Source organism: Dendropsophus ebraccatus, chromosome 12 (genome assembly GCF_027789765.1).
Source record: "Dendropsophus ebraccatus isolate aDenEbr1 chromosome 12, aDenEbr1.pat, whole genome shotgun sequence".
NCBI lineage: Eukaryota > Metazoa > Chordata > Amphibia > Anura > Hylidae > Dendropsophus > Dendropsophus ebraccatus.
Genome location: NC_091465.1, coordinates 57,331,214 through 57,403,302, shown reverse-complemented (window position 1 = coordinate 57,403,302; position 72,089 = coordinate 57,331,214). Strand labels below are relative to the sequence as shown.

The 72,089-nt window shown below is 44.1% G+C and overlaps 1 protein-coding gene across 1 annotated transcript; it reads left to right on the top strand.

Moving 5' to 3' along the window:
- Nucleotides 1–31,579: 31,579 nt before the first annotated feature.
- LOC138769372 (NXPE family member 1-like) lies at nucleotides 31,580–68,872 on the top strand. The gene is made up of 5 exons (XM_069947789.1): nucleotides 31,580–31,606; nucleotides 34,916–35,607; nucleotides 41,232–41,296; nucleotides 48,761–48,973; nucleotides 68,337–68,872. Exons 1-5 carry the CDS (start codon nucleotides 31,586–31,588, stop codon nucleotides 68,870–68,872), a joined length of 1,527 nt encoding a protein of 508 aa, XP_069803890.1. The 5' UTR covers nucleotides 31,580–31,585.
- Nucleotides 68,873–72,089: the final 3,217 nt, after the last annotated feature.

The window sequence follows — 72,089 nt, the reverse complement described above, 5'->3', positions numbered from 1 at the left end:
GGAGTTGCTTAGTTAAAAGTTCATTATTGTCAGTTTTGGGGGTGAAATACCATTCAAATATACTGTGTGTTATTGTCAGACAGGTATATACATACCATGTATTATTGTCAAAATATATATATATAATATACACTCACCGGCCACTTTATTAGGTACACCTGTCCAACTGCACCTTACCACTTAATTTCTAATCAGCCAATCACATGATGGCAACTCAGTGCATTTACGCATGTAGACATGGTCAAGACAATCTCCTGCAGTTCAAACCGAGCATCAGTATGGGGAAGAAAGGTGATTTGAGTGCCTTTGAACGTGGCATGGTTGTTGGTGCCAGAAGGGCTGGTCTGAGTATTTCAGAAACTGCTGATCTACTGGGATTTTCACGCACAACCATCTCTAGGGTTTATAGAGAATGGTCCGAAAAAGAAAAAACATCCAGTGAGCGGCAGTTCTGTGGGCGGAAATGCCTTGTTGATGACAGAGGTCAGAGGAGAATGGGCAGACTGGTTCGAGCTGATAGAAAGGCAACAGTGACTCAAATAGCCAACCGTTACAACCAAGGTAGGCAGAAGAGCATCTCTGAAAGCACAGTATGTCGAACTTTGAGGCAGATGGGCTACAGCAGCAGAAGACCACCCGTTACCAGCATGGTGTACCTAATAAAGTGGCCGGTGAGTGTGTATATATATATATATATATATACACACTCACCGGCCACTTTATTAGGTACACCATATATATATACACTCACCGGCCACTTTGTTAGGTACACCATGCTAGTAACGGGTGGTCTTCTGCTGCTGTAGCCCATCTGCCTCAAAGTTCGACGTACTGTGCGTTCAGAGATGCTCTTCTGCCTACCTTGGTTGTAACGGTTGGCTATTTGAGTCACTGTTGCCTTTCTATCAGCTCGAACCAGTCTGCCCATTCTCCTCTGACCTCTGGCATCAACAAGGCATTTCCGCCCACAGAACTGCCGCTCACTGGATGTTTTTTCTTTTTCGGACCTTTCTCTGTAAACCCTAGAGATGGTTGTGCGTGAAAATCCCAGTAGATCAGCAGTTTCTGAAATACTCAGACCAGCCCTTCTGGCACCAACAACCAAGCCACGTTCAAAGGCACTCAAATCTCCTTTCTTCCCCATACTGATGCTCGGTTTGAACTGCAGGAGATTGTCTTGACCATGTCTACATGCCTAAATGCACTGAGTTGCAGTCATGTGATTGGCTGATTAGAAATTAAGTGGTAACGTGCAGTTGGACAGGTGTACCTAATAAAGTGGCCGGTGAGTGTGTGTGTATATATATATATATATATATATTATATCTATCTCTATGATAGGAAAGTTGGGTGACCACCATTATAATGACTACTATACAAGATGCCAGGAAAGCTGGGTGACCTCCATTATTCTGACTACTATACAAGATGTTGGGAAAGCTGGGTGACCTCCATTATACTGCCTATTATACAAGATGTTAGGAAAGCTGGGTGACCTTTATTATACTGCCTATTATACAAGATGCTGGGAAAGCTTGGTGACTTCCATTATACAAGATGCTGGAAAAGTTGAGAGACCTCCATTATACTGACTACTATACAGTTATCCATTGAAAGGAATGAAGTATTTTACCCTCTTTTTTTCTGTCATTCTTAGAGCCAAATTTTCTTTACTAAGTTGTTCCATGTATCCAGTTTACTCTTCTGGATTGTAATGCCAGCTTCTCCTAACCTGTACAGGTATAAAAAATACCCGAACATCTCCCATTGACTTTAATGGGGTTCAAGTCGAACCTCGAACCGAACACCACTACTGTTCGAGGTTCGACACGAACATTTTACTATTCGATCATCACTAATTATGACATCATTATAACCACATGACTAAAATAACCCTCTTATAGCTAAAAGATCATGTATCTCTGAAATGTGTCCTTGGATATATTCAGATAAATGTCATTATGTTCCATATTTTCCAGCATATAGGGTGACTGGGCGTATAAGACGACCCCTGACTTTTACAGAGATCGTCAGGGTTTCGCCTTATACGCCGGAAAATGTTAACCCCTGCCTGACCGCAGCCCTGCTGCCGTCAAGCAGGGGTTAACTGCAGCCAAATTATTAAAACAACAGTTAACTCAGTTAACTCACCTGGGCCTGTTCCCGGCCTCCGTGCTTCTTCTTCTCCGCTCCCGTTTCAGGCACAGCCAGTGTGACGTACACTTACTGCGTCGGGGATGCCGGAAACTCTTCCAAACAGCCAAGCTTCTAATTGGAGACGCTCGGCTTTCCCTGAGAGAGCTTCGGAAGAATGACAGAGGCTTCGTGGGGCTCCGAAAGTACCAGAATGCTCTATCATTCTTCCAAAGCTCTCCTGAGCAGCCGAGCATTTCCGATTAGACACTCGGCTGCTCGGGAGAGCTTTGGGCATCCCCGGCGCAGTCAGTGTATGTCACACTGGCTGCGGCGGGAACGGGAGCGGAGAAGAAGACGCGTGGAGGCCGGGAACAGGCCCAGGGGAGTTAACTGTTTGGGTTTTTTTAAATGGTCACCCCATACGATGGGGATGTGGGCCATTTTGGAGCCCCCCCACCATATGGGGTGACCATACCTGGCGTATAAGACGACCCCGACTTCTGACAAGATTTTTCGGGGTTAAAAAGTCATCTTATACGCCGGAAAATATGTTAACTTTATTTTTTTTTTACTATAATGTCTGATAATATACTGGCTAAAACATTGTGTAGTTAATATTTTTCACTATGCTACCTTCTGTAAAAAATTATAACAACTAAGACACTTTTTCTTAGTCACGTGATTTGTCTCAATTGTTTTGTCAAATCACACACACCATTACACACGTGCCATACTCATACCCTTACTGAGCAGCTGCAATAACATGTCACATACGTCACTTATAGAGATGTTCGAGTACTAGAATGTTGGGGTGCTCGTTATTGGGTCGAATTTTTCCCGATGCTCGGGTGCTCGATTCGAATAACGGACCCCATTGAAGTCAATGGGAGACTCGAGCATTTTCACAAGGGACCAAAGAGCTCTGCACAGGGAAGGTTGCGTGAAAACCTGGAAGCCTCAGAAAATGATGGAAACACCACGGAAATAGGCAGGAAACAGCAGGGGCAGCATGCATGGATGGGCCATTACGTCAAATTCTGGGCAACAGCCTGGTTAGATGAGGTAGCAGGTGAAACCAAAAATTCAGCCTGACACAGCATGGCAGTGACAACAGAGTAACCAAGTTAGATGAGATAGCAGGTGAAGCACTCAAAAATTTAGCCAGACACAGCGTAGCTGTGACAACTGATTGATCGAGTTCGACTGAGGTAGAGGAGTCATCAATGAGATTACAGTCAGAAGGCTGTAGTTAACCCTCCTAAAAAATTGATTGGAGAGAGGGCCTATAGGTGGCCCTCCGTAAACATTGTTTGAAGAGAGCCAGTTGGCCCCCTGAAAAATTGCCTGTTGGCTCAGCGTTTGTGTAAGAAGAGATGGAGGAGGAGGAGGAGAGGATACATGAAGAATCTTCATTTTGAGCTGCTTTCCCCCTGTGGAGAGTTGAATTCTGGTGAAATTCAGGCTTTATTCATTTTAATAAGCATAAGCCTTTCAGCGCTGTCAGTCGACAGGCGGGTACGCTTATCATTGATCATGCCACCAGCTGCACAGAACACCCGCTCTGACAACACGCTAGCGGCAGGGCAGGCCAGCACCTTCAAGGCGTACAGCGCCAGTTCGGGTCACGTGTCCAGCTTTGCAACCCAGTAGTTGTGTGAAGCAGAGTGATCACGCAGGACGTTGTTATGGTCAGCTAGGTACTCCCTCACATCTTTTTGAACAGCTCCCCCATATTCTGTCTAGACTGGGGACAGCCTAACATAAAGTCAGCCATGTGTGCCAGAGTCCCAACACGCAAGAATTCCCTCTCCTTAATAGGCTGACTCTCCATTTTCTCCAACTCCTCCTCTTCACCCCATACACGCTCAACAGATAAGAAGGAATGAGCATAGGTACTCTCTTCGGTCTCGCAAACAGTCTCCTCCTCCTCCTCCTCCAATACGGCCTGATAAACAGACCTGAGGGTGGTCTGGCTATCAAGCAACGTATCTTCTTTCCCCATCTCTTGTAACAAGCGCAAAGCCTCTGACTTCATGCTGAGCAGTGAGTTTTCCAGCAGACAAAGCAGCGGAATGGTGGCGGGATCTGTGTTGACTCCTTAAAGGGGCTTAACACCTGACATACATCAGACATCCACGTCCACTCCTGATTGTAGACTTGAGGAAGCTGACTAACCTGACTACCAGTTCTTTTGGAAGTTGTCATTTGGCAGTCTACAATCGCTCTGCGGTGCTGGTAAACCCTGGCTAACATGTGTAACTTGGAATTCCATTGTGTAGACACATCACCTAAGCTCATCAGTTTCAGCAGCGCCTGTTGCCGCTTAGCAACGGTGCTGCTGCGCCTAGAGCTACCAACTGAAGGCGCTGTGCTCCCGGATGGTAATTGAGAGGAGGAGTTGGAGGAAGAGGCATAATAAGCCTGAGAGACCGTGATTGAGAGAGGCCTCTCAATCCTCGTGGGCAGCACATGAGCGGACCCAGGGTCAGACTCTGTGACAGCTGCTACCCCATCTAACTTGGTCACTCTGTTGTCACCACCATGCTGTGTCAGGCTACATTTTTTGGGTGGTTCAGCTGCTACCTCATCTAACTTGGTCACTCTGTTGTCAACCCCATGCTGTGTCAGACTACATTTTTTTGGTGGTTCAGCTGCTACCTCATTTAACTTGGTCACTCTGTTGTCACCGCCTGTGTGGCACAGGTTGCACACCACAGTCCGTAGGTAATCCTCACTTTCTTTAAGGGAGAGAAGAAGAAGAAAGCGGGCACCGGCGCCTCGTGTGATACCTCAATACACCAAGGATAAGGATTATGTGAGAAGGTGCTCACCTGGATGCCACTTGGGCTTTGTGCATATCACCCCTCAACAGGGTACAAATCCGAATCCAGGGTCTTGTTTTGTGACAGTCCACTGTATAGGGGCCTACTACCTCTAGGGACTGCTAATAGGGGAAGCATTACACATGGCTGTAGTAGATACTGACCTCTAAATCTTTCGGCCACTTCTCTATGTGGACAGCACTGACCGTGAATACCTTAATTCCTTTTTATTTTATTCACTTTCTTTGAAGAACCTCCAGACTTATCTAGGCCTCGACACAGGAGCTTTACTCTGTGAAACAGTTGCTGATCCACTTGCTCTGGCCCTGCTTCTCACTCTGGCCACCCCATTGCCTCTTTCAACCTGTTCTGGTGCTGCACTTATCTCACCCTCAGAAGCACTGTCTTGATTAGGCTTACCAACCCAGCTCGGGTCAGTCACCTCATCATCCACCAGCTCTTCCTCCAAATCCTCACTCTGTTGCCCCCTCGGACTTACTGCCTTGACAGCAACGTCACTGTCTGACAACCGTGTCTCCTCATCATCCAACACCTCTTCACACACTTACTTGCAAGTTCCCACTCTCATCACCCACAGACTGCAAAAGTTTGATATTTTGGGCATCGGGATAGAGCAACTGCTCAGGTTGCTGCTGAGCAGTGGTTTGTGACTCTGGGAAGGGTCCTGAAAAGAGTTCCTTGGGAGTATACCGCATCTGAATCCCTAATTTCCATGGGGGGGCTGGGGGGAAGGAGTTTGAACTGGAGGAACCACAGTTCCGCTCCCTTGGCTGGCGTGGGTGAACAGTGTTTGGAAGACTGGAGTGAATGTAACTGAGAAGACGCACTGAATTACTGGACTGGAGTGAATATAACTGAGAGGACACACTGATTCACTAGACTGTTGTGAATAGTACGGAAGAGCACGCACCAGTATTTGGCAAGCCTAAAATGTACCGCTAAAATGCTTTGATAACTAACAGACAGCACTCACCAGTATTAGGCAAGCCAATAATATACCACTAAGGTGTTTAAAAAAAGTAAGTTGCAGTATGCGGCCAGGATAGGTGTAGATGCACTACAGGTCCCAGCAAGCCAAGAGTACTGGGAGAACTTTTGGTGTAGTCTATGGAGTCTGTATGTACCAGGTGCTATTTGTTTTAGAGCACCCGTTACACTGCACAGCCAGGATAGGTGTAGCTGCACTACAGGTCCCAGCAAGCCAAGGGGGTTCAGAGAGGGGTCGCACTAGGAACCTGCTCTCAACGGGGCTGCTGATAGCAGGTGGAGAGCATCTCTATTAGCCATCATGGTCCCATCGCCGCACAAGCTAATTAAGCATTTAAATGCAGCTATCAAACCTGACTGTTGCATTTAAAAGCTTTGCATGTCCCTGGTGTCTAGTGGGTCGGATCTACTCGCGATGCTATCGCAGAGGGAACATCTGTTCTTCTGCCCGGGCTGGGCCTCCGCGTCGCACTTATGCTGACCCCGGTACGGCAATACATTGCTTTGGGCTGCAATGTGTCACTGATCTAATGGATCAGTGCTGTGTATATAGAAGTCCCCCAGGGGGACTTCTCGTTAGTGTAACAGTTCAAATAGCCCCCCTTTTCCTACTTTATAAAAAAAATAATAATAAAACAAACATGTTTGCTATTGTCGCCCAAACTATTAAATAATCATTCCTGATCATGCACGATAAACTGCGTAAGCGCAAAAAAAGCGATTGTGCATTTTTGGTCGCATTAAATCCAGAAAAAGTAAATATATTCTAGGTACTGATTGAAAGATCATGACACAAAAAAAATTACACCACACATAGCCCCATAGACCAAAAAATAAAAGCGCTATAAGGATGGGAATAGGGAAATTGAAAGAAATTAAATAAATAAATGTTATACAAGTTGCATATCATTATAATCGTACGGATGTGAGGAACATAAAGAACATGTCAGTTTTACCTTAGGGCAGTGATGGCTAACCTTAACACTATAGCTGTTGCAAAACTACAATTCCTACAATTCCTATCATACCTTGGCAGCCAAAGCCATATCTTTGGTTGCTCAGTGATTATGGGAATTGAAGCTTTGCAACAGCTCAAGTATTAAGGTTAGCCAACACTGCCTTAGGGCAAACAGCAATATTAAAAAAGAGATTTAAGAGTCTCGAAACACAGAACTAGCCAGATAACCCTCTGGGAAGGACCCAGCCAAGAGGAGGCTCCTGTAGAGAAACCACCAGAACCACGATATTAAGTGGCCCTATAAGTAAATGTAATGACAAGGGAAAACAGCGTAAACATGAAACTCCCTGAAATGAATACAAATGATTTTTTTCCGGTTTCAATTGGTGTCGTACAAAAATTAGGGCTCATGTAGGTCTGTAGGTGGAAAAATGCAAGAGTTATGGCCTTATAAACATAAAGAGGAAAAAGCAAAAGTGCAAAAATGAAAATTGGCTTTGTCCTTAGGGGTTAAAGACAAACTATATAGACAGAGAATAGACAGAAAAGAGAAAACATGGACACAAATGTATGTATCTATGTCATATATCTCTAAGGACATTCCATCAATCACCTCCAATCCAGTTTCCCATCAATCACCTGTCTTTGCACCTGCCTTCATGCTTCCACTGAATGGGAGATAAAATAACATGCAACAGTTCATTGTTTAACGCCTTCAAGACAGGGCCCTTTGATGCACGGATGTCCGGGTCAAATTAATGCAATATTCCTCCTCACCTTCTAAAAGCCATAGCACTTGATATCATATTGGTCTAACAGAAAAATTTTGATCGCTTTTTATAAATTTTTTTCTGATATAAAGTTAAATAAAATCAGCAATCCTGGTGTTTTTTTTTTTTCATTTATGACACTCACTGTGCTGGAACAATATAGTTATATTTTAACCCTTAGAGGACCGGGCCAATTTAAATTTTTGCGTTTTCATTTTTTTCCACCTTGTGCTTAAAGAGGATGTACCATCAGGTACATCCTCTTTAATTTGACCCACGGATCGAACAGCGACATCACGGGGAAGCCGGTTCCCATGTACAGCGCCGTTCTATCGACAGGTCCTGGGCCGGTGCTGAAGCACAGGAGGTGTGCCGGGCCGCCCCAAGTGAGAGGGAATTCCCTCCCCCTATGACGCGGCTCCTTTAGAATCAATGGAGCCGCGTCATAGAGGGGAGGGAATTCCCTCCCACTGGGCCGACCCGTCTCCTGTGCTTCAGCACCGGCCCAGGACCCTTCGATAGAACGGCGCCGTTCGATCCGTGGGTCACATTAAAGAGGATGTACCTGATAGTACATCCTCTTTAAAAGACCATAGCACTTGCATTTTTTCACCTAGACACCCACATTAACCCCTTATTTTTTGCGCCACTAATTGTACTTTGCAATTACGGGCTAAATTTGTTCATAAAGTACACTGCAAAAGCAGGAAAAAATTAAATGTGTGGTGAAATAAAAAAAAAAAAAAAGAGGGTTTTTGTTTTTAAGCCATTCGCCCTAGGGTAAAACTGTCTTGTTATATATGTTCCTCAAGTCGTTACGATTACAATGATATATACCATGAATAACTTTTATTTTATTTGATGACTTGTAAAAATTCAAATCATTGTTAACAAATATATGTTCCTTAAAATCGCTCTATTACCATGCTTATAATTAGGGATGAGCGAACTTTTGATTCAGCCGTTATAGCAAGGTTCGTTTAAGGTTCGGTTCGTATGAATCCAAACTTCATGAAAGTTCGCTGGATCGCTGAACCTAAAATGAACCTTGCTATAACGTCTGAATAATTGCAGCTACAGTAGTGGGAGTCTTATAGGGTATCGTTTAGTTTAGTTGCAGTTGCTAACCATCACCTCTTTCCGCTCATATTACCTTGTACATTTATTGCATAATCGGATGTGGTACAACTTGAATTACGTAATAACCTTGTCTCAATTATCAATTTATATCTATTTGTATACATCTTAATATATTTTTATACTAGAAAATGTACCCGGCGCTGCCCGGGTATAAAGTGTCAGTGTGTTAATTAGATTTGTTCTAAGGTGCCCAGGAGGCCAAGCTAAAGGTATTGTTTCATCTGAGTTAATCAGTGGAATTAGTGTATACCTGTAGTGCATAGTTCGAGGGGTTCTGTATACCCACAATGTATAGTTTTTAGGGGTCTCGCATATCTGTAGTGCATAGTTGGGGGGGCTGTATACCTATAGTGTATAGTTGAGGGGGGTCCTGTATACCTGTAGTGTGTAGTTGGGGGGGCTGTATACCTGTAGTGTATAGTTGAGGGAGGTCCTGTATATCTGCAGTGTACAGTTGGTGAAGGTCCTGTATACCTGTACTGTATAGTTTGGGCGTCCTGTATACCTGTAGTATATAGTTGGTGCTGTATACCTGTAATTTATAGTTGGTGGAGGTCTTGTATACCTGTAGTTTATAGTTTGAGGGTCCTGGATACCTCTAGTGTATAATTGGTGGAGGTCTTGTATACCTGTAGTATATAGTTCGGGGGTCCTGTATACCTGTAGTGCATAGTTTGAGGGTCCTGTATAACTATAGTATAGAGTTGGTGGAGGTCCTGTATACCTGTAGTGTATAGTTTGGGGTCCTACATACCTGTAGTATATAGCTGGTGGAGTACCTGTATACCTGTAGTATATAGCTTTGGGGTCCTGTATACTTGTAGTATAGAGTTGGTAAAGGTGCTGTATACCTGTATTATAGAGTTGGTGTAGGTCCTGTATACCTGTAGTGTATAGTTTGGGGTCCTATATATCTGTAATATATAGTTGGTGGAGGTCCTGAATACCTGAAGTATATAGTTGGTGGAGGTCCTGTATACCTGTAGTGTATAGTTTTGGGGTCCTTTATACCTGTAGTGTAAAGTTTGGGGTCCTGTATACCTGTAGTATATAGTTTGTGGAGGTCCCGTGCACCTGTAGTGTATAGTTTTGGGATCCTTTATACCTGTAGTGTCCTGTATACCTGCAGGGTCGTATTTACCCACATGGCAGTGTTATTCAGTCACAGTGTGTCGGTATTGGTCATGTCTGGTGTGGCGGTGTTCTCCAGTCACAGTGTGGCGGTATTGGTCAGGTCTGGTATAGTGGTGTTATGTGCAAGATAAGTAACAGCAAGCTCACCGGACACCACCGCTGCGCACGGTCCACACTCCAACAGTTGCTTGTGATTACTCCAAAACGATACACCGGACCAGCGAGTTGCAGTTGAATAGTTTATTTGTACGGACCCATAAGACCACAGGTATAACAGCAGTATTCACACACAGATGTCAACGCGTTTCTGATGCTATCGCATCCTTAATCATGACAATTGTAACTATGTGTGGAGCTAGCTTTTAAAGTCTAAGCTCCACCTCTCCCTGATGTCAGAGCATAATAAGTTACACATGTTGTATGGGTAAAGTAAATTAGAACCAACATAAACACTTAAAAACAATGCTACCGGAAAATACTAAACTAGAAGTGCCAAAAATTTACACTATTTACAAAGGGCTGAATTGTGTCTCACAGAATAATGCAACATTTGTCAACTTGTAATCATGTTAGATGCATAAGATCACAACAGTTATAAATTTAATAATACAAAAGTAGCTCACGTTTCAGGTTCAGGCCATTGGGAAAATAGGTTTGAAGCTGAAATATCCAAAAAGCTTCCCTCTGTTGTAGTCTGCTCCTTCTGTCACCACCCCTCGCTAGCATAAAAGCACATAGAATCTATTTTGCCCCCATGATTGTCCACGAAATGTCTGGATGCACCCGACAGATTTCTAGTTGTGCTGTGCCTAACATCATATATATGTTCTAGTATGCGTGTACGGAGACGTCTGGTTGTGACAAAGGTGGTATGATAGTTGTGATGGATGAAGATATGTACAAACAGCAAATGCTGCTACTGGTTGCGGATAGATCTACATATTTACCTCTAGCCAGTAATCCATCAATGAGGTTTGAATTGGAGCTGAAAAAACTTTTGCAGGAAGGGGCTGCACTGGGGGTATTAAATGAAAGAGAAGTCGAATTTTTGTGTCCCAAAGACCCGATTACTCCCCAAAACTCACAAAGGCCTCAATCCACCACCCATGAGACCCATTGTGTCAGGTAGGGGATCGCTGGGTGAGCGGTTGTCATCTTGGTTAGATGATTTGTTACAGCCGTTAGTCCAGCGCACCCCAGGTTATCTCAAGGATACGGGGGCCGTATTACAGGCTTTTGCAGGTTTTGAGTGGAAAAGTGACCTCCATTGGCTGGGCATGGATGTGGTGTTATTATACACCAGCATTCCCCATGACCTAGCAATGGAGGCGCTTGATCACCACCTGAGAAAACATAGTCTCTATGATGAAAATTTACAAATATTTATAAAATCGGTAGCTTGGTTTCTGATGACACATAACTACTTCCAGTGCTATAACGTGTATTACCTTCAGCTGGCCGGAGTTTCCATGGGAGCTAAACATTCACCTTCTATGGCAAATCTAGCTATGGCCTTTTGGGAAGAAAAGTATATATATACACACAACAACCCCTTTGCAGACTATATACTGTGGTATGGCAGGTACATAGACGACCTGCTGGTGGTCTGGACCGGTCCAGTACCTGCCGTACCACAGTTCCTGGATTATGCCAACTCTAATCCCTGGTCTTTAAAATTTACCCACACACCATGATACACAGATTATATTTCTGGATCTGGTATTAGAAGCAATCCCGAATAAGATGGTGGTTACTAGTACTCACAGAAAGCCCATTTCGGGTAATGTTACTCTTCATGCTGACAGCAGCCATCCGCTTCATACGATCAAATCAATCCCTGTTGGGGAAATGACACGTATGAAGCGTAACTGCAGCACGGATGATGCATTTAACAAAGAATGTGACATCAGTGAGGCTAGGCTTCGTCAGCGGGGCTATCCACAATGGATGTTACAAAGGGCCAGAAATAGAGCGAGCAGTACGAATAGGCAAGACATGTTAACTAGAGGAAGTAAGGTAAAAGAATGCAACAAGAGATTCAACAAACCAGTATTGGTCACAAGGTACAGTCCACAATTTAACAACATAAAAAGTATTATCCAAAAAAATCTCTATATTCTACACGGGGATCCAGTGTTAGGTGAGATTTTAAAAGAGGGGTGCAACGTAGTCTCACAACGTGCTAGGACTTTGGGGGATATTTTTTCCCCTTCAGTGCCAAGGACAAACATACCCCCACAAACATGGCTCTCATGTAAGGGGTTCTACAGATGTGGGAAATGTAGTGTATGCCAGTATGCCACACAAAGCAAATATTACAGCGACGGTAACAATAAGCAAAGGTTTGCTATTAAGAAATGTCTAAACTGTGATAGCGATTTTGTGGTATACATCATATATTGTACGGTATGCAATATTATGTATGTGGGATGCACAACCAGACGTCTCTGTACACGCATACTAGAACATATATATGATGTTAGGCACAGCACAACTAGAAATCTGTCGGGTGCATCCAGACATTTCGTGGACAATCATGGGGGCAAAATAGATTCTATGTGCTTTTATGCCATAGAAAAATTTCCACCGCTAGCGAGGGGTGGTGACAGAAGGAGCAGACTACAACAGAGGGAAGCTTTTTTGGATATTTCAGCTTCAAACCTATTTTCCCAATGGCCTGAACCTGAAACGTGAGCTACTTTTGTATTATTAAATTTATAACTGTTGTGATCTTATGCATCTAACATGATTACAAGTTGACAAATGTTGCATTATTCTGTGAGACACAATTCAGCCCCTTGTAAATAGTGTAAATTTTTGGCACTTCTAGTTTAGTATTTTCCGGTAGCATTGTTTTTAAGTGTTTATGTTGGTTCTAATTTACTTTACCCATACAACATGTGTAACTTATTATGCTCTGACATCAGGGAGAGGTGGAGCTTAGACTTTAAAAGCTAGCTCCACACGTAGTTACAATTGTCATGATTAAGGATGCGATAGCATCAGAAACGCGTTGACATCTGTGTGTGAATACTGCTGTTATACCTGTGGTCTTATGGGTCCGTACAAATAAACTATTCAACTGCAACTCGCTGGTCCGGTGTATCGTTTTATAGTGGTGTTATCCAGTCACAGTATGGCGGTATTGGTCAGGTGTGGTATGGCAGTGTTATCCAGTCACAGTATGGCGGTATTGGTCAGGTCTGGTATGGCAGTGTTATCCAGTCACAGTATGGCGGTATTGGTCAGGTCTGGTATGACGGTGTTATCCAGCACAGTATGGCGGTATTGGTCAGGTCTGGTGTGGCAGTGTTATCCAGTCACAGTATGGCGGTATTGGTCAGGTCTGGCAGTGTTATCCAGTCACAGTATGGTGGTATTGGTCAGGTCTGGTATGACAGTGTTATCCAGCATAGTATGGCGGTATTGGTCAGGTCTGATATGATGGTGTTATCCAGTCATAGTATGGTGGTATTGGTCAGGTCTGGTATGACAGTGTTATCCAGCACAGTATGGCGGTATTGGTCAGGTCTGGTGTGGCAGTGTTATCCAGTCACAGTATGGCGGAATACTGCTGTTATACCTGTGGTCTTATGGGTCCGTACAAATAAACTATTCAACTGCAACTCGCTGGTCCGGTGTATCGTTTTATAGTGGTGTTATCCAGTCACAGTATGGCGGTATTGGTCAGGTGTGGTATGGCAGTGTTATTCAGTCATAGTATGGCGGTATTGGTCAGGTCTAGTATGGCAGTGTTATCCAGTCACAGTATGGCGGTATTGGTCAGGTCTGGTATGGCAGTGTTATCCAGTCACAGTATGGCGGTATTGGTCAGGTCTGGTATGACGGTGTTATCCAGCACAGTATGGCGGTATTGGTCAGGTCTGGTGTGGCAGTGTTATCCAGTCACAGTATGGCGGTATTGGTCAGGTCTGGCAGTGTTATCCAGTCACAGTATGGTGGTATTGGTCAGGTCTGGTATGACAGTGTTATCCAGCATAGTATGGCGGTATTGGTCAGGTCTGATATGATGGTGTTATCCAGTCATAGTATGGTGGTATTGGTCAGGTCTGGTATGACAGTGTTATCCAGCACAGTATGGCGGTATTGGTCAGGTCTGGTGTGGCAGTGTTATCCAGTCACAGTATGGCGGTATTGGTCAGGTCTGGCAGTGTTATCCAGTCACAGTATGGTGGTATTGGTCAGGTCTGGTATGACAGTGTTATCCAGCACAGTATGGCGGTATTGGTCAGGTCTGATATGATGGTGTTATCCAGTCACAGTTTGGTATACCTGTAGTGCCCTGTATATACATGTACTGTATAGATGGAGTAGGGGGTCTACCAGTTATTACTGTGGATGTTGTGAGGCAGCTTCCCTAACAACCATTGCTCCCTGTGAAAATGAAAGCAGTAATCCTATTGGTTGCTAAGGCTCCAACTGCCGTGTCTGCTGCAGCTAATTATATCACCTGTGTTTGCAGTGAGGAGATTTTCCCATTCATCTCTATGGAGCACTCTTTCCCCTCCCCCTCCTCTCCTGTACATCTGGTGGGGACGGGACCTTCGCAATAACCTTCCTGGGCACCCTATGTATCTGTGGGCCAAATTTGGGGTCAAACGGTTCAGGCGTTTGGAAGTCTATTTGGGACAGACAGACTTTCATTTTTATAATATAGATAACTGGTTTAGAGGACCTTATTCGTTTTCTCTTATTGCAGAAAAAAGCCTTGCTGCGGTCTTGTACACAACATAAGTTTTTTGTTACTATATTCCGAAAACTCAACATCTTAGATGCTTTTATGCTCTGTAAAACTCATGGTTGTGCATCTGCTATTCAGGGCGTTCGGGATAAAGGACCATGTTAACAGTGGAAAACGCTATTATGATCCCTGATATCCCTGATATAAAACCTTTGCTAAACAGCTCTGCCGGACTAATATATAAATTATACTGAACAGTCTTGATGGTTAGATGGTGATAGGCCGGCAATATAACCTTGTTAGCCGTGCCAAATAGTAAAACAGTCATAAGATAACTACAGAGTGACGTGTTTAGAAAGCTGTATACAGCCAGCGACAACCATCACCGCTACACGTGTGGTACCACTTGAAATAAGTAGTTATCTAATGACTGTTTTACTATTCGGCACGGCTAATGGTGCGTTAACACGAAACGATAATTGGCCCGATCGTACGATTAACAATGTCGGAGTAACAATTTTTTTTTCATAACGATCAGCGTTTATACGGTACGATAAATCGTACGGAAAAATTTTTTGCGATCGTTTTGCGGTCCTTAAGCCTATCTCACACATTGGTAAAATCGGCGAACGACTGTTCACACGGAATGATCGGCGAATTTTTTGCGAAAGACGATTTGATAACATGTTGAAAGATCAAAATGAACAATTTCTCGTTCGTCGTTTGATCGTTTGCTGCGTTTACACGCACGATTATCGTTTGAATTCGATCGTTATCACGCAAATTCGCACGATAATCGTTACATGTAAACGCACCTTAACAAGGTTATATTGCCGGCATATCACCATCTAAACACCAGAAATTGATGATCAATTACAGCTATTTGGATGAATGTAATCTTATGATCTTGTGCTCCTAATCAGATGAATAATTTCCTCATTTACAAACATTCATTTACTGTTTACAATCAATTATTGTTTACCCTCAATCAAGCTACACTACCTTTATAATTTACATCAGACAGTCTCTAGTCCTTCTTTTCATTTTTTATATACATTTTTATATTTTTCTATTTTGCACATTTTAGCATTGATTTTTATTATTTTTATTTTAACCCTTTTCTCTCCAGATTTGTTTTACATGTTTATGTATTTTTCTGTCTATATTTATTACTGGTCTCTGGTACCAGATAATTTTCTCAGTGCACATTTATGCTTGTTTTTATGTAAATAAATGGATTTCTGCATTTTTTACTTTAAACCTAATATTGTCTCAAATATCTATTCATATATATCTTAATTTATTCTTTATATAACCTTTTTAGAGGACCTTACTGGTTTTTTCTTTGTTCATATTTTCACCCTTGGAGTATAGGGTATCAAGGTTAACCTCGACTAGTTATAGGCAGTAGAACTCACACTACTATTTTTTTCTGCTTTCATAGATATACAATAGCTATATAAACTTGGGATAACCATACATGATATTTTATTGGATATCTGTGCAAAGGGCCAGACACAGCCAGCACAATTTGGCTCTATATATATATGCGAGTTCCATCTGCTACGAATGATTGCATTATATGAACCTATATGTAAGTGAGTTCTATTTGTGGCAAATGTTTGCAATATATGAACTTAGCAATTTTAGACATTGTATGTCAGGGCCCCTGGGAACAAAGGGACAGGACAAGTGGGCCCTATGGCTAAGACCCCCCACACTATCCCTACCTACTTGCCACAATCCGCCCTAAGATGGCGGCGAGCAACTGGGCGGCGATCCCTGCACTCAAATAAGTGCAAAACACAGACAAGACACAGTACAGGAACAAGGTACAATGACAGTAGACAAAGCAAAGTCACACAGAAGGACAGGAAAAATAAGGCAGCAAGGAACAGGGGACCAAACCAATGGAGGACAAAAGCCAGAGATGCAACAAGGTAATGGTGGAGCCAAAGCCAGAGATGAAACAAGGTAACGGTGGAGCCAAAGCCAGAGAATGTAGCAAGATGAACTGGAGAAAGTGCAAGGAACACTGAGGACAAGCGAAGCACACTGAGGACTAAACAACAACAGAACCAAAAGACAAAGAATGGCAAGAAACAGGCAAAGGGAACAGGAAACCAAGAAAACAGGCAGTATAGCAAAGGCTGGATCTAGCTGTGCAGACAAGCTGGACAAAGCTATCAAGAGCCCAGAGTGAAGGGAGAGACCAAGCTATAAGGGAACAGAAGTCCCGGACTCCAAGCTGATCAGGAGAAACACACAAAGCCAGAGGTGAGGAGACCTGTCAATCACAACACAGCAGACACAAATAGTGAATAGACCTAAACTAGGAAAGTACAGGGAGAACTTAGAAAACATGGACTGGATCACAAAAGACATAGGCAAAGAACAGAACAAAACCAGACACGGACTTAATGCCAAAAGCGTAGCCTTTGGCGCAGAGGTCAAATCTTCGCAACAGAGGGTGGCACTGATGCCTTTTCAGGCGCGATCATGACATTGTTTTATTGTTTATATGTTTTTAATTGTGTTTTTATTTTTCTGGTATTTAGCTATATAATAAATAATCAATTGTATTCCACATTATCTGTCTGACTATATAAGAACTACATTCACACTATTCCACCTTCACACTATTCCACCAACTTCTAGAGAGCCTACTTATTTTACTCATTTTTTTTTTTTTTATTAACAGTATATTTAATTGCAAAAACATTTATTCGTTTTAATTAAGCTATTGAACAACGAAAATAACTTTTTTAGAACAAAACTTTGTTTTATTAATTAAATATTAACCATTACTTGGTGGGTTTTATTGTCTGGGATCGCTAACCCCAGTAATACCGTTCCCTGTAATACTGCTTCCCTGCCTTCCCAGATGAATTCCAGAGGTGTTTGCATCACTTTATAAAGATGTCTTTTGCTGCGTTTACACGAAACTATTATTGGCCCAATCGTACGATTAACGATGTCGGAGTAACTGTTTTGTTTTCATAACTATCTGCGTTTAGACGGAATGATACATCGTACGGAAAATTCGTTTTGCGATCGCTTAAGCCTATCTCACACATTGGTTAAATCGGCGAACGACTGTTTACACAGAACGATCTGCGATTTTTTTTTTTTTGCGAACGATGAAGGACGATTTGAGAACATGTTGTAAAATCAAAATGAACGATTTCTCGTTCGTTGTTCGTTCGCTGCGTTTACATGTACGATTATCGTTCTAATTCCATCGTTATCGCGCAAATTCGCACGATAATCGTTACGTGTAAATGCACCATTAAACTTGTCTATTCTGTGATTTTATTTGTTAGTTTAACCAAATTCGTTACAAACTTTCTCAAAGTTCGGTTCGGTGGTGAACCAAACTTTTTGCATAGTTCGTAACGAATCTGTTTCGTTACGGTTCGGTTCACTCATCCCTACTTATAATACTTTTATCCTTTGGTCTATGGGGCTGTGTGAGGTGTTATTTTTTGCGCCATGATCTGTACCTTGATTGCACATATGCGACTTTTTGATCACTTTTATTGCAATTTTTCTGGATTTGATGCGACCAAAAATTTTGCACTTTGGGATTTATTTTGCGCTTAACCGTGCGAGATTAGGAATGTAATAAATTAATATTTTGGGCGATTACGCACGCTGCAATACCAAACTTTGTTTGTTTGTTTATTTATTTTTATTTTTTGGGGGAAAAGGGAGGTGATTCAAACTTTTATTAGGGGAGGGTTCTTTTTATTAATAAAAAAACTTCTTTTTTTTTTTTTTTTTACACATATACTAGATGTCCTCCTGGGGGACTTCTAGTATAAGTACACTGATCTCTCATTGAGATCTATGCAGTATAGTTATACTGCATAAATCAATGATATCGGCACTCGAATGCTTTTGGCTGATGTTGCCGAGTCGGGATTAGCGCAGACCCATTACGGCACAGACCCATTACGGCGCAGACCCCGGCAGGTACTGGGGATCACCTCTCCGCTATTGATTCGTGGGGTGGTGATGCCCCCACTAGACACTAGGGAACAGGCTGCATATAGTAATCAGATGCAGCTGTCAACTTTGACAGCTGCATCTGATTACTTAATTAGTGGGCACGGCGATCGAACTGTGCCCGTTAATAACCATGGTCCCGGGCTACAAGCAGCACCCAGAAACACCCCTAGGCGGCCCAGGATGTACGGGTAAGCCCAGGGTCGTCTAGGGGTTAATATATTGGATGATTCCGCATGCTGCGATATGTAATATGTTTATTTATTTATTTTTATTTTTAATATTGGGCAAGGGGTAGCATAAATCAGTGTTATCGGCGATCTATGCATAGAGCCTGCCTGAGAGTAGACTCTATGCACAGATCACCGAACCGACAGGACAGAAGCTTGTTTTGTCACTGTGTACCTTAAATACTGTGATCGCTATAGATCGCAGCGTTTAAGGGGTTAATGAGACAGCTGTGGGATCGCAGCTGCCTCTCACTATCTCTGGCCCCGGACACACTGATGTGTGCGGGACCGCTCTCATTGCAGCGGTCCCGCACTCATCAGTAAGCTCCTGAAGTCAGCAACATGTATGTACATTCCTACTGCACGGGGTATGTGCAATAGGAACGTATATATACACGTAATACTGATGGGAAGGGGTGAAGCATATGCATCCTCTATTACATTACAGAAGGATGCTCAAATTCTTTTACGTGGAGACTCTATAATGAGAGAAAAAAACATGAGAATCACATATCACAAAATTAATTGTGATTCCAGAAATAATCTATAATGTTATAATAGGTGGAAAAATAATAGATACACTACAGAAACACTGTACGTATTTTTTCCTTGAGATGTGAGGAATGACTCATATACTTATTAATAACTTTCAACTTTTCAACAGAGAATTCTAAGGGGAGAAAGGTGTAACCTTAAACTAACTTATGATTCTCTTCCTATTCTCTCAGGGTCAGATTTATAATCACAATGTATTAATTTGCATTGTCTCCCCCCTCTTTTCATCTCCCTTCTCCTTCCTTTTATAGACTGATGACAATAGGTTGCCTCCCCCCCCTTTTTTTTTCCTCTGTCTTCTCAATTCCTCATCCCCCCCCCCCCCTCCTTTCCTGCATCCTACTTATGTTTATCACAGTTAGTTTAGTTTATGATACTTGTTGATTTTATAACACACGGCCCCCGACTTCTGTGGTTGGGCCTCCATCTCAGACTTGCTGTTGCTGAAGCTTCTTTATATCTTATGACCAGTTTGAATCACTTATGCAACAACCTTTGTAATACTATGGCCTATCTTTTTTCTGTTACTCATATTATTGGCCTATGTGGACAGGCCTTTTTTGTGGTTTAATGTAAAAAATTGAAAACCAATAATAAAATAATAATTTGCATTGTCTCCCATATTACTGCTAACGACAGAATAACTACTTTATACTCCATATACTAAAGACAAAAAAATGATTTTGTACAAAGCCGGGTCATGTTAATTTCCCAGCGTGTTACATGGCATCATGGTGTGACTGGACTGTTTCTTGTTCATCAGTTTTGGCTAATTAGGTTTCTATATATACTAGTTCATGCTGCGTTTACACGGAATGATTATCGGGCGAATTTGCAAGATAACAATCGAATTCGAACGATAATTGTACGTGTAAACGCAGCAAACGATCAAGCGACGAGCGAGAAATCGTTAATTTTGATCTTAAAACATGTTCTAAAATCATCGTTCGTCATACGCAAAATACTCGCAGATCGTTCCGTGTAAACAGTCGTTCACTGATTTTTCCTATGTGCAAGATAGGCTTAAGCGATCGCAAAACAAATTTTCCGTACGATATATCGTTTCGTCTAAACACTGATCGTTATAAAAAAAAAAATGGTTACTTTGAAATCGTTAATCGTAGGATCGGCAAATTATCATTCCGTGCAAACGCAGCATTAGCATTGCTTTTTGTACACTCTAAAAAAGGGTTACCACCTACAGCTATTTCAAAACATTTAAGGCTGTATTACACGGCATGATGACGAGCAGCGGGAGGTGCTGCCTGAACGATCTATGGATCGCTCGGGATCCCCATTGATGTCAGCAGAAGTCTGCTTTAAAATTGTGATCTTTCAACATGTTAAAAGATCCCAATCAGCAATTTCGGCTGATCCATGACCTTGCAACGTGTCCAGATCAGCATTGCAATGTAATGTACCTGTCATCAGGCAATCACATAGTGAAGCCCCCGTGATAGGACAGTAAAATAAAGTAAAAGTATAAAAAAAATCACACATAAATAAACAAACTACAGAACACCCATATTTAGTATCACTGAATGTGTAACAACGTTTGCAATAAAATTATCACATGATTAAAGGGGTTTTCCCTCCAAAATCTTTTTTACACTATGTAAAAGCCCACCCACATCTTTGCATATGTGCCAATACAAGTTATTATGTGTTCTGTGTACTTTTGCTGCTTTTCCTGCCTATTCACCCCCCTTTCATGCAGAGAATGAGCTCAGTCCAGTCCACCCCGGCACGCTCCCTCCTCCTGGCCCCCACCCTCGGAGCCGGGGTCACGTGTCCTCCCTCTGTTCAGTAGGCTTAAGTGAGGACACCTGACAGCTCCTGCTGCCGATGTCTGTCTCCACCTCCCTCATCCTCCTCACTGTGTCGCCTGTTCTGGTCTCTCTCACAGCACACACGACCCCCTCTCCTCACTGTGTTCAGTAGCTCCGTCCCTGGCAGCTCTCATGCCTTCCCCCGATGCTGATAACAGTTCACTTTTCCCTCTGTGTGTAATGGCCCTATTACACCAACAGATCTGACGACAGATTATCTGCCAAAGATTTGAAGCCAAACCCAGGAGTGGATTTGAAAAGAGGAGAAATCCAGGCTTTCCTTTGTGACCTGTTCTCTGTTTATAGTCTGTCCCTTGGTTTGGCTTCAAATCTTTGGCAGATAATCTGCCGTCAGATCTGTTGGTGGAATAGGGCCTTTAACCCGGACCCTGGCAGCTCTCCCCCTCCTTATCAGTCTGTCATTCACAGTGTGTCTGTGTGAAGCCCCTGACTCGTGTCATTTCCATAAAGCTTTGAGTGTTAGCTTTTAGGGACCGGACTGAGGGGAGACAGTGATAAGCATGGGTCAGGGTGGGGTTGTTTACTGTCATGGACCAGGCTACATAGCCCAAACCGTGATCCTGCAGCAGGGCTGGGAAGGGTGTCAGCAGTCAGAGAGACCTGACCAGGAGCTGCTTTAGATCAGTCTCCCTCTGTGACTGCTGTATGCAATGACACCTAGCCCCCCCAAACCCCCCCAGTCTCCCCTCACTGTCACAGTCATGAGTTTAATGTGCAATGTAAGAATGAGGAGCAGTGGACAAGAAAGAAAGCTAAGGGAGAAGAACTGCATGATGGGTAATGTAGTTCCTGGGCCAACGCCATCTTAGATATAAACAGGCTTTTTATAAAACCTTTAACCCAGGAACAGCAGCAGCTAGAAAGATGGGGGACAGCTCAAAATACTCAGGGGAGCTTGGTGAGCAAGACCAGCTAGGTTTTGGAGCATTTTTTAGTGCTTGGAGGGAATACCCCTTTAAACCCACACAGGGATCGAACACAATTTTTAAATTCGAAAAATGCTAATTTTGTTATTTTTTCATGAAATGTGGGCAAGAAAATTGTATGGATGTTGGCCAAAATTTACCACTAACCTAAAATAAAATGTCATGTCTCATGAATCACATAAATGAGTTATAGCATCATGTGGCTATGACTGCATAAAGTGAGGGTCTGATTTAAAAAATGGGCTCTGGGCCTTTCCCGCATAAGAACGTAAATGTACATTCAGAGAGGAGATCCCTTCTGCTTATCTTGCCGGGGCAGATTTTGCAACTCATTACTGAGGAAGGAATAGAGCATTATTTAGAAATGCATTTAATAGTTACAATTAGTGGTGATTATACTACAATACCTACTATATGGGTTTCCAATGAAAAATCCCCAATGGTAATTTAATCCACACACTGGAGGACACACGAACAACTTCATTAGTGCACTAATTACTGCAGGAACGCCCAATACAGGGTGAATACCTAGTCACATGGAGAGAGGCTATTAAACATCCTCCACATCCCCAAGGGCAACAACCTTTGAGACCACTGCTTCAATGCTGAACCAAAGGAAAGGTACCCTCTCAGACGCTACAAATTAGCATGGCAGCCATAACCTAATATACCCCCCCCCCCCCCCCCCCCCCGATCTTCTACGGCTGTAGTAACAGCTACAGGATTGGTGAGAGGTGGATTTCCACCAACTTTTTATTTCATTTATTTACACCCTTATGATATCATCTTCAACAGAGACTGTTGCTCATAAGTGAATTATACATTATTACCATTAAATAGAGGACGAGCACCGCAATTCTTTCTAATACAGTGTCAAATATGGACAATATCTGCGACTTGCAAGGGCCCTGTAAAGCCGCTAATGGACATTAATATATACCTTTATATACATGAATTTTTATTATTCATTTTATTATTTTTTATTATTCACCATGAGACCTATATTTAGAGCAGGGGTCTCAAACTCAATTTACCCATGGGCCACTGGAGGTAGAGTCTCGGTGAGGCTGGGCTGCATCAGGTTTTCCACAAGAAAAGTTCTTACAAAAACATTCCAATGTCATCAAATGTTTTTATCTTTTCATCTGTTAAAACCACATATAGTTGCTGACTAGAGAAATGTAACTATTATTATTATTTAGATTCAAATGTCTGTATTGACAGTTCCTTAACATTTAACTTTCTGAACATAAATGGAACAAACACACACACACACACACACACACACACACACTGCCTGACCCCCACCCCACACACACATACACTGCCTGACCCCCACCCCACACACACACTGCCTGACCCCCACCCCACACACACACACACTGCCTGACCCCCACCCCACACACACACTGCCTGACCTCCACCACACACACATACACTGCCTGACCCCCACCACACACACACACACTGCCTGACCCCCACCACACACACACACACCCTGCCTGACCCCCACCACACACACACACATCTTTTGCATTAAAGGGGTACTCCAGGTTGGGGGGCCCCCATCCCGGAGTACCACTCCAAGAAACCAGCAGGCCAAGTTTTCCCTCCCCCCTGTGGCCTCCCCCATGTCTCCTCTCTGGCCTCCTCCTTCTCCCCACCGGCATCCCTCTTCTCCCTTTCGGCATCCTACCTCTCCCCACCGGCCTCCTCCTTCTCCCCACCAGTCTCCACATCCCGGGCGCCGCGGCCTCCTCACCTCGGGTAGCAGCGGCAGCCTCACACACCGCCCAATCACAGGTCCAATCACAGGTAATTTTCGATGTAGTGGCTGTAAGGCTTGTGCATACATGAGACGTACTAAAACTAATGTGGCGTCAACTACAGGCCAAGTGTTCCAGATACGTGATTTTGTCAATTGTCGCTCAAGGGGGATGGTGTACTTGGCGCAGTGTACATGTCCCAAGGATTACATTGGGAAAACTCTCCGTGAATTTAGGAGACGAATTTGTGAACACATCAATGACGTCAAAAACGCCAGGAATACCCCCATTGCCCGTCATATGAGGGAGGTACATGGGGGTGATACCACCCAACTTAGCTTTGCGGCGTTGGAGGTCGTCCGACCGTCAATTAGGAAAAGGGATTTTGATAGGAGACTCCTCCAGAAGGAGAGTCAGTGGATCTTCAGGTGTAGATCCACGTCCCCAAATGGACTGAATGAGGCATTGTCTTATGCATGCTTCATTTGATCTACCTGCCTATTGTTATCAGGACCAACTCTGGGTCCTTTACATGTTGATTCTGTGTTGACCTTATTATATACCAATGTCCTGTGTGGTATCAGCACGGGAATGTGCCACATGTATTTAACAAGATTTTGAGCCTATACTCCTCGGTTGGATAGGCTAAGATTATCAAATATTGCATCTGGGTGGCGTCTTGAGGTATACCACCCTTCTTTTTTTCGTATTGAGATTTACCGCTTTAACATTATTCACATTGTCCATTTTGTCATGCGTTATGTTCTTTGCCGGTTCTAGTATCATGTATCTCCGTTGCTTTTTACCCCCCGCAGAGTGTTTCCCCTTCCCCTACGTTAGGGTATGGATGGTGTGAATTGGACTACTCACCCCCTTACAGACAGCGCCCTCTCGGGAGGGAAGGGGTGTCTAGATTAGCACTCGGACAATGAGGAGGGTCTCTTGGAATTGTTTTTCCCTCATCCGTTGGGAATTGTCGCCCGCTTGTAGGACGCCATTTTGTTGGTTGTACACGGAACCCAAGTGGCTATCGTGGCGCTCCTTCGTCACGTGAGGGGCAGATCGGCCCTGTGACGCATCTGCAGTACGGCGGCACGGAGAGCCCACTCCCTTTTGATTACATAGTCGAGGGGTGGATTGGTCCGAGATAAGTGACCAAAAAGGTGGGCCTCTGGGAGATCTCGCGATACGAGACACCGCCCACTGACGTGTATGGGAGGGCGGGACCTCCCCTTGAAAACAGTGCGGGAAGAACTTAGAACTGTAGACGCATTACCATCAACTAGCGTCTATCGTGTCCATGCAGTGATTTTTGACTGCGGACGATTATCAATTTCCTATCATCGCGTCTCCTGACGATTTAGGATTGAAACGCGTTGAGACTGACACCTGGGGGAATCGATGAGTATAAGAGTCTATCTGTCCACCCGATTTTACCCAGATGTATCAGTGATTTTTATTATCTGTTGGTTAAGGATTTTTGGTTATGCCAATGTGTTGGACTGTTATGGAAATGATGTCTCCTGAGTTATCGGAGCGTATCTTGAGAGATGTGGGTGTCTACCAATGAGATATAACAAATGCACTCATTCCCAAGGTGTCATTGTGTGTTAATAGAGCCCCAAGTGTCAGTTCACATTACTAGTTTATCGGCACCATCCCTGTATATCTGGACCGTGCGGTCTGGCAGTGTGGCAGCCTGCTATGTCATTGTAGGTTCCGGTTAGGGTTTTGGTTTGGACAACATCCAAGTGCTTTAGTGGTGTGTGAATTAAGTGTGCTCTGATTATTTATTTATTTTTTGACTCACTGGGGTCTATAGTTTTATCTATTTGCTCCTTTATAGTTATTGCAGGGGTCATAAGACACACACATCCATACCTAGGAGACACGTCGGTTCACACCTCTAGGGATACATAGAGTCCCACATCGGGCCGGCGACATACTATATTATATGTTTACATTTATTAACCTATGTGTGTATGTGTGATCCTCCCTGCATTCTATGACTCTGCCCTATGTTTGTGAGACCTAACCCATTCCTCTCTCCTGAGTAGGTATTGTCTGTGTCACTAGTACATATCAGCTTAGATAGCTATTACCTAGTGAGACAGCCTAGCACACTTTATCAGTGTAGGGTTGTATAGGAGTATAGGTTAGGTTCCTGAGCGGGGCCGTCCTTATCAGGGCGTCTACTCCGCCTAGGGCAGGGTATAGAGGGAGAAGGGAGTATAGGGTGTATTAGGTCCTGCCCCTCATCATTGACCTGAGCCCCTTCCTGACGCCCGGACCCACACACTATTGGGGTACACACATTAGGGATCTTCCTAGCGTACCCACCATTTCTTGGCATACCCATGTCTGTTATAACCACTGCGAATGCAGTTTGGTTAGAGTATATTGTTGTGTGTATCTATATGTGATTTTTTTTGCGGATATTTAATAAAAGTTAGATTTTAGAATTCCCTATTTTTTGATTTTGAAGTTTCTTAGTTGGGGGAATACCAGCATCCATTCTGGCAGTGATTTGGACTCACACACTGCCCACCCGACGTAGCGCCCGGACATCCTTGTCCAATCAAATCAGCGCAGGGAGGGAGCGTGTAGCCGCTGCGGCTCCACGCTCCCTCCCTGCGCTGATTTGATTAGACAAGGATGTCCGGGCGCTAAGTCGGGTGGGCGGTGTGTGAGGCGGAGGGACAGCCGCGGCAAGATGCCGGGAAAAAAAAGATTCGGGGCGGCAGGCATTTAACCCGGGACTGGGCCGCACTTACAGTAAAATTACCATTGAGGTGGGGGCCGCAAACTAGTGTCCCGAGAGCCGCAGTTGGCCCGAGGGCCGCGAGTTTGAGACCCCTGATTTAGAGTATTCTTTGGAATGTTGTTAAGCTATATGTGTTTTTATTCATATTGTATTTTTTAACTATATTGTATTCTATTATAAGTTGTATTTTCCAAGAAGGGTACATTATATTACCCATTCGTGTATATATATGCTATATGCAGATTATATGTTGATACATATGTTTTAGGAATGGTCTGAACCTGCCGAGGTTCGGGTTCGTGTGAACCCGGACTCTCGGCAATGATTCCCGGTGTCTTAAACCTCCGTACAGCGGGAGGACTGCCTGGAAAACCGGGATCCAGACACAGCCATAGGCTGTATCCCAGTTTTCCAGGCGGTCTCCCCGCTGTATCCACCCTCTGGACGGAGGTTTAAGAGAGTGGGAATCATTGCCGAGAGTCCGGGTTCGTACTTACCCGAACCTTGGCAGGTTTGGACCATGCCTAATATGTTTAATACCCTAGTACATAATCAATAACTCGTCTATTACTCATTATTCATACAACTCACTGTAAGGAGTTTTGCTAGAGAGCCTACTACTTTGACATATAGATCAAGGTACTAATAGAACAAATCATGGCACAAAAAATGACTACTCACAGGCGTTAACATGAAACACCCCAAAATGAAAACAAATACCTTTTTTTTTTTTTTTTATTTCACTGCACAAATAATTTGCTTCTGGTTTCACGGCATACTTTATGGAAAAATTAAGTATGTCATTGCAAAGTACAATTGGTGTCACAAAAAAATAAGGGCTCATGTAGGACTGTAGGAGAAAAAATGTAAGCGCTATGGCCATTTAAACACGCTGAAGGGAAAAAAGAGTGCAAAAATTAAAATTAGCCTGGTCCTGAAGGGGTTAAGGCACTTTCTGGACCAGCCCTGAAGGGGTTATTGGTGATGTGAGTGTTGTTGTGTATACACATTTGCAAATCGAAAACTGACCAGGCAGGTTTGGAAAGGAGCAGCAATAATTTTGAGGGCTCGGTTATTTGTCCAGTTAGGAGAGTGGCAGTTAGTTAGACCATAGGGTGGGAAGTCTATTTTTACACATATGGGTGGGACTTAATATCAATTTACCTTCCTTCGTTCCTACGCTATGTTCACACATGGCTTTTTTAGCACTAATTATGCGGTTTAGGTTTGCAATCGCTGTAAAATAGCGATAATTTTGCAGCAATTCTGTCAAAATAGCTGCAAAAATAGCGATATTTTACAGCAATTGTGCAATTCACAGCAAAATAGCATCAAAATGCCCGCAAAAATGCATGATTAACAATAAAAAAAGCCATGTGTGAATATAACCCAAGGCTCTGGTTGCCTTTAATTTGAGTGAGTATTCATTCTTAATAACTGGCACTTAACCCTCACAGGTAGGTCCAGGGTTCCAACATATTCCAACGTACTCCAAAAACACAATCACCTAGCACTTCCTCCCTATATAATATATTCTCACAATCTCATAATCCATTCTACAAAACACATTTCTTTTAATGGGTCCCAAATAAAAGTTACATTTTAGTGAAGTTTCTCCTGGGCCTCTGTGCCTGTGGGTTAGGTTAGAATCAATATTTATTCTCAATGCTCTTGTTTCATATTGTAAGTATGATAGGAAAGATCAATTGTTGGGAATATAACAGGTTTAACCTCTATATCAGACCTCACCTATTGCTTTACTTTGGGGGGAAAAATTAAATAAACTGGTGTAAGAAAGTTATATAGATTTTTAAGTAACTTCTATTTAAAAAAAAAACCTCAAGTCTTCCAGTACTTACCAGCTGTTGTGTATCCCACAGGAAGTGGTGTATTATCTCCAGTCTAATGCGTTTACACAGAGAGATTTATCTGACTGAGATTTCTCCTCTTTCAAATCCATTCCTGGCTTTGGCTTCAAAAATCTGACTTTCTTTTATGACCTTTTCTCTGTTTATAGTCTGTTCCTGGCTTTGGAAGCCAGGGGCAGTGTTAGACTGGAAAAAATATACCACTTCCTGCAGGGTATAGGGCAGCTGATAAGTATTAAAATGCTTGAGTTTTATTTACAAATCCATATAATGAGTTGACCTTTAAAAAATAATTTCTCCAGAGTAGCCCTTTAATCATTCATATTTTTCAGGCTCTCCCTCGGTGGCTTTTGATAGTTGGCTATGCATTTATTTTTAGGGGCTCAAAGTTGTTCAAGGAGGACAGTTTATGGTAAGAATTTGGGGTTTAAGGGTGTCTTTACACAGAGAGATTTATTTGACAGATTTTGAAGCCAAAGCCAGGAATGAATTTGAAAAGAGGAAAAGTCTCAGTATTTCCTTTATTACCTGTTCTGTTTATAGTCTGTTCTGGGCTTTGGCTTCAAAGAATTGTCACATAAGTCTCTCTGTGTAAAGGCACTGTAAACGTATCCAATTATTTGTTTATAGGTTAAGGATTGGTGGTCTCAAATTGAGAAAAATAATTCCACAATTGTGGAGGTTGCTGGAGGTTTGGCCTCTGTATTACATGTAAGTGGAAATGACTTGGGTCCCTTGATCTACTTTGGGGGATGCAGGGATGAAAGTTCTTGTCACATACACACTTACTAGCACGTGACGTGGATGCCACTGCAAGGGGTTAATCTACTTCCACTCACTCAATCTTGTACTCACCTTCCACTCAGGTGGCAAATTGAGCATAAATCACACCTCAAAACAGTCCCAGCACCTCAACACACACACTGCCACCACCTTTCAAATTAAGTGTGAAAGGACACTGTCAACCCACAACACCACTCACTGGCACTCACAGGGTTAAAACACAACATCCAAAGGCTATGGATTCTTAGAGCATACAAGGACCAAACTTAAATTAAACTTACTAATTAAAGTTTTAAGCTTTAATAGACAAAAGGTACAGTGCTTACAAAAATAAAGGTAAATAAGATGACATACATACATACATGCAATAACGGTATAAAATAAAAGGGAGAAATAAGCAGAAACTATCTAACACTAATGGTGCGTTTACAGAGACAGATTTATCGGACAGATCTTTGAAGCCAAAACCAGGAACAGACTATAAACAGGGATCAGGTCACAAAGGAAAGACTGGGATCTATCCTCTTCTCAAATCCATTCCTGGCTTTGGCTTCCAAAATCTGTCAGATAAATCTTTCTGTGTAAACTCACCCTAAGGGCCCTTTTACACAGAAAGATTATCTGACAGATTATCTGCCAAAGATTTGAAGCCAAAGCCAGGACTGGATTTGAAGCCAAAGCCAGGACTGGATTTGAAAAGAGGAGAAATCTCAGGCTTTCATGTGTGACCTGATCTCTGTTTATAGTCTGTTCCTGGTTTTGGCTTCAAATCTTTGGCAGATAATCTGTCAGATAATCTTTCCTTGTAAAAGGGCCCTTACAATAGTTGTTGCCTTCCCAGGGGGTAGGAGAAATCATGGATCGCAACTGCCACCCAGTTTTGCTGTTGCCACCATATTTTATACAGTCAAAATCCGGCTTAGATTTTATGGCCGACCATCAGGTGATTAGGATAATGAGTAGAGATGAGCGAACCGGGTTCGGGTTAGAGTCAATCCGAACCAAACGATCGGTATTTGATTAGCAGGGGCTGCTGAACTTGGATAAAGCTCTAAGGTTGCCTGGAAAACATGGATACAGCCAATGACTATATCCATATTTTCCACATAGCCTTAGGGCTTTATCCAAGTTCAGCAGCCACCGCTAATCAAATGCTGAAAGTTCGGGTTCGGATCGACTCGAGCATGCTCGAGGTTCGCTCATCTCTATTAATGAGTTGTCTCTAATTGGCTTCCTCGTGTCTGACGCCGCCCGAGACGCTACGTCTCAGGTCCACTCAGCCACTCAGTGAAGGAGGCCGGATCCGTGTCAAGGTCACTCAGATCCGGCCTCCTTCACTGAATGGCTGAGCGGACCTGAGACGTAGCGTCTCGGGCGGCGTCAGACACCACGAAGCGGCCGGGCACCGGAGCGCCGCGATGCGGGACCCGCCGCTGGAACCGGGGAGGTGAGTGGACGTCTTTTTCCTCAGCCACCCCCTCCCCGTTCCCTTAAAAAAAGTGCCCCCCCCCCCGTCGGAGTACCCCTTTAAAAGTTAAAATTTTTGTGCAATTTTTCAATTATAATTATTTTTCTTTAATTTAATACATTTTTCTGTTAGAACCTGCTGTGTTACAGAAAAATAAAAAATTAATCATCACTGACTGTGTGGGTAGTGGGAGTGCTCACTGGGCTGCTACTGAGCCCTGATAAGATCTTACACAATATGCCTGCTCAGGTCACACTATTAGCTTTTACTATAAATTTTAATTTAACAGTGTGCACTCCGGAAACAGCAAATTGTTCCTAGTAAGCATTTTCTGTTAAGAGAGAGAGAGAGAGTGTGTTTGTGTGTGTGTCTGTGTGTATGGTGTAAAGTGAAACTGGCTCAGTTGCCCCTAACAACCAATCAGATGCCACCTTTAATTTTGCAAACAGTCTGTGAGGAATAAAAAGTTGAATCTGATTGGTTGCTAGGGGCAACTGAGCCAGCTTCACTTTACACTACATATACTACACTTTTCACTTTACACTACATATAGTATGTGTGTGTGTGTGTGCATGTCTATATATAATATAGTCCATGATTCAAGCTGAGCGGTCACGTGTCACGATCACGCGTAGCGTGACGCGCTCAGTCAAATGACGCCTTACCCGGAAGCCACACCATGATCGGACCGCCCGACATGCGCCATTACATGCATAAGGTATCACAAATGGGTCCTCATATGGATTAAATGTAGATAATTATGGGGGCGGGGGTTATATAAATAGGATGGATCTGGTCAGTATAGGCATGCTCCTTGACAAAGGTGGACACCGAAACACGCGTCGGAGCATGCGGCTGACAGGATAGCATATGATCTAAAGGTAAAAAAGGAGGGTCTGCATGTATGTTGCATCGGGGTTTATGGTACGCTATATTATTTATTTATGCACTAGTCACTTTTAAAACAGAAACTTTTCTGTTTTTAATTAACAAAGATTTGTAGTTAAATTGTTGTAGCGTGGCATTTATTTCTGTGAATAGGTTTTGTATATATAAGAGAGAGAGAGAAAGCTAGAACAGCATCCCTTCTTCAAAGTATTAAAATCTTTTCTGCGCTATTTGCATACCAAACCATACCATTCGCAGTACAGGTTAGATGTATACAATAGATAATATGTTGACTACACTTGAACTGCTAAATACTTTTTTTTTTAAAGTTTAACCACAAATGGTGTTGAACACAATGGCATAATGCGTCTATGTTATTTCTATAGTGTGTCTTCCCTAACCTTAACATGCGATGCACAAATGGGATAGAGCGCCAAACTATTTAGAGCAATAATAATAGAGTAATGTGTTAATCATTAATTTGGCAGTAGATACATCCATATTCCTCCTTGATGACCAAAAAGTCACATACACAAGGTAAGTGGGGTTCTATAGATATGTTTGGTGTATGCATTACAAGCTTTCCAAGTGCATATGCCAAACATTCAATGCAAACAGGAAGACACATTGGTAGCAGGTGCTGGTGTTTGGACAGTCCTATAGACTCTGCCACACGAAGACAACAGTATTATAGATGTTACATGATCAGCGTTAAAAACTTTAAGGTATTTCTTCGACTGGAAATGTAGAGCGACTGCACCCTAGCTGCTATTCTGTCAGCGTATTTAATAAAAAAAAGTGACATATGAGCGTCAACTACTAAAGAAACTAACTGAAGAGCAATAACCAAGATGGCTGCCTGTCCTGTTTCCATTTTTGTAAAAATTCACCTTCACTCACACTAGAAAATTTGTAATATTTCTGTAAGAAAAAGGAGCATAATTACTAAATAGGGGGTTCCTATAACTTCCTATGCACTAATATAAGGCCAATAAATCCTCCCTCGTTTTGCCATGGTGAAATAATATATGTAATATAGATAAATTTGTGTTTTAAGAGAGCGTTTTTTTTTTTTTTGTTCAAATTTCTTTATTTTTCCAAAAACAAAACCACTAACAAATACATTAACACATAAAAAAAGGAGTCAGAGGAAATAACATATACTATTATCCACACCCTCTCTAGTTGGTGGTACCTCCTTTCAGTATATTCATTTGTTTGATATCCTAGGCAAGGCTATCCAGCAATTTCCATTCAACAGTTCCCAGAAGGCAGGTCTGGTTTCACCGGTCCTACACACCCTTTATTATATTACTGGACTCAATACCAACTTTATTCTGCCACCCTGCCCCTTGCCATATTCTACTTTAACTCTCAATTAGTGCCCCTTTTTATCTATCAGATTACAAGAAGGAAAGAAATGAAATTACCAAGACAGGGTCATCACCATCCATTCTTCAGATTCATTCCTCCACATCCCATATATATATGTGTTAGGATGACACAAGGACATGTGATCCATGAAGCTGGCACCTTCCCCACTGTCCCTGCCTACTTGCTACTAGCCACTCCCCATGAACATGCAACCATGCTCCTTTTTCCAACCCTTTGCTTGAGCAGCACAGATGGCAAAAAGTTGCAAAATGTTACCATGAGTTTTCGCATTAGCCCGTAGAATGGCTAACACTGAACCCCCACTTATTACCCCGGTACCCACCACCCCAGGGGTACCAGGAAGAGACAGATACTGTAAGCATGGAGCATCAGAAAATGAGGATCCGGGACTGGCTGGCAGAAGGCTGGTGCTTAGGCTGGCGATGGCAAAACAAATGGTCAAATGCTGCTGCTTGGTTTTGTGTCTGGCTGGTTAGTGCAATAAATAAATTTAAGGCTATGTTCACACTACGTAAAAGTACGGCCGTTGTTGTATCGTATACGCTCCGGCCGGGTCCGGCCAGGTGACTAAGTCGGGTCACGGAACGGCCAGTCTCTTCACATAGTGTGAACATAGCCTTAAAAAGCGTGGGGTCCCTCATATTTTTCATAACGAGCCAGATATAAAACCAAACAGCAGCAGCCTGAAACTATCAGGGTGGCAAGGGCCATTCTAATAATACCAGCCTGCTGTTGCCCAGTCCCACATCAACATTTTTTGACGCTCCAGGCCTGACGGTATCTGGCTCTTCCCGGTACCCCTGGTGGTGGGGGCTACCCGGGGTAATAAGAAGGGGGGGGTTAGTGTTAGCCTTTCTACCAGCTAACACTAAGCCCTGGCTCAGTAATGGATGTCATCTATTAGACGACTTCCACTACTAAGCCAAAAATAAAGAAATACAATAAAAAGTTTTTATTGAAATAAAACTCCCCAGAGAACCCTTGTTGACCCTTTTATTATATATAGAAAAGTAGTAATCTTCTTTCCGAAGTAATCTGGTCTTCTTAATTTCAACCTGTAAAATAAATAGACAGTTTCACTGAGTAGCAACCAGTAGTCTACTGTCTTGCCCCCCCCCCCCCCCCCCCCACACACACACACACAAATCAAAAGCATTCCTTCTCTTACATCTACCTGGCCGGACCTGTATACAGCTCAAAGTATTGCTTTTGATTTTAGCTGTAGAAGGGTAGTTAAGATTTTATAGCGCTACAAAAAGTAGTTTTAAGGGTCAGTTCACACGTACAGACTCGCATCGTAAATCTCACTGCGAGTCTGTCAGGTCCTGGCAGTTCACTGTCACTACATACTCGCAGCTGTCTGAATGACTGTTGCGTTTATGTAATTATGCCGGCCCCTTAACCTCTTCCGCTGCCGCCCGGTTCCCGCTCTGTATACATTACCTCTCCTTGCTGCACGGTGTCCCAGCGTACTACTCTCCCGCCCGGCCAATCAGTGGCTGCGGCTGGGCAACACACTGATTGGCTAAGCGGGAGAGCAGTAAGCTGGGACCCTGTGCAGCGAGAAGAGGTAATGTATACAGAGCGGGAACCGGTTGGCAGCAGAAGGGGTTAAGGGGCCGGCAGAATTACATACACGCAGCGGTCATTCAGACAGAGTTTAACCCTAGCCTTACTGCCAGTTTTTAGATATTGATTAAAAATTAGCTCTAACTTAACCAATTTATTTATTTTTTCTTATAAGTGTGAAAGACCAACCATTCCATTACCTATATCAAGTGCAAGAGTGGAGTACGAAAGTGAAATTCAAAAGACTGTAAATAGAATTTACCAAGAAGTAAATCGAACAATTCCCAGGACAAATATCACTGACACATTAAAGACGAGCAGTGCTAAACATAGCAAAGTCTTCCTAAAATATCCTAAAGACTCCTACTGTGTAGGGGACCAATTAATACTCGAAGTTACCATGTATGACTACTTGGGCCAAAGGAAAACCTATGGAGGAGACTATTTAAGGGCAAGAATGTCAACAACCGAGCTTGGAGCAGCATCTTCTGGGAAGATTGAGGATTTCAATAATGGCACATATCATGTCCATTTCATCTTATTCTGGGAAGGTAGAATCAATGTTATGGTGTTTATGATGCATCCAAGTGAAGGGACATCAGCCCTGTGGACTTATAGAAATAATTGGCATGGCTATGTAGACCATCAGGGCATGTTTGAAGCACCTAATCAAAAACATGAAACAGAATGTGGATTTGACCTTGACAAAAGCAAAGAACTGTGCGACTACAAAGATGAAAGAGATGAAGAACATTTCTATTGTATCAAGCCTGATAAGTTAAGCTGTGATTCTCTTACTCAAGTGAAAAGTTGGTGGAGGCATGACAAATCCCTTTTTACCAGTCTTGAAAAGAACTTATTTGAGAAGTAAGTCATCTTGCAACATGTTTCACCTTCACTGTAATGTCAATTGTTTTAGGCTTCTGATGTCATAATATGTAGAAGTTTTAGAAAAAGAAACAGCGCACTGCGCACATAGCGTAAAGCTGCAGCAGATTGTGTTATAAAGTAGCTAAGATTCGGTGTTGCTCACCTGCGGCTGTGCTTTGAGCAGGACACCGCTTGAAGCTTGATTTTTACAACTAGAGCAAGATCTCACTTATCTGAGGCACAATGCGGGATGTCTCCAGAATTCAGGCGCAGAGGGTGGAAGGAGTCGTAGTATAAAAATTAATTCCAATAAAGATGTATATAATTTTTACACTACAATTCCTTCCATCCATTGGACTACTACTTGTGGCAAAGCACCTGAACTCTGGAGACATCAGGCATTATGACTCAGATAAATGAGATCTTGCTCAATATGTAGAAGTTCATATACAGGTATGCCTAAAGAACGGTATGTCGAGAGTCTGAGAAATGGACTCTAAACCTCTGAAGGTGTCCTATAAAATCTGCCTTTAGGGTAGCCTCACACATACCGTATTGCATTTGACAGTGCAAACTTAATGCTGTGTTCATTCATTTAATCAAATCTGCTGCGGATCCACAGCAGAAAATCCGCTGTGTTACGGTATGTGTGAAGCTACCCTTAAGATGTTAACCGTAGATGAAGCAAATTGAGAGGATTTGGCTTGTTTTTCTAGCACATCCCACAGATTCCCAATCTAATTGAGACATGGGGAATTTGGAGGTCAACACCTTGATCTCTTTGCCATAGTGCCTGTGGGGTAAGAGTAGGCTATTGTTTTCTCATGTAGCATAGGAATATAAAACAGGTACAAAAACCAGGAATGGTGTCCTAGAAAACAAAGAAGAAACAACACACTTGAATTTGTAATTAAACAGACACTGCACAAAAATGACAGAAAACTCTCTATGCGCTTGTTTTTATAACAAATAGTGTACCTGTTGCAAACCTATCTCTTCAGTTAATTCCCCTCCATTGCAGTTGCGGAGGTGCAATGTGGTTGCCATGGCTGCTGTGAATGAAACTGGGCAGCCAGCCAGCAGACGGAAGAGTCTGTCTTCATCTAGCTGCAGTGACACTGGGCCAAGAAATGTATAGTATTTTGGACAATCATAAACAGTCTGTCACTCACATCTTGTTGCTGGTGGGGGTGTGTGTGTGTGGGAGAAGTCAGGTGAATTTAAAAAATTTGTCAGCTGTCAGAAGCAGAGGGGAACATAATAAACAATCACTACTTACCTTTACCCTCGCCATTGCAGAACTCCCGCCAGGCTATGGGATCTTCTTTGACTACAACTTTAATGGACTGCCTGCTCAGCCAGTCAGTGACTTGGTTGGGACATTGTTGCAGTCACTGATTGGCTGATGGGGCAATCAATCAGCCAGGTTGGGTATTTTCTCTTGAGTCATAAAAACATAGGAAAATGCCTTCCGATGGGGCACCCGGAGCCTGTGACACAGCGCTTTGTGGGCATGGGGAAAAGTAAGTATTGACTAGTGTTGCACGATGCACCGAAATATCGATACTACTATCGATATTTCGGGCAGAAAAACTGTTCGGTACCAGGATTTCCTGGTATCGATACTTTATGTTAAGCTGCATAATAGCGCAGCTTAATATAAAGTACAGCGCAGAGACCACGGCCGGCAGCTAGCTGAGCGCCGGCCGTGTTCTCTGTGTGCTGCCCCCTGGTGTCCCCTCCTCCGCCCGCGCGCTCTCTGCTCCCGGTGGCGCCAACTTCAAATAACCGGCACATAGCGATCGCTAGTGCCGGCTATTTTACAGGGTAGATGCCGCTGTCACAACTGACAGCGGCATTTAACACCCCCCCCCCACCAGAGCCACTCTATATGCAGCAGAAGTCTGCTGTATATGGAGCGGCCCCCACTGCTAATGACTGCAGCCCGCGATATTACGGGTGGCAGTTATTTAACTATTCCCCCGCTGCGGCTGCGTCCTTCCAGTCCTGCCCCCCATTGTCAGCCCCGGAAGCCACCTCTGCACCGCCAGTCCAGCCCTTCATCCACCCCTCCCCTCCGTCCCCCGGGACCCGCCGCTGCACTTTGCGGTCCCTCACACCGGCCAGTCCCCTCCCAGCATACCTGCTTGTGCACAAGAAGGTATGCTAGGAGTTGTAGTGCACGGAGGTATGCTGGGATCGGGAGGCTGCTGCTGCACAACTACAACTCTCACCATACCTTCTAGTGCACTACAACTCTCAGCATACCTCTTTGCACAAAGAGGTATGCTGGGGGTTCTAGTGCACAAGAAGATGTTGGGAGTTGCAGTTGTGCAGCAGCAGCCTTCCGACACAACTCCCAGCATATCTCCTTGTGCACTACAACTCCAAGCATACCTTCTTGTGCACTACAACTCCTAGCATATCTTCTTGTGCACAAGGTATGCTGGGAGTTATAACAAACAAGGAAATATGTTGGGAGTTGTAGTTGTGCAGCAGCAGCCTCCCATCACAACAACTCCCAGCATACCTCTTTGTGCATTACAACCCCCAGCATACCTCTTTGTGCACAAGAAGATATGCTGGGAGTTGTAGTGCACAAGAAGGTATGCTGGGAGTTGCAGTTGTGCAGCAGCAGCCTCCTGACACCACAACAACCCCCAGGATACCTCTGTGCACTACAACTCCCAGCATACCTTCTTGTGCACAAAGATGTATGCTGGGAGTTGTTGTGTTGGGAGGCTGCTGCTGCACCACTGTACCTCCCAGCATACCTTCTTGTGTACTACAACTCCACCATACCTCTTTGTGGACAAGGAGGTATGCTGGGAGTTGTAGTGCACAAGAAGGTATGTTGGGAGGTACAAGGGAATTAAAAAGTGTAAAAAAAAAACCTAGGGAAATCCTACTGTGCTGATCCAGGGGAAGGCAAAAACCCCTATGAGGCAGATGACAATTAAAAAAATTTCAGAATAAAAGTTCTAATAATCCCCCCCCCTTTCCCTTTTATTCATGTCAAAAAATAAACATTTGGCATCATTGCATGCGGAATTGTCCGAACCATTAAAAGTAACAAAAAAAGTGATCAAAAAGTCACATAAATAAAAATGTGGTGCATGGGGGCATCATACCCACAGTCTGGGTGAGGGGGGGGGGGGAAATCATTATATTTGTATTTTAAGTGCTTTTATTCAAAAGTATCGAAATGGTATTGAGTATCGGAAAAAAAAAGATGGTATCGGTATCGAACTCAAAATTCTGGTATCGTGACATCCCTAGTAGTGACTGGTTATTATGACTTCTCCTTTAGGCCATGTAAAAACAACGGCTATTGTTGTGCAAACAATGGCCATTATTTAAAAGATAACGGCCATTGTTATTAAATATGGCTATTGTTTTTATAGAATATGAACATAGCCTTAAATGGTTATCTGTTCACAGGAGACAATAGTGATTGTTTGTGCTTTTGTATCACCAGCATTCCTGATCTCCTGAGTATTTTCTTGCCTATTGTTTTTACTTCATCCTGGTTTTCTGATTTTGTATGTGTTTGGCCTTGGCTCTGAGAAAGCCAATAAGGGTTACATTTGAAAACCACCAGAAGGGACATTTAAGACCCTTAGTGTCACCTAATGGGGAAGATTTTTATGTTGAAAGGTTTGTAGCCCTTTATAGATTACCTGGAGCTGAATAAAACTATTAAAAAAATCAATACCCTTCGCCCCAATTCCAGATCTGTTTAATCAGGTTCAGTGTGCAAAGTGGTTAGGGGTACATATATTATGATTTGTATTAGAAGGGGATGAGACAAAAAACACACTAAACACCCCAGAGGGACATTTCAAATACCAGGGTATGCCCCTTGTTAAATATATCTTTCAATGTCATTGTATGGTGGTGTACCTGAATGACATCCATATCTACTCTGCTAACTGGTCTATGTATACTAAGCACATACTCCATGTGTGGTGTCCAACCACTGGTGTTTTTTCTCTTATGCACCTGTCGCAAAAGTTTCAGGTTAAGTGTAGAGATGAGCGAACCTCGAGCATACTCGAGTCGATCCAAACCCGAACTTTCGGCATTTGATTAGCGGTGGCTGCTGAACTTGGATAAAGCCCTAAGGCTATGTGGAAATCATGGATATAGTCATTGGCTGTATCCATGTTTTCCAGACAACCTTAGAGCTTTATCCAAGTTCAACAGCCCCAGCTAATCAAATACCGACCGTTCAGGTTCGGATCGACTCGAACCCAAACCCGGTTCGCTCATCTCTAGTTAAGTGGTGTTGAAGGTATTTTTTTATAGTTTCACCACTAGATGTCAGTAACCTTCTGTTTGTATTTCTATGTATTGCACAGCTGAGGAGGTTCATGGGTTAGTGTCTTATGTGTACCATGTGCTTTTATTGACCAATAGGAGGGGCTCTCTACTTCTGACCTATTATCTTTCTTCTTTATTTTTTACACACTCTTTCCCACCACTCACAGGGTAGATTACTTAGCTCCTGTAGGAAGTCTAGTCTAAGACACGAGTGTGTACAGATGTGGTTAGAAACAACCAGTTCTTTTAGTATTCCTACTATATTTACTATGCAGTGCTAAACAGTAAAAGGGAGAAAAGTCCAGGAACACCCTAACCCACATCGTGAACCACCCTTAAAAGTGCAGGGCCGTATCCTAAGAACTAGAGGAACTAGCCTGGATAGGACAAAACTACCAAAGGAAGGTCTATGTATCCTATCCCGCAGTGCAGGTAACTGGGACACCCCCTGAAAATTAGCTTCACCCAGATAACCACGGCTGGGGCTTGTATCACCCTATTAGGATGGGTCACTCAACACTGTAGGGCACAAGGTAGTCAGACACAGTATAAACACAGGTCCAAGTAAACTTCTCACTTAACAAGTATTTCTTCAAAGTTCCAGCAGAGTACACTGCTACATTGGGTTGGGACTTCCTCAACAAACTCTTCTCCTCTACTCTCAAATTCACAAACAACACTACAACTACCTCTCTTCTCTTCTACTTCCTTAGTCACCTCCTCAAGCACAACCGAGTTAAGCACTAAAGTCTATGTAAAGATTTCTCTATTCTACCAAAGTGTGTTTTAGTACTGAAAGACTGCACAGTAAAGCTGTTCTATTTTATATCACTGTGACCCCGTCATCCTTTATACGCCCCAGTACCCATACACACAAACCGGACACCTTGGGTTATTTTTCCCCTTTCTGTGGGTGGCAGTACTGATAGTCCTGGTGGGTCAGTTGCCACTATCTTTCCCTTTTTTGACTTACGGTTTATTCCCACATTCCGTGAAACACAATCAGCAGTGGAAGTCTGTGCAGTGGAAGCCCTGCAGTGAATTCTTTCCCTGCCCGGCATGATGTATCATGATGTATCATGCTAGCAGCAGGGGAAGTGTTTGAATATTCATGGCTGCAGAAGATCGGGAGGTAAGTTTATATTTTGTTATGTTTTCATGTTTTTCATTTGATTTAGCACATTTTTACATATATTTTTAAATGTTAAATTAGAACACTGAATACCCCTTTAAGATCCAGTAAATGTTTATGAAGATATTTGAAAAAAATCGTAATCTTTTTATGTTTTGATTTTAAGGTCTAATGTTAGAGTTGAAATTCCAAAAGACTTTGATCGTATCCATGTATCGCAATGTAACAACAGTAAGTACAACTATTTGTAAGCAGAAATTAAACTTACTGTCACATCTGTAAGAGTATATTTATTATATCACTAGAAAATGTACCCAACGCTGCCCGGGTATAAAGTGTCAGTGTGTTAATTAGATTTGTTCTAAGGTGCCCAGGAGGCCAAGCTAAAGGTTTTGTTTCATCTGAGTTAATCAGTGGAATTAGTGTATACCTGTAGTGCATAGTTGGAGGGGTTCTGTATACCCACAATGTATAGTTTTTAGGGGTCTCGCATATCTGTAGTGCATAGTTGGGGGGGCTGTATACCTATAGTTGAGTGAGGTCCTGTATACCTGCAGTGTACAGTTGGTGAAGGTCCTGTATACCTGTACTGTATAGTTTGGGGGTCCTGTATACCTGTAGTATATAGTTGGTGCTGTATACCTGTAATGTATAGTTGGTGGAGGTCTTGTATACCTGTAGTTTATAGTTTGAGGGTCCTGGATACCTGTAGTGTATAATTGGTGGAGGTCTTGTATACCTGTAGTATATAGTTCGGGGGTCCTGTATACCTGTAGTAAATAGTTTGAGGGTCCTGTATAACTATAATATAGAGTTGGTGGAGGTCCTGTATACCTGTAGTGTATAGTTTGTGGTCCTATATACCTGTAGTATATAGCTGGTGGAGTCCCTGTATACCTGTAGTATATTTGGGGTCCTGTATACTTGTAGTATAGAGTTGGTGAAGGTGCTGTATACCAGTATTATAGAGTTGGTGTAGGTCCTTTATACCTGTAGTGTATGGTTTTGAGGTCCTGTATACCTGTAGTGTATAGTTTGGGGTCCTGTATACCTGTAGTATATAGTTGGTGGAGGTCCTGTATACCTGTAGTATATAGTTTTGGGGTCCTGTATACCTGTAGTATATAGTTTTGTGGAGGTCCCGTGCACTTGTAGTGTATAGTTTTGGGGTCCTGTATACCTGTAGTGTCCTGTATACCTGCAGGGATGTATTTACCCGTATGGCAGTGTTATTCAGTCACAGTGTGTCGGTATTGGTCATGTCTGGTATGGGGGTGTTATCCAGTCACAGTATGGCGGTATTGGTCAGGTCTGGTGTGGCGGTGTTATCCAGTCACGGTATGGTGGTATTGGTCAGGTCTGGTATAGCGGTGTTATCCAGTCACAGTATGGCAGTATTGGTCAGGTCTGATATGATGGTGTTATCCAGTCACAGTATGGTGGTATTGGTCAGGACTGGTGTGGCGGTGTTACCCAGTCACAGTTTGCCGGTATTGGTCAGGTCTGGTATGGCAGTGTTATCCAATCACAGTATGGCGGTATTGGTCAGGTCTGGTATGACAGTTTTATCCAGCACAGTATGGCGGTATTGGTCAGGTCTGGTATGGCAGTGTTATCCAGTCACAGTATGGCGGTATTGGTCAGGTCTGGTATGACAGTGTTATCCAGCACAGTATAGCGGTATTGGTCAGGTCTGGTGTGGCGGTGTTATCCATTCACAGTATGGCGGTATTGGTCTGGTCTTGTATGACAGTGTTATCCAGTCACAGTATGGCGGTATTGGTCAGGTCTGGTGTGGCGGTGTTACCCAGTCACAGTATGGCGGTATTGGTCAGGTCTGGTATGGAGGTGTTATCCAGTCACAGTATGGCGGTATTGGTCAGGTCTGGCAGTGTTATCCAGTCACAGTATGGCGGTATTGGTCAGGTCTGGTGTAGCAGTGTTACCCAGTCACAGTTTGGTAATACCTGTTGTGCCCTGTATATACATGTACTGTATGGATGGAGTAGGGGTCCTGTATGTACATGTACTGTATAGATGGAGTAGGGGGTCCTGTATATACATGTACTGTATAGATGGAGTAGGGGGTCCTGTATATACATGTCCTGTATAGATGGAGTAGGGGGTCCTGTATATACATGTACTGTATAGATGGAGTAGGGGGTCCTGTATATACATGTACTGTATAGATGGAGTAGGGGGTCCTGTATATACATGTACTGTATAGATGGAGTAGGGGGTCCTGTATATACATGTACTGTATAGATGGAGTAGGGGGTCTACCAGTTATTACTGTGGATGTTGTGAGACAGCTTCCCTAGCAACCATTGCTCCCTGTGAAAATGAAAGCAGTAATCCTATTGGTTGCTAAGGCTCCAACTGCCGTGTCTGCTGCAGCTAATTATATCACCTGTGTTTGCAGTGAGGAGATTTTCCCATTCATCTCTATGGGGCGCCTCTCTTTCCCCTCCCCCTCCCCTCCTGTACATCTGGCGGGGACGGGACCTTCGCAATAACCTTCCCGGGCACCCAATGTATCTGTGTGCCAAATTTGGGGTCAAACGGTTTAGGCGTTTGGAAGTCTATAGAGGACAGACAGACAGACAGACAGAAAGACAGACAGACAGATTTTTATGATATAGATATATCCTTAAATGGGTGCTCCAGAGACTTTTTTGTTTTTAAATTTTGCTAATACATTACTTTAATGAAGTTATATTATTTTGTCATAAAAGTCGTTTAAAAAAGAAGGATCCTTTTTTTTTTTTTTTTTTTTTTTAAATCTACCATTTAATTGCCATTTAGTGGCAGAAGTGCGGGCAACACAGGCCTCTCTGCTAATGTTTGTGTCGGGAGATGAAGGGCTTTCTAATTAAGGGCCGCTGCACAGTGATATGCAAGGCAAGTACTTTATATTACAATATACAGTGCCTGGGGGGGGGGCTTGGGCTTCTTGGGATTGCTTCGGGGGTTCCCAGTGTCTAGACATCCCTCTCAGCCACTGATTGGCTGAGCGACAGGAGATGCTGGGAACCCCTGAAGCAATCCTGCATCAGTTATGGATTCTCATTAAGAATGACAGCTAAGAATCCACTGCGGACTTCACTGTGAATTCGCAGCGTGAAATCACCTGCGGATCAGTCGTGTGTGATTCTAGCCTATAAGAGTACACAATACACAGTACTGCTTTCTTAGACTGCTGATTCCTTCCAGATTTGCTTGTTGTATAGATACATACAGTAAATAACGGACGCATTCTGGGTGTTTTACATAATCAGTTTATCCTTTATAACAGCTCCACACAGGTTGTTACCCAGCTTTCCCAGACCGCCATATCTGCCTATGTCCCCAATTCTCATATTATAGGATAACTAGTCAGATTTGTTATTCAGGAGACAGGAAAAGCTGGGTATTAATCCCTGGTAAGATGTAATTGACAAAGCTACCATGTAATGAGAAAACTGGTGAATTCTTAATCTATTTAGGCAGATTTACCTTTCAAGCCAGTAACAGGAGGTGTAATATTGACGGTTAAAAAAAAACTTGCCCCTTAGCTCACACTATTTTCCATTTGCACAGACCAGGTCTTCTAAATTTTTTTGTACCTGGGCCTCACAAGGCAATCCATGTTAATGTTGGGGCCTCAGCAACAAACACCCACTACCACACAGCTCAAAATACTGCCACATAGTGGACATAATATCCCATAGTAATGCCAAACCAGCACCACAGTGCTGCAATAAATACTTCTTGACCAGTGAACCATGTTGTGACAACAAATACTGTAGTAAGCCAACATTAGCCAGAAAGCATAGGAACTAAGAAGTGATGAGCCGGTAGTGTGTCAAAAAAAAGGTTGATTGTGTGCATACCAAAATTCTGGGTGTTATTATTTCACAATAGGGTGCTATATAGTATGGGGTTTCAAGCATTTCTCTTAACTAGTCCACTTAACTCATAGGTAAACAGTTTAGACCATAATCGTTTGTAAACATCAGACCAGACCTCACCAAGGCACTCTCCTAACCCCTTACCTGGTACGTCATGGTGCTGCTAGGGGGTTCAAAGAAGAGGTACCCTGCTCTGAAAAGCGTTGCTCCCGGATGCCATCAGCAGCAGGGGAGCACTGCCATTAGCCGACGCGGGCCGTTCCCATGTCGGCTAATCAAGCATTTAAATGCAGCTGTCAAAACTGACAGCTGCATATTAATGCTCTATTAACACCATAACTGGTGTGCAATGCGATCGCGGAGGGGTGATCCATGCTTGTGGAGGAGCAGGAGGTCACCGCCAGCAGTCCATAGTAATCCAGTGCAGATAACCTAGATCAATGCAGTACATTGATCTATATTAGCAATCAATGTACAGTCATGGCCAAAAGTTTTGAGAATGATACAAATATTAATTTTTACAAAGTCTACTGCTTCAGTTTTTAAAATGGCAATTTGCATATACTGTACTCCAGAATGTTATAAGTGATCAGAGTGACAGCAATTACTTGCAAAGTCAATATTTGCCTAGAAAATGAACTTAATCCCCCAAAACAAATTTCAACATCATTGCAGCCCTGCCTTAAAAGGACCAGCTAACATTGCTTCAGTGATTGCTCCATTAACACAAGTGTGGGTGTTGATGAGGACAGGGCTGGAGATCAATATGTCATGATTAAGTAAGAATGACACCACTGGACACTCTAAAAGGAGGCTGGTGCTTGGCATCATTGTTTCTCTTTTGTTAACCATGGTTATCTCTAAAGAAACACATGCAGTCATCATTGCACTGCACAAAAATGGCAGAGTATCGCAGCTAGAAAGATTGCACCTCAGTCAGCAATCGCATAATCAAGAAATTTAAAGAGAGAGGTTCCATTGTTGCCAAAAAGGCTCCAGGGCGCCCAAGAAAGACCAGCAAGCACCAGCACCATCTCTTAAAGTGTTTCAGCTGCGGTATTGGGCTACCAGCAGTGCAGAGCTTGCTCAGGAATGCCAGCAGGCAGGTATTGACTTGCTGCATTAACTCAAACAAACTGACACACATAAAAACCACAGGGCAGCAGATCATGAAAAATATATGTGTCATTCTCAAAACTTTTGGCCATGACTGTAGTATATATAGATGTTCCCTAGTAAGACTTTAGTGTTTTAGTGTTTAAAAAAAGTTTTCTTTTATTAATAAAAAATCCCATTCCATAATAAAAGTTTAAATCACACCCTTTTCCCAATTTTATAAATAAAAAAAAATAAAAAAAAACATTTGTTATCGCCGTGTGTGGAATCGCCCGAACGATTAAATTATCACATTCTTAAGTGCAAAATTGGCAATTTTTGGTCTCATTAAATCCTGAAAAATAAAAATGTAATAAATATGTAATAAAAATGTAATAATTGTAATAAAAAGTCATCAAAAAGTCGCATATAAGCAAGCAAGCTACTGATCAAAGGAATAGATCATGGTGTAAAAAATTACTCCTCATATAAGCCCTATAGACCAAAAAATAAAAGCATTATAAGGATGGTAATAGAGAAATTAAAAACACATTTAGAAAAAAAGAAAAGAGGTTTTAATTTTTTAAAAGCAGTCACATAAAATAAAAGTTTAAAAAGTTGCATATCGCTGTAATTGTTCTTAGTTAGGGAACATAGATAATTTGTCAGTTTAACCATAGGGGGACAGCGTAAACACGAATCTCCCTGAAATGAAAACAAATTAAAAAAAAAATTTTGTGCCATGATGATAGTTGTTATGACAGCCAGACATCATTTTTACATATTGTGAACCTAGCCTTAAAGGGGAACCATGCAAATGAACTTGCTGCTGCTGTGTATCTTTCTGCTGTCAATTCCATTGTTTTTCAGCAATTTGATTCAAAATAAATATCATAATCAGCTCCTTAGGTGCACTGGGGGTGTTTTTGGCCCCACAGAGCACCCCTCTCAGCCTGCCGACTCTTTCACGGATGCCTACTTTGCATAATGGCCGGTACCAAGTTTAAACAGCTGCTGCTCCTGCATCTGTCCCCACCGCAGCTGTTCTCCCCCAGCTCGGGGACATCTCCCCTGGCATGCCCACATGCCCTCTGCCTGTATAGCAGGCGTCACCGAAAGAGGCAGCGGGCAGGCTGAGGGGGTTGCTTTGTGGGGCCAGGAACACCCCCAGTGCTCCTAAGGAGCTGATTAGCATATTTGATCTTAATCAGATTGCTCAAAAATGGTGGGACCAACAGTAAAAAGAAGACCGTCGCCACAAACATCAGCTACAGAGCAGCAGGGGGATATCAGCAGGTTCGTTCCCCTTTAAAATGAAGTACATTTTCTCTTAAAACAATCTCATAATCAATATGATAATTTTAGGTTTCACCATGTTATTAGCAGATAGAACGTATTTACACTTCCACTAGTATCATTTACAATTATACTCGGTCACAGACCCATTACACAGTTTGTTGAATCCAAACTGTGACTGAAGGAGCCTATCGATTTGAGATTCCGATTGCTTCGGCTTAAGCTTGGTTCATTTTAAAAGTAAGGGTCCTATGACACAGAGCGATTTTTAACGATTAACGACTAACGATAAACGATCGCAAATGAAATTGTTTATCGATAACCTGAAATCGTTCGCCATATTACACAGAACGATAGTCGTTAGATACGATCGTTATTGCGATTGTTTATTCCTTCTGATCTCAGGAAAACAATGAACAATGTGCAATTACACTGAACAATTAGTGAAAAAGTGCAGAACTTGAGCGAACAAACGTGGAATTACAGCGAACGATTAACGATAATTTTAGATTCAGATCTAAATCAAAGATCAATGACATACGAACGATTTTTCGATCGTTAACTGCAATTACACAGAACAATTATCGTTTAAGTTCAAACGATTTAAAGATTTTTCGCACGTTAATCGTCCCGTGTAATAGGGCCCTAAGACTAGTGCTGCATACTTCATCATCATTGTTGGCAAAAGTGACAGAAACCCTGATGGAGGTTCTGAACTCAGCTAGGAGCTCTAAAACAGTTTAAATCTTTGTGCTACTATTCTGACACTGTTTCTGTACAGTAGCGGTAATATTTAAAACTCTTCGGAGCTCCCAGTTTCATCATGAAGGATGATGTCAGCAGTTCCTAAGTCTGGTCTGCAGAATAAAGTCTGTGCATGGACCATATATTGCGGACATGTAATTGACATGTATGTCTGAAAGGTATAGAAGGTCTATGCCCACAGTTAGTGTCGGATGTGCACAACGTCCTCTTTCGGGTTACCTGATTTGAAATGTATTTGATGCTCTGGTTTCATTTTCTCGCTTTGGGTACGTGCACACTACGGATTCCTGAAGGAAAACCCGTTGCGGATTCCGCAGCTTGCAACCACTTATGGATTCTGGCCTGCTGCAAGCCTTTCCTCTCATGCCATAGACTCCATTCTAAGCACGGGCGGATTCCGCCGTCCGTCATAAGAATGGATCTGCCTTTACATCTATGGCGCAGATGGAAATGTGCGTGGCTGCGAGCTGCGGAATCCGCAACGGGTTTTCCATCTGGATTCCATAGTGTGCACGTACCCTTATTATGCAACTGTCATCTATAGACTCCTCTAGACTGCTGAGCCATAGTTCAGAAAACATGATTTCCAGGTATGATAATGTTCACAAGGTCATTGTTGTGACTTTTTTAACGATTATTTTTTTTACAGGTGTCAGTCCCGAAAATGGAAAATGCAAAACTGGGGGAAAATTGGAGTATCCCAGTGGATATGTCATGAACAATGTCTGGTACCCAAAGGGATGTAGTACTCTGTCATACGGAACCTTGAAAGATTTGAATGCATGCTTCAAAAACAAGTTTATTTTTATTTTTGGAGACTCAACGTTAAGACAGTGGATGTATTATTTTCAGAAATATATACGTAAGTTTTAATCATACTACTGCTACTAATATTTTTTTATATATATAGAGCCACCATATTACACAGCACTTCTACAGGTACATATACAGACAAAAATCAGACACTACAAGATTATACACAAATCATTTAACAAGAGGAGTGAGGGCTTTACAATTTATGAGGATTAGGGCTGATGCTAAAACCAGAAAGTGTTTATTTTTATATGGTTGAACCAGCTTTTATAGAGAGAACATGTTTGAAGGACAAGGATCAACTGATGATTGGCTCTTTGGCTGATTGTTGTCTTTATTACATGAAGCGATCATCTGCGGAATCTGGCAGGAATTTGGTCTTAGGGTCCATGGAATCCCATCTGCCTCAGTGGGATGCCTCATGCAACTTCACTCTCCTCTCTGGTCAAGTAATTGAGGCATCCCATTGACACACTGAGGCAGGCGGGATTCTGGCACTTTTACTCAGTGTGAACCTACCCTTAGAAGGATTTAGTTTAAGGCATAGGGAAGACATGATGTAATAGGCAGTAGACAGATAATGGTGTTTAGTAGAAGTGCAGGGATGATGTCATGGAAAGAGGTATATAGTTTGGTTTTATCAGCAGAGAAAATGGTGCTGAAAACCAAATCAGCTGATAGTTGTTAAATGGGGCATGTGTAAAGAAAAAAAGAGAGTATGACCCAGGACTGATCGCTAAGGAACCCCAAATGTAAGAGGAAGAGGAGAAGTAGAGCCAGTAAACATTACATTGAAAGGGCAGACAGAGAGGTAAGAAGAAAACCAGGAGAGAGCAAACTCCTTTAGGGTATATTCACACGGGCGGGCTTGCAACGAGATTCTCGCTGCGAGCCCGGCAGGTCCTGGCAGTTCCCATACACTACATACTTGCTGCGGTCTAAACGACCGCAGCGAGTATTTAATTATACCGCCCTTAACCCCTTCTGCTCCCCCGCTGCGTATATACTTTACCTGTCCTCGCTGCACGGGTCCGGCGTCCTGCTCTCCTGTCCGGCCAATCAGTGTGTTGCCCAGCCGCAGCCACTGATTGGCCGGGCGGGAGAGCAGGACGCCAGACCCGTGCAGCGAGGACAGGTAAAGTATATACACAGCGGGGGAGCAGAAGGGGTTAAGGGCGGTATAATTACATACTCGCTGCGGTCGTTTAGACCGCAGCAAGTATGTAGTGTATGGGAACTGCCGGGCTCGCAGCGAGAATCTCGCTGCGAGCCCGCCCGTGTGAATATACCCTTAGGGTAGCTTCACGTGTACTGTATCACAGCTGATTTGATGGAGCAGATCTGCAGCAGATTTGGTCTAATTAACTGAACACAGCGTCAAATTTAACCATTACATTTTTTGCAACCTCTGCTGCGGATCCTCAGGATCCTCAGCAGATTTGATGCTGCGTTCATTTATTTAGTCAAATCTGCTGCTGATCCACATCATCAAATCTGCTGCAGATCCTGTACATGTGAAGCTACCCTTAAAGGGGTTAAACAGACAGGGCAAACAGTATCTACAGTGTTACAAGTATATATCAAACAATAAAACAATGCTGTGCCACCCCAGCCCTCTGAGATTAGGTGGTCTTGAAAGTGTAGGCGGTCTCGTTTCTTGTGAACACCGGAGACCCATAGGTGGAAACCAGGAGAGCACAGAGAAATAAGCACCGCTTTATTATTTCCTCATCTTGTAAATTAGTCCACCACGGGTTTTACACCTTTCCTGGCCTCAATCAAGAAAGAACCAATCAGAAAGAAACCCTTACACATGAATACATTTGGCCATCATCTTATAAACATTACTATTTTTGCTGTTGATAAAGATGCCAAGAAGGCATCGAAACGCGTCCAGCTACCACTAACTCTGATATCAGTTCTTTACTATTTTTGCTAATATTGCAGAATTTGTATTTATTTTAACTCCTACCATCCAAGTGTCAATCAGTGCTTTCAGCGTAAAAAAAACTGAGGTCCCGTGGGCAATACCGGCATCCACATATGCGCAAGCCCTTTATCCCATATATCAAACGGCATGCAGCGCTGCCAGCCCTTTGACAAACAGAACGGGAAAAGGAACTCAGGAGAACCACAAGCGGGATCTCAGCTACTGAACCGCATCTCACTGAGAAACAGTCAGCCAATGCCGGACGGGTGAGAGGTGTATTACACACCACACTTTTAAAACCTCTGCGTAAGGGCCCTATTCCACGGGCCGAGCAACGATGTAAACGAGCGCCAATCTTCTAGATCGGCGCTCGTTTACTGGGCCTATTCCACGGCCCCGATGATCGTTAAGCGAGGGCTGCAGAGACATAGCTACTGATGTCCTTGCAGCCCTTGCAGCAATACATTACTTGCAGGGCTTCTCCTGCACTCCGTCTTCCTCCCCGGGTCCCGCTCGGGGCATCAGCAGCTCCGGAGCGGCCTGACTGAGCTGTCAGACCGCTCAGCCAATCACTGGCCGAGGCATTCCCGGCCAGTGATTGGCTGAGCGTCTTGACAGCTCAGTCAGGCCGCTCCGGAGCTAATGCTGCACGAGGGACCCGGGGAGGAAGACGGAGTGCAGGAGAAGTCCTGCAGGTAATGTATGCTGCTCTGCGCACCGCTATTCCACCATAGCGATGCGCGGATGGCAAACAATGATTTTAGGTTTAAACCTGAATGAACGATCAGCCGATGACACGATCATTAGCTGATCGTTCTCTCTATTCCACTGAGCAATAATCTGCCGAATGGGGCCGATTATCGCTCCCGTGGAATAGGCCCCTAATGAAACAGTATCTAAAGACTATAACGATAAATACTGCCACTACACTAATTAACGCATAGAAGGTTATTTCCACCCATTTAGAGAGATACAATCTTCTGCTGCAGTAAAGAATCGCAGATACAGCAGGAATCCAACTAGAGCAACTACTCTATGCAGCCAAACTGACACAATAACTTGGATAAACTGTTTCTATATATGAACTCTTTTATTATAGTGCTTGAAAAGCACTATATTGTAATCCGTATTCTTCTTCTTCTTCCGTTTCTTCTTCTTCTTCCAGCTATTTTTCTGCGCGTAATGCAGCCCGAACCGCTTTGCGCACACACTCTGTTCAAACTGCGTTTTGAAGCCCTCGACGGTGTGTGGTGTGCTATCTATTTTTCATTTCGATCGGATTTGTCGTTTTTAAGAAATTTACATTTAAAGACCCCAAATTTCCCATAGAAAATAATGGCCCATTGCAAATAATGGCCACACTCTAACGGCTAACAGCCAATCACAGCACATATGCAAATAGCTGAAATATAGCAGCCAATAGGAACTCTAAGGTCTTGTCAGGCATGTATCACAACATTCACAGTCACATGTCCACTATTGGCCAATAGAAGATGTAATTTATGGAAGGTCCTTAACGATTTTGTCTCACTGACATGAGTAAGATTGTCATGGTAACCGAGCAATGATCTTTACCATTATAAGTACCCAGATCGCTCTTTAAGGGACCCAAGTTGTTCTTAAAGGGACCCAAGTCGCTCTTAAAGGGACGGGACCCAAGTCGCTCTTAAAGGGACGGGACCCAAGTCGCTCTTAAATCGTCCCATGTAGCTCTTAAAAGGATCCAAGTCGCTCTTAAAGGGACGGGACCCAAGTTGCTCTTAAACGGACGGGACGCATGTTGCTCTTAAAGGGACCCAAGTCACTCCAAAAGGTATGGGACCCATGTCGCTCTTAAAGAGACCCATGTCGCTAGAGCGACCTTGGTCCCTTTAAGAGCGAATCGGGTCCCTTTAAGAGCGACCTGGGTCCCATTATGAGCGACCTGGGTCCCATTATGAGCGACCTGGGTCCCATTATGAGCGACCTGGGTCCCATTATGAGCGACCTGGGTCCCATTATGAGCGACCTGGGTCCCATTATGAGCGACCTGGGTCCCATTATGAGCAACATGGGTCCCTAAAAGAGCGACCTGGGTGCCTTTAAGACCGATCTGGGTCCCTTTAAGAGCGAAATATGTCCCTTTAACCCCTTAAGGTCAAAGCTTATTTTCGTTTTTGCGCTTTTGCTTATTCCATTTTAAGTTTAAAAGTCCATAGCGCTTGCATTTTTTCACCTAGAGACGTATATGAGCGCTTATTTTTTGCGAAACCAATTGTACTTTGCAATGACAGGCATTATTTTTCCATAACATATGCTGCGAAACCGGAAAAAAATCATTTGCGCTGTCAAATTGAAAAAAAAAAACGAATTTGTTTTGATTTCGGGGAGTTTTGCATTTACGCCGTCCGTCCTATGGTAAAACTGACTTGTTATGCATGTTCCTCAAGTCGTTACGATTACTATGATATATAACATGTATAACTTATATTGTATCGGATGGCCTGTAAAAAATTCAAACCATTGTTAACAAATATACGTTCCTTAAAATCGCTCCATTCCCAGGCTTATAGCGCTTTTATCCTTTGGTCTATGGGGCTGTGTGAGGTGTCAGTTTTTGCGCCATGATGTGTTCTTTCTATCGGTACCTTGATTGCGCATATACGACTTTTTGTTCGTTTTTTTATTACATTTTTTCTGGATTTGATGCGACCAAAAATGCGCAATTTTGCACTTTGGAATTTTTTTGCGCTGACGCCGTTTACCGTGCGAGATCAGGAATGTGATTATTTAATAGTTCGGGCGATTACGTGCGCGGCGATACTAAATATGTTTATTTATTAATTTATATTTATAAAATGGGAAAAGGGGGGTGATTTGGACTTTTATTAGGGGAGAGGATTTTTTATTAATAAAAACACTTTTTTACTTTTTTTTTTTTTACTGTAACTAGAAGTCCCCCTGGGGGACTTGTATATAGACAGCACTGATCTCTCATAGAGATCAATGCTGTGTATATACACAGCAAAGATCGATTAGATCGGTCATAGATTACTATGGCCTGCTGCAGGCCATAGCAATCTATTGCCGAGTCGGGATAATCGTCATTCCGATGCTGAGGCCCGGCACGGGCAGAAAAAGTGATCTCCCCCCCGCGATCGCATCGCGGGGGGGAGATCCGTCCCACCAGGGACGTGAGGTCTGAAGCCTCTAAGTGCAGCTGTCAGGTTTGACAGCTGCACTTAGAGGCTTAATTAGCCGGCGCGGCAACGGGACCCGCGCCGGCTAATAGAGGCACTGCCCGGCTGACATGTGCAGCCGGGCAGTGCCTCTATTAGCCGGCGGGACCCCGCTCTGAACACCCTGAGCGGCACCATGACAAATCAGATACGTCATGGGTCGCTAAGGGGTTAAAGAGTGACCTGGGTCCCTTAAAGAGTGACCTGGGTCCCTTAAAGAGCGAAATATGTCCCTTTAAGAGCAAAATGGGTGCCTTTAAGAGCGAAATGGGTCCCTTTATGCATGAAATTGGTCCCTTTAAGAGCGACCTGGGTCCCTTTAAGAGCGACCTGGGTCCCTTTAAGAGCGACCTGGGTCCCTTTAAGAGCGACCTGGGTCCCCTTAAGAGCGACCTGGGTCCCTTTAAGAGCGACCTGGGTCCCTTTAAGAGCGACCTGGGTCCCTTTAAGAGCGACCTGGGTCCCTTTAAGAGCGACCTGGGTCCCTTTAAGAGCGACCTGGGTCCCTTTAAGAGCGACCTGGGTCCCTTTAAGAGCGACCTGGGTCCCTTTAAGAGCGACCTGGGTCCCTTTTAAGAGCAATATATCTCCCTTTAAGAGCAAAATGGGTCCCCTTAAAAGGGACCTGGGTCCCTTTAACAGTGACCTGGGTCCCTTTTAAGAGCGAAATATGTCCCTTTAAGAGCGACCTGGGTCCCTTTAAGAGCGACCTGGGTCCCTTTAAGAGCAAAATATGTCCCTTTAAAGGAGACCTCACGACCCCCCGTTACACCCCCCTATACTCACCTGATTCCGCCGGGTCCCGCTTCCTGATCCGGCCAGGTCACGGAGATATGAGCGCGCGAAGCCCCGCGCGCGCGCTCACAGGAGAGTCCGACTCTTATAGAGAATGAATGGGGAGTCCGATGCTCCATTATTCTCTATGGGCATCGGACTCTCCTGTGAGAGTGTGCACCAGGCTTCGGGCGCTCATATCTCCGTGACCCACCGGATCAGGAAGTGGGACCCGGCGGGATCAGGTGAGTACAGGGGGGTGTAACGGGGGGTCGAGAGCCTGTCACCCCGGCACGGGGGGGTAACAGGTCCTCTTTAAGAGCGACCTGGGTCCCTTTTAAGAGCGACCTGGGTCCCTTTAAGAGCGACCTGGGTCCCTTTTAAGAGCGACCTGGGTCCCTTTTAAGAGCGACCTGGGTCCCTTTTAAGAGCGACCTGGGTCCCTTTTAAGAGCGACCTGGGTCCCTTTTAAGAGCGACCTGGGTCCCTTTTAAGAGCGACCTGGGTCCCTTTTAAGAGCGACCTGGGTCCCTTTTAAGAGCGACCTGGGTCCCTTTTAAGAGCGACCTGGGTCCCTTTTAAGAGCGACCTGGGTCCCTTTTAAGAGCGACCTGGGTCCCTTTTAAGAGCGACCTGGGTCCCTTTTAAGAGCGACCTGGGTCCCTTTTAAGAGCGACCTGGGTCCCTTTTAAGAGCGACCTGGGTCCCTTTTAAGAGCGACCTGGGTCCCTTTTAAGAGCGACCTGGGTCCCTTTTAAGAGCGACCTGGGTCCCTTTTAAGAGCGACCTGGGTCCCTTTTAAGAGCGACCTGGGTCCCTTTTAAGAGCGACCTGGGTCCCTTTTAAGAGCGACCTGGGTCCCTTTTAAGAGCGACCTGGGTCCCTTTTAAGAGCGACCTGGGTCCCTTTTAAGAGCGACCTGGGTCCCTTTTAAGAGCGACCTGGGTCCCTTTTAAGAGCGACCTGGGTCCCTTTTAAGAGCGAAGGGACCCAGGTCGCTCTTAAAGGGGGGTGGGAGCCAAGTCGCTCTTAAAGGGGGGTGGGAGCCAAGTCGCTCTTAAAGGGGGGTGGGAGCCAAGTCGCTCTTAAAGGGGGGTGGGAGCCAAGTCGCTCTTAAAGGGGGGTGGGAGCCAAGTCGCTCTTAAAGGGGGGTGGGAGCCAAGTCGCTCTTAAAGGGGGGTGGGAGCCAAGTCGCTCTTAAAGGGGGGTGGGAGCCAAGTCGCTCTTAAAGGGGGGTGGGAGCCAAGTCGCTCTTAAAGGGGGGTGGGAGCCAAGTCGCTCTTAAAGGGGGGTGGGAGCCAAGTCGCTCTTAAAGGGGGGTGGGAGCCAAGTCGCTCTTAAAGGGGGGTGGGAGCCAAGTCGCTCTTGAGACGGCACCCAGGATTAAAGTTTCTCTTAAAAGGAAGTCACTGGTAAAGGGGCGCTCTGGAAGTCACTGGTAAAGGGGCGCTCTGGAAGTCACTGGTAAAGGGGCGCTCTGGAAGTCACTGGTAAAGGGGCGCTCTGGAAGTCACTGGTAAAGGGGCGCTCTGGAAGTCACTGGTAAAGGGGCGCTCTGGAAGTCACTGGTAAAGGGGCGCTCTGGAAGTCACTGGTAAAGGGGCGCTCTGGAAGTCACTGGTAAAGGGGCGCTCTGGAAGTCACTGGTAAAGGGGCGCTCTTTTCAAGCACTATGTATTTCCCTGGAAATGCAAATCTAGTTACATATAAACTATTTTTATACATGAACTCTTTTATTACGAATTTTACACTAAACGTATGTTGTAGAGCTAAACATTAATTTACAATTTTGATTTTTTTTTTATTCTTTCTGTTTTTTTGCATCTTTGCATGATATTTTTATTTTATTTATTATTCTGATCAATCAACAGATTTGTATGTCTCTAGATTCGTAGTGCACTAATATTTAGTATATTATGCTGTATATGTATGACTTTTATTAAATGCTAAATTGTTTTCCATATATTTATTACATTACATATTTACTTATCTAACTTGCCTAGAGGACCTTATCTTGCTTTTTTCTTATGCTCCGTAATTTGTCCAAGGTGTCAGATCAATATCACAATATTTCAGAATTATAGCCCTTCCAACTTGAAAGGGTTAATCACTGACACCAACTTAGCTCCCTTATTTAAAAGAAAGCAATTAATGTTTCAAACTGATGACCCTGTTAGATAGCCGTTCAGGCAATAAGACACTTGGTAACGTTCATATACTGTATCCATCCTTACTATCCATCTGCCTTTATTCTCCTGTGCAAAGTGGTAAAGAGGCACCTGAATTTCTGCAACCTAGAATAGCTAAAATATTTGGCATTTTGTAGATAATAATAGACATATAGCAAGGTCCATTCCACAGTTTTAGAGTCTGCCAGAATGATGTCCTCTGGTCCTGATCACTAGCTCGTACTGATTACTGGCTTCTAATCTCTTACCTGTCCGTTTGACGTGGTCTGCCTGACTTCCCTAGTATAGTGGAAGTCCTTTGCAATTAGTGTAGGGCCTGTCACCCAGTTGGGGGACAACAGTAAAGGTCCCTTTACACACAAAGATATCCGACAGATTTTTGCAGCCAAAGCAAGGAACAGACTATAATCAGAGAACAGGTAATAAAGGAAAGACTGAGATTTCTCTTCTTATTAAATCCATTCCTGGTTTTGGCTGTAAAAATCTGCCAGATATCTGTCAGATAATCTGTGTGTGTAAAGGGACCCTAATGCTAAGTTTACACGAGGCGATTATTGGCCCGATCGTACGATTAACGATTTAGAAGTAACAATTTTTTTTAGAACGATCAGCGTTTAGACGGTATGATATATCGTACAGAAAAATCGTTTTGCGATCGCGCGCCCGCAGCCCGGCACGACGGTCAACCGCAGCCCGGCCCCACGGTCAACCGCAGCCCCCTGCGCTGCCCCGACCGCCACCCCCGCCGCTCCGATCGCCCCCATCGCTGCCGCTCTGATCGCCACCCCCGCCGCTCCGATCGCCCACCCGCTGCCGCTCCGATTGCCACCCCCGCCGCTCAGATTGCCACCCGCCGCCGCTCCGATCGCCACACCCCCGCCACCGCGGCTCCGATTGCCGCCCCCCTGCCGACGCGGCTCCGATTGCCGCCCCCCTGCCGACGCCGCTCCGGGAATTTCAAACGGCTCCTCTTCAGCCAATCAGTGCTGCCTTGCATTGATTGGCTGAAGAGGGGAGCCGGGAATTTCAAACGGCTTCTCTTCAGCCAATCAGTGCTGAAGAGGAGCACTGATTGGCTGAAGAGGAGCTGTTTGAAATTCCCGGCTCCCCTCTTCAGCCAATCAGTGCACTGAAGAAGGGAGCCGGGGATGTGGAAGACCTGCTACGCGGAGCAGGTAACGTATGACCGTGGGCCGGCGGGCGATCGGAGCGGCGGGGAGGGGGATGCGATCGGAGCGGGGGTGGGCGATCAGAGCGGGGGTGGCGATCGGAGCGGGGGCGGCAGGGGGTGGCAATCGAGGCGGGGCTGCGGATGAGCGGGGGGGCGGGCTGCGAGCGGCCGGACTATCGCGCGACGACTGTTTACACGGAACGATCAGCAAATTTTTTGCGAACGACGAACGATGATTTAAGAACCTGTTAAAAGATCAAAATGAACAATTTCTCACTCATCGTTCGATCATTCGCTGCGTTTACACGTACGATTATCGTTCGAATTCGATCGTTATCGTGCAAATTCGCACGATAATCGTTCCGTGTAAACCCAGCATAAGGGTCACAGAGAGGTTTATCTAACAGATTTTTGAAGCCAAAGTCAGGAATTGATTTGAAAAGAGGAAAAATCGCAATCTTTCCTTTTCTGTTCTCTGTTTACAGTTTGTTCCTGGCTTTGGCTTCAATGGTCTGTCAGATAAATCTCTGTGTAAAGGCACCCTTCAGGTGGAATGTAGGCATGGACATTAGGGTGGGTTCAGCCTATAGCCGCACTGTCATTCTACTCTTTACGAGGCTATTCATCCAGCCCAGATAACGCACCCGCTGCCTGGGCCTTAAAACAGGAGTGCGTAAATGTACGCCCTGCCAGGGTATGAAGCGGGCTCAGGAGCTCAGCTCGCTCCATAGCCGTTGAGGAGTGGCTGCTATCTGCAGCCAGGCCCTCACCCTCAATGGTGATGGCCATTAACCCCTTAAACGCCACAATCGCGCAGCAGCGTTTAAGTGGAAGTGACAGGAGAATCTCCTGTCACTTACCGATCGAGACATACTGCGGGGGTCCAAATCACATGGCCTGACTTCCGGAGGTCTGATACCTTCCTCCGTGCAGTCAGGTCTTCAGTCTTCTGATTATTATTGCCCCGTGAACGGTGTTAACAAACAACCGTAAAAAAAGCAGAGATTGCTTTTTTTAAAACTACATTTTATGTATATAAAAATCAACAAAAAGCGATCAATGCGTTTTATCTAGGAAAAAAAAGTTACTAATAAAAACTAGAGATCTTGGGGCAAAAAATGATGCCCCATACGACCCCGTAGGTGAAAAAATAAAAGCACTGTAAGAGTCACAATAGGGCCATTTTAAATATACCTACAGTATTTGCAAGAAAAAAAGTTTTACTGCTAATATAAATAGTTAAACGTTAGAAAACCTATGTAAATATGCATATCACTGTGTTCAGACCGACCTATAGAATAAAGAGAAAATGTCAGTTTTACTGAAAAGTGCATTATGTAAACACGGAAGCCCCCCAAAATTTGCTGAATCACACTTTTTGATCCAAGTTCACCCCATAAATAATAATTCGGGGGTTCCGTCATTCATTTTATGGCAGATTGAAAGATGCCATTACAAAGTACACCTGCTCCTGAAAAAAAAGCCCTTCCTTGGCCTGGTAGCTGGAAAAAGAAAAAACTACTTTCAAGCATAAAAGTTGTATCTTCCTTGTGTCATAAAAGACTGTATGATGTGTATGATGTCGGAATTTCACATCACTCTGCCATGTCACATACACAATAACACGTCTGCACTATACTGCTATATCTGAGCCATACAGTCTTTTTCAAACACAGTTGGTCTATCAACCCCAAGAACTCTTAAATTTTTTAAGATCTTGCACAGAATGTTTTTTTCCCTTTAAAGGGGTTTCCCAGTATTTAAAATGTTTTTTTATAACACTTTATTTAGAAAATTTTTCAATAGAAAATTGCACAATACAAGGGGATGCGTTACAGGTACAGTAGAGTACAACAGCATGTGTATTGAGCAGGGGAGGGGAGGGGGAAGGTAAAATGGGGATAGAGTAGGGGGCGGGGGGATAGGGCTTATGGTGGGAGAGGGGGAGGGGAGGGGGGGGATGGAGGGTAAGGGAGGAGAAGTGGGTAGGAGGGCACCACTAAACACCAGTAGCGTAACATGGGGAATACAACAAAGAAATCATCGTACAGTCCGGGTTATTCCACCTATTACTCTAGACAAACTCTAATCCTAATACAGTAAAAAGAGAACCTGAGGGCATTCATCAAAGATGCTGGTCCTCCCATGCATCCCATTTAACTAGGAATGAGGGGTAGGCATTTTGGCGCCTGGCCACCAGACCTTCCATAGTATGGTTATGGTTCACTACAGCGACAATGCTTTCTATTGTGGGGATACTTGTAGACTTCCAATTCCTGGCTATAGCTGTACGTGTGGCTGTAAGAAAGTGGAATATGACCGTGAGTTGGGAAGCGGAAAGGTCATCCAGTCCCATGGACAACAGTGCCACCTCCGGTCCCCACGGCAAGTTAAAGTGTACTATTGTTTCCAGTTTAGTGCGGACCCTGGACCATAGATCCTTCACGGCCTTACACTGCCACCAAATGTGCAATAATGTACCAATTTGGGCCCCGCATCTCCAGCATAGCGGGGAGACGGAAGGGTATAGTTTAGATAATCTATAAGGTGTATAGTACCAGCGGTAAAGGAGTTTTCTGGATGCCTCCAGGTGATTCACACACTTGGACACTTTATAAGGTAATTGAAAGGCAAAGGCCCACTGTTCAGCAGTAAAGGATCGTCCAAGGTCCAATTCCCATTTGGTCTGGAAAGGAAAAGTATCGGGGCAAGACAAGGATATGATGTGCAGGTAAGCTGCAGAAATGCCCTTACATTTGTTAGCAGGGTTCAGGAAGTGTTTCTCATATAGTGTTGGAGGAGTGTCCCACGGCCAGTCCAGGGAAGAAAGAAGGTGTCTTATTTGTAAGTATTTGTAAAATTCACGATTGTTAAGATTAAATCTATCAGCTATATCCCTAAACTGCATTAAAGTCTGCCTTTCTGAAATATCCCGTACAGTGCGTATGCCCACATCCAGCCAAGCCCGAAGGTCAATATTGTCCAGGGAGTTTTGGATGGCTACCAGTGGTATGTCCTTAAGTCGGGCTGGGCAAAGGTTTCTAGTAGGTGACTCCATAAGCCACATCTTAAGGCCTGCTTTAACAGTAGGTGTGAAGGATAGTTGGGTGGGGGGTAAGATGCGTGAGGCCCAGAGCCAGTCTGACATGGAAGTTACCCCAAGAGAACGGGCCTCCATGTCTACCCATTTAGTTGCCATAGAGTTACTGTGCCACCATGTGCGGATCTGATCCATCATTACTGCCCTATAGTAGGAAAGGAGACAAGGGCATCCCAACCCCCCTAAGCGAGTTGGTGCGTAGAGAACCCGTGCTGCCACTCTGGGTCTGGAGTTATGCCATATAAATTTCATGAGGATGTTTTGCAATTTACGAATAACAGGGAGAGGGATCACTACTGGCAGGTTGCGGAATAGGTATAGTATTTTAGGTAATAACATCATCTTGGCCACAGCTATGCGACCAACCCAAGATATTGGCAACGTGGAGTAAGATATTATGTCGGAGTTGAGTTGGGACATAAGGGCTGTGCAATTCAGGGAAATGAGTTTGTTTGGTGATTTGGTTAGTAATATTCCTAAGTAGGAGATGTTACTGTCTGACCATTGGAAGGGGAACTGTAGCATAAGGTCCCGTTTAGATGTGGGGGTGACATTTATATCTAAAATAACTGATTTTGTAATATTGAGCTTGTAATAGCTCACAGAGCTGAATTTTTCTATGATACCCATTACGGCGGGGAGGGACTTATGGGGATCGGTGATGGAAATGATCACGTCGTCCGCAAACAAGCCCACGCGGTGATCAAGTCCATCCAAGGTTATACCTGTCAAGTCAGTGGACAATCTGATATGCTGGGCAAAGGGTTCCATCACCAAGGCAAAAATCAGAGGGGACAAAGGGCACCCCTGACGGGTGCCATTGGTGATGTAGAAGGGGGCAGAGAGGGAGCCAGCGCTCAGCACTCGTGCTTTAGGGGAGGAGTAAAGGGCCATAATGGCAGTAAGCAACCTGGGAGGCATACCAAAAGTCTCCAGCACAGCCCGGAGGTACCCCCAGTGCACTCGGTCGAACGCCTTCTCCGCATCCAAAGAAAGGAGCAGAGAAGGCGTTCGAGCGGAGCAGGTCCTGGAGATAATGTTAATAAATCGCCGGGTACCATCCAACGTCTGGCGACCTGACACAAAGCCAACCTGGTCGTTATTAATGACAGTTGGGAGAATATCCACTAACCTTGATGCCAATAGTTTTGAGTATAGTTTAAGATCCGTATTTAATAATGAAATGGGCCTAAAGTTAGCAGGGGTATCGTCTGTTTTGCCAGGTTTTGGCAATGTGACAACTATAGCCTCTAGCATTTCTGTAGGGGGACGGTGGCCTAATGCGAAATCATTAAAGAGACGGGTTAAATAAGGTGCCAGGGTTGGACCATATAATCTATAAAATTCGTTAGTCATTCCATCAGGGCCTGGCGATTTGTGCGGTTTTAGGGATCTGAAAAGTTTACATACTTCCTCTCTAGTGAACTCAGAGGCAAGTTCTTCTCTAACGGACAGTGGAAGGGAGGGAAGATTGGCATCCCGCAGGAAGGAGGATATGGCCTCCTCGGTTGGTTGTGGAGTTTGGGTATTATCTACAAGATTATAAAGGGTGGTATAATATTCAGCAAAGCAATTTGCCATACCCTGAGGGTCAAACACATGCGTTCCATCGGGTTTTATAAGATAGGGAATGCGCATTTTAGCTGTTTTGTGCTTGAGTTGTTTAGCGAGAAGGGCTCCAGCCCTGTTGCCCTGCCAGTAATGAGACATTTTTAAACGACGTAGGGCCATGTGGAATTTGTGCAGGTTTAGTGAGTGTAATTGTGCCTGTTTGAGCCTAGGAATGTCTGTGTCCATCAAGTGCGTTTCCTGAATACATAGGATATCTACTTTAGACACACGGGCTTCATTCCAAAGCATTGATCTTTTGTAGGGGGAGTTTAGCCCCTTAGCGTTAATGGAAAGAATTTTGATCCCCATTGGGAGGTAGGGACCTGGATGCCGGAGGTCGGCCCATACAGCGTATGCGCCATGCGGTCACAGGTAGGAATGCAACGGAGAGGACATTTAGCATGCACTGTGAATGGGGGTGGTACAGACCGGACAAGAACAAACAAAACATTACAACAAACAACAAGTCCTGTTTGGTACTTGGGACAGTGTCCAGAGAATCGTATAGGGGGAAGTGTATGTAAACGTACAGGGGGGAAGAAAAGGGCAACTTACAAAACGTCATTTAACCATATAAACGGCCAATATAGAAAACAATAGGCCCCTCTAGTCAAGTGCAAAAAAGAAAAAGAAAGACGATGAACAGGAAAAATTGCACCTGGGTCTTAGAGGTAGTTCAGCAGTTAAGATACTGCGGATGTCGGCAGTAGGTCAACGCTGAAGATTCATCTAGCGGTACGTTTCTTCCTAGTCACAGTGATCCACTCCTCCTGGATCCTGGCGCTTCGTCCAGTTGGGCGCGTTTCAGCTGCATCTTCCTCCTCCAGCAGTCCCCAGTCAGTGCATAAACGACGTAGCGCTGCCGGTGTCTGTGCCACATGCTTGCTTCCTTTATAGGAGATTATCAGCTTCACAGGGAAGCCCCATTTATAGGCAATGGCGTTATCCCTGAGTATTTTGGTTCCCACAGCAAATTCTCGTCGTCTGGCAAGCGTTGCCGCTGATAAATCAGTAAAGATCAAAATATCTCTGAAGAGCTCAGGTAAATCTGGGTTGCATCTCGCTGCATTCATTAGCTTTTCTTTAGTACGGAAAAAGTGGATCCGCGCTATAGTGTCTCTTGCTTGCCAGATTTTTAGGCTTAGGAAGCCTGTGTGCCCTGTCAATCAGGAGATCAAGCGCTTCAGCCTGAGGTAAAAGTGCCACAAAATAATCTGTGAGGAAATCTTGCAAGTCCTCCTGCTTCACTGCTTCAGGAATGCCCCTAAAGCGCAAATTATTGCGCCGAGACCGGTCCTCCATATCGGCAATTTTTTGTTGTAGTGCCGCAATTTCATCCTCCATATTGTTTGTAGTGTCCACAACTAAGTTGTGGGAGGTAGAGAACTCCGCCATCTTTTCCTCAATATGGGCAGTGCGACCTCCCAGGGACGAGATCTCTTTTTGCATGGTGGTGATGGCCGAGTGTATCTCCGCATGAAGGGAGGCTTTGAGATCTGCCATCATAGCTCTCATCATAGGCTCGGTGACTGGGGCAGCCTGCGCGGAGGGATGATGAGGTGATAGCATGTCTGCTGCTGTGAGGTGGAATGGCGCCAACGCTTGGGATGAAGTGTGGCCTCGCTTACCCTGTGCGGGAAGATCAGTGCGGGGTCCGGTCTCTGTGGCGAGCCGCTGCGGGGAAGCTCCACTATCCGCCGGGGAGGATGGCGATGCCGACGGGGAGCTGCTCGAAGCAGGAGAGAAGGATGCAGGGAGCCGGGGTGCACTTAGCTGTGAGGAGGAGAGACCCGCCGCGCCATCTTGGGAGCCGGGCGCTGCTGGAAAGAAGTGAGTGAACTTCATCGGGCTCTTCTTCTTTTTCCCTCTGGTCCGCATAAATGTCGGGTAGCTTGTCCCGTTTACGTACGGGGTAGTCAGTGAGCGTTTTGTCGGGGCTGTTAGCCGTTATGAGTCGCTTAGGCCGATACAGAGAGCGGAGCTCCTAGTCTAAGCGTCCACCGCCATGCGCTGCTAGCCACGCCCCCCCTATTTAAAATGTTTTAATACAGTTGAGAACATTGTAAAATATGAAAGTCAATCATTTGTTGTCACTAGTGACTAGCAAATATGTTTGTATATGTTCGTACGAATATGATGCTAATAGTTTGTGTTCACTGATCACAAACAATTTGTTTGATGATAAGAATGGTTATAACCAGGGTCGGGACAAGGAGTTTTGGTGCCCTAGGCAGAGAAGGAAAATGGCGCCCCCCCCCCCAGTGTGGACTGTACACTATGCGGGGACAGCCAGGAGGCTATACTGTATGTGGGGGCTAATACTTGGTCATCACAGGCTCTGCAGAGTATTACCACACTGCAGACTATATGGGAGAGTCCAGTATGTGTACTGTACCCCCTGAATGTAACAGGACCATGTATACTGTACCCCCTGACTGTGTAACAGGACCATGTATACTGTACCCCCTGACTGTAACAGGACCATGTATACTGTACCCCCTGAATGTAACAGGACCATGTATACTGTACCCCCTGAATGTAACAGGACCGTGTATACTGTACCCCCTGACTGTAACAGGACCGTGTATACTGTACCCCTGAATGTAACAGGACCATGAATACTGTACCTACTGACTGTAACAGGACCATGTATACTGTACCCCCTGACTGTAACAGGACCATGTTTACTGTACCCCCTGACTGTAACAGGACCATGTATACTGTACTCCCTGACTGTAAATCACTGGTGTCAGGGGGATTAGCCTGTACACAATAAACAGAATATAAGTGTTCACCAACCTGTGGCTCCCGAGCTGTGGCAGGACTACAACTCCTATCATGCTGTGACTGTTGTAGTTTTGGAGCAGCTGGTGACCCACAGGTTGGGGAACAATATGGGAAGTGCTGTGTATAGAGGATCAGTGCAGGGATATGGGTCAGCCCTGTGACCTAGGTGATCTCCCTCTCCCAGCATTCCCAGCTCTCCCAGCACTCCCAGCATTCCTACACCTAAAGAATGATGAGTCAGTCAATGAACTCACCAGACAGCAGCCCAGCAGTCTGTACAGCCTCCAGCAGTCAGACAGAGAAGAGGTCACATGGTGAGGAGGGGGCGGAGCCTCTGTAGGTCCTGGCAGGTCCTGCAGGTCCTGGCAGGTCAATGATTTTTTTTTTATTTAAGAAATTGAAAATGCGCCCCTGTAACTTACCACTAGATGGCGCCCTAGGCCATCGCCTACCCTGGCCTACCCTTTGTCCCGGCCCTGGTTATAACGATCATTTTTGAACATATACAAACTTGCGAACGTACACAACTGCGTAATTTATGCTTTGCACCTGATAATCTGTGTGCATGTGTGTAGACTGAAACGTACGCTTCTACTGTATCTTTGTTATTTGTTTGTGAATGTTCGGTGAACACTTTTTATGTTCCGTGTTCGAGATCCGAACTGAACATCACATCACATAGTTGTCACATGTCCTATCTTGCATTGGACAAAGAATTAAAGGAGAAGTCCGGCAAATTTTTTATTAAAGTATTGTATTGCTGCCAAAGTTGTACACATTACCTATATATACGTATGACGGGAAATGCTTATAATGTGCTTTTTTCCCTGCTCTTACTACTGCATCAAGGCTTCACTTCCTGGATAAAATGGTGATGTCACGGCCCGACTCCCAGCACTGTGCGGGCTGTGGCTGCTGGAGAGGATGATGGCAGGGGGACACTGAGGGACACAGGAAACTGGAGGGACACTGAGCATCCCTCTGCCATCATCCTCTCCAGCAGCCACAGCCCGCACAGCTCTGGGAGTCAGGTCGTGACATCACCATTTTATCCAGGAAGTGAAGCCTTAATGCAGTAGTAAGTACAGGGAAAAAGCACTTTATAAGCATTTCCCATAATAAGTGTATTGGTTTTTTTTTTTATAACTTTTGGGGGGGCAATACAATACTTAATAAGAAAATTTTGCAAGACTTCTCCTTTTAACAACCAGTAATTCACTCTGTTTTCTTCAACGACAGTATCCCTACCAACAGATTTTGAGAGGCTTTGCAAGGCTGGGGTGTCCACCAAAGGCCTAATCTCGGATATATACAGATTGATTAAGCAGCCGCCACCAGATGTAGATGTGAGGTATCCCTACATGGACACATGGGAAGGCCTTTTCGGGAGGCGTTTGCCTCAGAGCATTTGGAGTGTGATATGGGACAGAGCGGCTAAGACTTCTATCTGGGTGACATACAAGGAAAATCAATATAAAATAATGTTGCTCTGGTATTATACTCCAAGAATTCTGCATGCAATGAACCCAATGATCTCCAATTTCTGTTAGAGATGTCACCAGACGGTGGGCACCTTCCCACACATCTATTGGCTTTGTCCTCTCATCTCCCCGTTTTGGCGGATGGTTAAGGGCCTAATTAAGGATGTGTCAGGAATAGATATCCCCTTGGATCCGGTATTCTATCTTTTCAACGTTACATCAGTCAAACTGAGACGCCATACTCTCAAACTGCTGTTGCATCTTCTCACGGCAGCAAGGTGCCTGATAGCAAAATATTGGAAAGCAATAGCACCACCTTCTAGAAGTGACTTATATGCCAGAATCCTAGATGTAAGGAACATGGACCTTCTAACAGCCAGATTAGACAACAAACTGGACCTGTTTAAAAAAGTCTGGGATTCATGGGATCTCTATTGGGTGGAGAGGAATACTGACCGCTCCGACCCCCCTGCCTCTTAAACTAGTCTAGTTGGATGTGGGCTCTACCCTTACCCCTCCCCTTCTCCCCCCTTCTTTTCTTCCCTTCTGTGTACTGTCTGTTGTCTTTATGTAGTCTAGATTCTTATGGTATCATTAGGAAACTGCCATACGCCCTATCATCGGAGCTCCGACATTGTCGCTCTGGTCCATCTCTCCTCTTTTGCTATTATTGGGGACAATGTCTTTGTATCTCTGAGTATTCGGGCTGTACTGGGTTACTATCATATGTACAATGATCTTTTTTGTTTCGATGTATACATTGTTGAAAAATTTCTTTTGAAAAAATTTAATAAAAATACAATTGTTAAAAAAATAAAAAATAACAACCAGTAATTCATCCAGACACGCTGTAATAGGAACAGTAGTGTTAATCTTTACAGTGTGACTATAATGTGTAAGCATATAGAGGCAGGAAGCTGTGAGAAATAAATTAGGTAACATTATTGCTTCCTGTCAGCTCGGCAGAGGCAGGCAGGCTTACATTCATTCATTCATTCATTCATTCACATTGGCCTAGAAATTTCTACAACAAAATGCCATGTGTGAATTCACCCTTAAATACACCCTAAATATATTCATAGAAAAGCATGTGTATATCATACTTATGAACTAATTCCATACATTTATTTGCTGTCATTCCTCTCTTTTAGCACTGGTGTCATTTAATCTCTATGAAGATAACTGGTCACGTCAGCTATTATTCTTGGATGTTACAAACAACCTGAAAATCTCTTGGAAGAGACACAGCTTACCTTTTATTAGCAGTTCATATCAATCATGGAAGGAGGAGCGCACCATAGCTCAAGAAATCAACTTAATAAGAGGAGATGGGCGGACTGTGATTGTGCTGAATATTGGGGTGCATTTCAGAGCCTACCCCATTTATTACTTCATTAGGAGACTATATAACATCCGCCGTGCCATAGAGCGTCTGTTCCTTAGAAGCCCAGACACTAAAGTGATAATCAAGACTGAGAATACAAGCCCCATGTTGATTAATTTTGAAACAATGAGCGATTTCCACGCTGCTGTACATTATGTTATTTTGGAAATTGTCTTCAAGGACCTCAATGTTGGCTTTGTTAACGGCTGGGATATGACCAATGCATTTGATACAAATGAGGTTCATCCTCCAGAGAAGGTCATTGGGAGTGAGGTTAAAATGCTGATGACCTATATCTGTTAAAGAAACCGCCATGTATCTGTTAAATCTCCTGCTGCTTCATTGATATCTATATAAATTCATCAGGGGGGGGGGGAGACTTAAAGTACCTGGGCTTAAAGTGCTAGCAGGCATGTATCACTATGTCCCACTTGGCCTTCTGCTCCACTGGGATTATCAGTTTTCCTGAAATCTATCTACTTGGTCTATATCTGCCATATAGAGATGAGCAAGTAGTAAAACTACTACTCGAAAGCTTGAAATTTGAATCAAATAGATTGTGGTGCTCACAAATTCGATTGAATATCGAAACCCATTGAAGTCAATGAGAGATAAATTCTTGGAAACCTAAATTCACCAACTCCACAATGACACCTCAGATATGGATGCAAATACCTGGAATGCCACTGGGACAGCAGGGGAAGCATGCCTGGGTACATCTAACACTCCCAATGTAGAGCTCCTCTGCTGGTGGAATTCTTCAGCAAATAAAGAGTTAATGCTGTTCAGACTGTGCGCTGGGGTGGGATTATTCTCAGAGCTTTCCAGTGCAGTGATGGATACTTAAACTACAAGACCCATGATCCCCCAGGGGCAGTGTGGGAGGAGCTGGGAGGAGAGGAGGAAGAGGATGCTGGGGATGCAAGGACAGTGTGTTGGGATGCTGCTGGAAGCAAGTGAAGAGACCCCTGTGCTTTCTCTACTAAAAGACATTTATCACCCCATAAAGCACCTGCAAAGAACCTGCCTGTTATCAGACACATGCCCGGGCTGTGAGCAGGGCCGCCATCAGGAATTTCGGGGCCCCATACAACCAAAGTTTCTGGGCCCCCCACATTAATAAAAAAAAAATTGTGTGTTCGCCCCACGCCTTGCTGGGAGGTATAATTTGGTTCAGATCAATTCTAGAGAACTGGCTCATATACCCCATTTTCTGCAGTGGCTTAAAATGTAACCTCTGTTATACAGTTATAAAATTGTAGAAACTAAATGTGAACAAGGTGCAATTCAAATAGACACTTACTTGTATAGCTGCCTCTTGTGCTCTGTATGCAGTGCATTATATTCACCCCTGCAACGTACAGTTTATAGTGTGTCTACAAGCCCAGCGGGGCTCATTATGATGGAGACTAAAACTTATACAAGAGTGGGGTAGGGGTTCCCCTGTATTCAGAATGCTGTTGAGTACTAGGCAATGCCCCGTTTAGGGTTATTGAATTTCGAGGGTCTAGGGGGCTGTGTGATTTGTATATGTTCACCAATATCCCCCCCCCCCCCCCCGGTATGCTCACTAACATAGAATATGTTGATAAGGCTAATATAATGAGGCTGTTCCATGTTAGTGAGCATATACAAATCACACCCCCCCCAGGCAGACTAGTTTAGCTCACCCAAGCCAGTGATAGCGAATACATGGCGGTGAGAACGCTTTCTAGGAGATCCTGTTTGTGCAGCAGAGGTGTCTTTATCCTGCTCTGCATAGACCCTCGAAATTCAATAATCCCAGACGAGGCATTGCCTAGCACTCAACAGCATTCTGAATACAGGGGAACCCCTACCCCACTCTTGTATAAGTTTTAGTCTCCATCATAATGAGCCCCGCTGGGCTTGTAGACACGCTATAAACTGTACGTTGCAGGGGTGAATATAATGCACTGCATACAGAGCACAAGAGACAGCTATACAAGTAAGTGTCTATTTGAATTGCACCTTGTTCACATTTAGGTTCTACAATTTTATAACTGTATAACAGAGGTTACATTTTAAGTCACTGGGGAAAATGGGGTATATGAGCCAGTTCTCTAGAAATTATCTCACACACAGATACCAGCACACATGTATACAGACATACAGACACCAGCACACCAGGGCACGATGAAGTTTGAACTTCTGCAACCTGGAGAAATCACCTGATATCACCTGCAGTCCTATGTAACACCACATAACACAGTGGTATCTCTGAGTACAGATAATGTAGTAGATTTCACCTGCAGTCCTATGTAACAGCACAGATAACACAGTGATATCTCTGAGTACAGATAATGTAGTAGTCACCTGCAGTCCTATGTAACAGCACAGATAACACAGTGATATCTCTGAGTACAGATAATGTAGATGTCACCTGCAGTCCTATGTAACAGCACAGATAACACAGTGATATCCCTCTGAGTACAGATCATGTAGTAATCACCTGCAGTCCTATGTAACAGCACAGATAACACAGTGATATCTCTGAGTACAGATAATGTAGTAGATGTCACCTCAGGGCGCCCCTACTAAATGATGTTCTACAAAATTAGAAAACCGTCATACAGGGACTCACAGGTGACGTCTTCTTTGATCTGAGGCGTCACTTTCCCTTTTCCTCTCCATCCGGCCCAGACCTCCATGATGATTCCTTCCAGATACGTTTTATCTTTTCAGAACCTGCGAGAAAAACAATTTAGGCTCCGCCCATTTCTAGCAACTTCCTTCCCTTTCTCCCCCCTGTAGGCTCCCATAGTAACTGCGCTGTGTGGGATGCCCCCTGTATGTAGGATTCCCTGCTGTGCCCCCATGAACTAATAATGCCCCCAGAGGTACCCCCATGCACTAATAATGCCCCCATGAGTTAATAATGCCCCCAGAGGTGCCCCCATGAGCTAATAATGCCTCCAGAGGTTCCCCCATGCACTAATAATGCCCCCAGAAGTGGCCCCATACAGTAATAATGCCTCCAGAGGTGCCCCCATGAGCTAATAATGCCCCCAGAGGTGCCCCCATGCACTAATAATGCCCCCAGAGGTGCCCACATATACTAATAATGCCCCCAGAGGTGCCCCCATGAGCCAATAATGCCCCCAGAGGTGCCCCCATATACTAATAATGCCCCCAGAGGTGCCCCCATACACTAATAATGCCCCCAGAGGTGCCCCCATATATTAATAATGCCCCCAGAGGTGCCCCCCATGAGCTAATAATGCCCCCAGAGGTGCCCCCATATACTAATAATGCCCCCATGAACTAATAATGCCCCCAGAGGTGCCCCCATGAACTAATAATGCCCCCAGAGGTGCCCCCATGAACTAATAATGCCCCCAGAGGTGCCCCCATACACTAATAATGCCCCCAGAGGTGCCCCCATACACTAATAATGCCCCCAGAGGTGCCTCCATATACTAATAATACCCCCAGAGGTGCCCCCCTATACTAACGATTGCCCCCAGAGGTGCCCCCATGAACTAATAATGCCCCCAGAGGT

Excerpts from the sequence above, each read along its gene's own strand:
- LOC138769372 (XM_069947789.1), top strand. The coding sequence starts at position 31,586 with ATGCGCCATTACATGCATAAG. Across the intron at positions 35,608-41,231 it reads GAAAAGAACTTATTTGAGAA|GTCTAATGTTAGAGTTGAAA; the intron begins GTAAGTCATCTT and ends TTTGATTTTAAG. Across the intron at positions 41,297-48,760 it reads TGTATCGCAATGTAACAACA|GTGTCAGTCCCGAAAATGGA; the intron begins GTAAGTACAACT and ends TTTTTTTTACAG.